We start from the raw sequence: 72,089 nt of genomic DNA, 5'->3' as shown, positions 1-72,089 counted from the left end.
CATTGGAAAAATTAAGACTAACTACTTGTTCACATGGATGCGTGAGTCAAGTAAAGGATCGAGTACACATTCTTGTGCACTGATCAAGCCCACCACAAATAATCGTTAAGACTATTCGTCATTATTTACTAAAATTCAGTAAATATGGTTATACTTACAAGCTTAAGTGTAATTCTGAGACATTGGAAAAGGTTTCAATGTATGGCAGAGCGAATAAGAAGAATCAACTTAGGCAGAAAGATAAAAGTTTCTCAAATCTAAAAAGATGGGAGAGTACTTTAGTATCATGTTATATAATCATCTTAATGATTTAGAGACCTTATCACAATTCATCCTCTAAGTGCATTATGGTAGCTAAGAAGAGGAGCTATGAATTGTTGAAGTGGTTAAATCAAGAAGATGATTTATACTTCGTTCCAAAAACAATTCTTAGAGTTATACTCTAAGATTGTAACTTGAGTGACATGTCTTAAAGAAGGTTTAAAACACTTGTCAAATGTAAGAGTAAAAGTTTTCTACTCTTGTACAATTGAAATTGGTAAGTTGTGATGTTTTGGATAAAACAAAGACCAACTAAGGCCAATTGTGTGAAGTGCTTGTCTTGATTAGAATCCACACTATCTCTTGAATATCTGACAAGAAAGTCTTATATGTCAAGAGGACAGTGGGAGTCTTAAAGGTCTTGAAAGTCTCAAGAACTAATCAAGAATAAAACCTGAAGTTCTTCACTAGCACACGACTTGAGGTTTATAACCTATCGTGTCGACATGTCTGTGCCTATTCAAGTTGGCTTTGCATAGGAGTTCTGAGAGTTCTCAATTGGTTGCACAGCTACTTGGAAGCAATGACAGGCCCTTGAGCTGCCAAATGGCAAGAATTTAAGATTGCACAAGTTTAATCCATATAAGTGTGGATTTGTCAGTAACCTTGTCTTGTGATTATGGTTTTGACAAAATTCATATGGATAGGAACTCATACACCATAAAATCTAAGTGTCGTAAGGTTTCTCTCCGATTCATGAAAATGATGGTGAGGAAACACTTTCACTAAGTAGATTTTAGCTAGATAGCAATTGTGATATTTGTATTCTCAAAGTCGTTAGTGGAGCGTGTGTGGTTAACCAGCACACTAACATGGACTTGTGAGAAGTGGTAAAGGTCTAAACAATCGAGACTATGATTACGGCATCCCTTTTCATAGTTCTTAAAATTGTTTAGACACACCTGTGAGCTATCTAAGATAAGGTGTATGATATTGATAAAGTTTTATCAAAGCAATCTAGTATCAGAAATCTGAACTTTGGTAAGAAAGTCAATAAAGTATTGATTTCTAGAAGTCCAGCTGATTTCTGATTACATGTCAAAGCTAGTGGGAGCATGAGTGTTATGCTAATAATCATCATGTTAGTGGGAGCATGATAATTATGATAAAGATTGCAAGTTAGCAATGTTAATTATAGAAAACAAAAGTTTCAATTCGTGAGGCTGCAGGGGTTGAAAAAGTTGTTTTGCTATAATTAAGGGAGAGGAAATTATACTTCATTTCAATTCTAAAAGCTTAGATTGAGATTTTAATCGTATTTAGTCAAGGATATATATATATATATATGAATTTCATGTTGGAATGGCTCAACATAAGGAAATTCTATATATGGGTCCATTATTTGCGTTCTAAAATTCGATTATGATTACGGCATCCCTTTTCATAATCTGAATTATGAGAACTTGGCAAATAGAAATGGAAATGTTATAGCAAAAGACTGGTTTAGTATTTATGTGAAACATCATGACTCGTGTCCCATATGCTTCGGATATAGGATCGATTTCATGTGCTATATTCATCCTTTCTAAAATTTTCCAAATGCCTGGGGCATTAAGAAGGGAAAAGGTCTAGAACTGGATATGACTAAAAGGATTAAGCAATTGTCGAGGACAATCTAAGGTTTACCAAAGATTGGTTGCTCAATGACAGTTGGAAGTATAGTGTTAATTCTGGAAGGACCATATTGACATAATCTGTAAGGAGGCAACTCTTGTTCCTAAGTGATAGTCAAAATGGAATCTGGAAATGTTTTAAAGTTAGAAATTATTCAATCTGTGTAAGATTAGGAAACTTAATGCAAGAAGGATATTTCCAAGGAGCTGATCTCCTTTGGAATGCTCTGTAATGGTTGTTGTCAAGTCTTTCTGACTCTGTGCATAATCATTACAGGAGGATCAATGCATATAAGTTTAGAATCTAACAGATTTCAGTAAATGGCATGAATTTGGAATTCTTGCATTTGCAGTAAGGATTTGGGACTGTGAAAGAGGATCATTGGAGTTATGTTCAATTGATCTAATTCACAAAGTGAAGATCATAGACAAACATAGTATGCATACTTGGTGTATGGCATGACTAGTGTTTAGAAAACATAGTGTACATGCTTGGAGCATGGGACAACTATTGTTTTAAATTCAAGAATAAAGTTGATAGCTGAAACAGTATACAATGAATAATGTGTAATCATATGGTGATAAATAAAAGGTGTTTTATTTATGTTCATAGGTTTTGATACCATATTAGATTCTATTATTATTGTGTTTCATTTTGCATGTTTTGACTTCCAGAATAACTAGGTCGTTCTTCCTGATTGACTAAGTTATTCAAACTATCCACAGTCGGTCATATGTTGGAAGTAGATATGAATCAAGACTGTCATGGGTTGGCTTGTAGAGGTCTAAGATGTTGGACAAGGGGCTACAACACTCATGAGTGCCCATAAGTTCTGAGTATTGGATTCAACCCGCGCGCATTGGAATCACTTCATGGATTTTATCACGAGTGATCATGAGACGATAATATCTTATATTCTTCAAACCTAGAGATATGAGTTGTTACTATGAGTTGGTTGTACATTGATTGCACGAAAACGCATTTGGTAACTCGGTGTTATAAAACGTGCCTTTGTGTATGATTCAACAAGTAGTAGAACAAGCCATATGAGTCGAAGTTTATCCATTCCTTTTACCTTCGGGATAAAAGCGATATCTGTGGGCCCCTTGATGATTTGATGATGACAAATGGAAGTGCTCGGCCGAGCCAGGACTGATTTGATTTGTTCAATTAGTCAGTCGTCATAAATCGGAAATCGGGAAACAACAAATGGACAGAGAGAATGATTATAATCCATGCCTCAGTCCATATGATATCTAGAACGGAGGAATATATGATCCCTTATCTAATGGACAAGTCATTTACAAAGGTCAGAGTTCATCTACAAGGTCAGAGTTTGACAGCGGCTTTTGAGAGCTACGATTGCCAGTTGGTTCCTGAAATCATACGCAATAATAGTTTTAGACTTATCCAAGTGGGAGACTGTTGGATTAGTGTCTAAGTCCATAACTATAATTGGTATGTACTTGACCCGACTCGGCATGGTCCATTTGGGTTGCATGGCATCGGAACATTTGGATAGACCGTTTATGAGGAAAAGACATTTTGTGACATATTAATATATTATAAGTTCTAATATATTAATATGAAATCATGTTATTTAATTAGTATTGATCAAGAATTAATTTGGACTTAATTTAGTGATCAAAAAGAGACTAATTAAATATATGGGGATTGATTATGTAAATCATTCATTCTTATATATGTGGGCTTATGATCCAAGATTCCTTTATGTTGGGTTTAACCCATGTGGTGATCCATGGATACTCCATGGAGGTTAAAACCCATGGAGCATAAGGAATGGGTAAAGTCATGAGTTACATGATGTAACCCTAATAGCCACACTATATAAGAACCCCTTTAGTTCAAGAAATTGGCACTAGTGATACATATTTTGAGGGCTAGCCGATTTGAACATGTATGTCTTCTTCTCATGGTTATTCCAAGAGTTCATGATGTTGTGTGAACCATTTGAGATGTCACACTTGGGGCACTAGGCTCTCAAGCTTCATGGAGTCAAGCAACAACAACAAGGTATGTATTCTATCTATTTTAGTATCCTAGTATCAATGTTTTGGTATGCTAGTTAGGATAATACCTTGGATAATCATATTTGCATGTATAATAGAGAAAACATAGATCCAAGGTATTTAGGGTTGCATGTACACTTAGGAGTGTTAGAATGCTCATAACCCATCAAGAACATGGGTAGACGAAATAGTCGATGTGTGTTAAAATGGTGAGAGGCCTCGATGTTGTTGTTGTTGTTGTTGTTGTAGTCGTCTAGCGGAGTATAGATGACGACCACAGACCTTTCTAGACAGTCCAGTGGAACACTAGCAGGTTCGCAACTTGTAGGTGTTGGTGAACTAAATGTTCATTGGCGTACTCGATCCCCCTCATGGTTGCCTTTAGGACATGTATGGCTGAGAAGTCCCCTTAGCACTAGTGTCCATCCCGATGATATTCCTTAGGCTAGGTCCCTTGTGATAGGTGTTTAGGGACGTAAAGTGAGGATAACGGGAATGGGTAATCAGGGTTATTGTTGATTGGTGAACTTAATAAGTTTATTATTATTGTGGGTTAAAAACCCTATATGCTCACCAGACTCCCAAGCCTAACCCACTCAGCTTTTTATGTTACATGTAGTGGACCCCGAGCATAGTCGGATGATGATGAGAGATTTTTGGATTATAGGCCAGTAGTTGTAAATAACTGATGTAAGGCTTATAATGTCTTGTTTATGCTTTTGATCTGTATCAGAACATGACATCCCGAGGTTTTGATATAAAAGGAAATTATATATTTCTTAAAGAAAGGTTTTGATAAACTTCTATCATGTTTTGTTTTGGGGACCAATTCCGCAACATCTTTTAAAAGGATTTCTCTGATTTTATTTTAAAAGCATAAAAAATCGGTCTTTTCTGGCCGAGAAATTAGGGAATGTCACACGTGGTAACTGTTATTATACAAAAATTCAACAAGAGGTAAGTATTTATCCCAATTACCACCGAACTCCAAGACACATGCACGAAGCATATCTTCTACTGTTTGGATTGTTCTCTCCATCTGACCATCTGTCTGGGGATGATAAGCTGTGCTGAGAGCAACTCGAGATCCCAATTCACGTTGCATACTCGCCCAAAAGTGAGAAGTGAAGCGATTATCACGATCGGAAATGATCTTTAGTGGCACACCATGTCTTGCAACAATTTCATCCAAGTATACTTGTGCGTATTTCTCCATTGGAGCCGTTTCACGCATGGCAAGAAAATGAGCGCTATTAGTCAGGCGGTCAACGATTACCCAAATGCTATCATGCTGTCTAGCAGTCTTTGGCAATTTGGTAATAAAATCCATGGACAGTTCTTCCCATTTCCATACAGGAACACTAAGACTTTCTGGGGTTCCATAAGGCTTTTGGTGCTCTGTTTTGACTTGTAAGCATACTAAGCATTCCTGTATATATCTTCCAATGTCTCTCTTTAATCCAGGCCACCAATAATCAGCTCTTACATCATAGTACATTTTACTTGTACCAGGATGTATTGACAGTTTGGATTTATGGGGTTCATCTAAAATCTTCTGTCTTAATCCACCAATCTTTGGAATCCATAGACGATTCTTGAATACCTTTAATCCTCGTGGATCATCAAGTAAAGCATCATTATAATGTATCATCCCTTCTTTCTTCACATTTTCTGGCTTTAGGGCCTCTTCTTGCCATTTCTCTAGTTCATCTAGAATAGTGAATTTTACTGTAGTATGAGTAATAGCATAACACATACTATTACGATAAACCTTTCTGCTAAGTGCATCGGCAACTACGTTGGCTTTTCCAAGATGATATAGGATTTCACAGTCATAATCTTTGATCAGATCCATGGCTCGTTGTTGTCTCATATTCAAAGTTTGCTGACTGAATATGTACTTGAGACTTTTGTGGTCGGTAAATAATTGGCATTTTGTACCAAAAAGATAATGCCTCCAAAGTTTTAAGGCAAATACCACTGCAGCGAGTTCGAGATCATGAGTGGGATAATTCTTTTCATAATCTTTCAGTTGTCTTGAGGCATAGGCTATCACTTTACCACGTTGCATCAACACACAACCGAGTCCCAATCTTGAAGCATCGCTATATACGGAGAAATCATCATCACCTTCTGGGAGTGATAAGATTGGAGCATGAGTCAAAAGATCTTTTAAAGTTGAGAAAGCTTTTTCTTGGGCTTTACCCCATTCGAACTTCACTTCCTTCCGTGTAAGACTCGTGAGAGGTACGACTATACGAGAAAAGTCTTTAATGAATCTCCGGTAATATCCCGCGAGACCCAAGAAACTACGAATTTCGGAAGCATTACGGGGCACTTCCCAATTTCGAATAGCTTTGATTTTGATAGGATCTACGGATACACTGTCACTAGAAATAACATGGCCGAGAAATTGAACTTGGCGAAGCCAAAATTCACATTTCGAGAATTTAGCATATAGTTTCTCCTTTCGAAGAAGTTCTAATACCACACGAATATGAATGGCATGATCAGCTTCAGACTTGGAATAGATTAGAATATCGTCAATGAATACGATGACAGATTTATCGAACATTGGGCGGCATACCCGACTCATCATATCCATGAATACAGCAGGAGCATTTGTAAGACCGAACGGCATGACAAGGAATTCATAATGTCCATATCGAGTACGAAAAGCAGTCTTCGGTACATCCTGCTCGTGAACTTTCAACTGATGATAGCCAGATCTCAAATCAATCTTTGAGAAATAGCTAACACCCTGAAGTTGATCAAATAAATCATCAATGCGAGGTAGTGGGTACTTGTTCTTAATAGTCACCTTATTCAGCTCACGATAATCAATGCACATCCGCATCGATCCGTCCTTCTTCTTGACAAACAATACCAGAGCACCCCAGGGAGAGGTACTCGGTCGAATAAAGCCTTTGTCAAGTAATTCCTGTAGTTGGATCATCATTTCTTTCATCTCTACTGGCGCGAGACGATAAGGAGTCTTTGCAATCGGAGCAGCACCAGGCACAAGGTCAAATCGGAATTCTACTTGCCTGTCTGGAGGAAGTCCATGCAAGTCATCGGGGAAAACATCAGGATATTCGTTAACAAAGGGAACATCATTTACCGTTTTCTTCTCCTCTTTTGAGACATCAACTATGTAGGCCAGATAGATAGAACATCCCTTCGATATGAATTTACGAGATTTGAGGAAAGAGATTATTTTTAAGATTCTTTGTTCACCGTAGACATAGATAGGATTCTCCCCTTCAATGAGAATACGTACTATCTTTTCATAGCACAAGAGTTATGCGTGGTTCTTTGTCAACCAATCCATGCCGAGAATAATATCAAAGTTGGGCAAGGAAATAGGGATCAGGTTAGCAAGAAAATTATAGCCTTCAATTTCTATAACACAATCCCTATAGACTTTATCAGCAAGTAATGATATACTTCCCGCAGTATCTACGTGAAATGGTTGCGCGAGTACATAGCAAGTAATTTGAAAGGAATGCGCAAATTCATAAGACACAAAAGAATCTGAGGCACCAGAATCAAATAAGATGTGAGCAGGTCTAGAGTTGACAAGAAATGTACCCGTCACAACATTCGGGTCTTCGCCTGCCTCCTCTGAGGTAATCCGGAATGCACGGCCCTTAGATTTTGGCACCTCCTCCTTTTTAGTTGGAGTACCCTTCGATTGTTGAACAGGAGCTTGACTTCTCGCCGGTTGTTGAACAGAAGTTTGACTTCCCGTCATCTGACTAGTAAGAGTAGGGCAAAAACGCTTCTTGTGGCCAGTAATACCACATGCATAACAAGTAACATCCTTTCTTGGGAAAGCTGGCTTTACATGACCCTTTTCTCCACATCCATAACAGACAATGGATTCCTTGTCTATTTTGCATTGGCCCGGATGATTCCTTCCACAAACACGACATGAAGGCGATTGAATAGAAAAAGATTGTGATCTTCCGCGTCCACGAGGGGCATTTTGAGTTTGCACTTGATTACCAGGTTCAGTCCGAACGGATTGAGCTGGTAGAAAAGAAGGAACAAGAACAGTTCTTTCAGTACGTGGATGCTTCGGAACAGTAAAAGTGGTAACCCATATTTCTAAGTCATGCTCGCGTCTTCGAGCATACTCAACGGTTTTATCGAATGACAAAACTTCCCGATTGGCAACGAAATCGTGGATTTCGTGCCGTAGTCCCTCCATGAATAACTGAATTTTCTCATCTTCAGTTGGAATATACTTTGTAGCAAACCTTGCTCTTTGATTAAACTGAGTTTCATACTCATTCACAGTCATTCCTCCCTGTTTAAGTTCGAGGAATTCCTTCTCCAATCTCCTCCTCATGTCTAGAGGACAATACTTCTCTAGAAAACGAGTTTTGAACATTTCCCAGGATAAATTCTCCTGGTCAAACCCTTTGAGAGCTTCATATGTTGCTTCCCACCAGACCAAGGTTTCTCCGATGAGCATTGCAGAAGCATAATTAGCCTTGTCTTCATTATCCACATGAGAAATACGAAACACTTTCTCTGTGTTCTGGATCCAGGTAAGAAAAACAATGGGATTAAGTGTTGGATATAGTGTCTAAGTCCATAACTTTATTTGGTATGTACTTGACCCGACCCGGCATGGTCCATTTGGGTTGCATGGCATTGCAATACTTGGATAGACTAGATGAGAGAATAAGGCACTTATGATTATTAATATATTATAAGTTCTAATATATTAATAATAGTATTATTTAATTAGTATTGATCAAGTATTAATCTAGTATTAATTTGGTGATCAAAGTGAGACTAATTAAATATATAGGGTTGATTATGACAATCATCAATTCTTTTATGGTGGATTAATGATCCATGGTTTATGGGTTTGGTTATAACCATATGGAGCTCCATGGATAGTCCATGGGAGTTACAAACCCATGGGTCATGAGAAATCAAGAGTCATGACAATTAAGGGCATTCATGTGTAAACCCTAATTGTGACAACACTATAAAAGGAACCCTATGGCTAGCAAAATGGTGACCTAGTGTTTCTAGAGAGGGCATAACCGATTTTGAGGCTAAGTGACATTCTCTCAAGTTATTCCAAGTCTTGTGGTGTTGTGTGAAGCATTTGAGGCACAACATTTGGGGTGCTAGGCTCACAAAGTCTTGAAGGAATCCAAGCAACAACAAGGTATGTATTTCTACTAGTTTTTATGTTTTATGTAATCCCCATGCCATGCTAGTTAGGAAATAACCTTGAAAAAGAAATTTGCATGTATATAGAGAAAACATAGATTCAAGGTTATTAGGGTTGCATGTACACTTAGGAAGTGTTAGAATTCTCAAAAACCCATCAGTGGTATCATAGCCTAGAATTGTTTTCTGTATACTTGATGCAAAACTGCTTAAAAACCGAAAATTCTGCACTCTGACGACTGGACTCGCCGAGTCCATGGGGAGGACTCGCCGAGTCTATGAACAAATTCATCCTACTCGACGAGTTGAATAGTGCACTCGGCGAGTAGGAGCGTGCTGGGCAGTTTTTTTCGAGTTTTGTTGCTGGAAATGGATTAAGATCATTATCCCAATCTGTTTTGGACTTGTAAAATCTGTTTTTCAAAATGATAATGATTATGTTAACCCATTTTACATGACTTTTATCAATTTTCAAGTATTGTATATGTTTATATGATTTCTTGAAATTGCTTGACATGAATTTGTGTCCTTATGAGTTTAGAAGATCATAGGAATTATGTGTAACCTCCATGTGTGCTTAATTCATGATCTTAATGGCTATGATGGTGTCCATAACTTGTCCTCAAGTTATGGATAACCAAGAGTCACTTCTTTTAATTATGATTAAAGAACTAAAGAGGTTTCATAAAATGAAGAGTCTTCATTTTTATGAACCATTAAAACTCATAAGTTACAAATTGAAGAGACTTGGAATAGTTTCAAATCTTGCCCTCAAGTTTTGGAATTTGAAAAGTCTTACACTTTAATACTTTAATTCCAAATTAAACCATAGATTTTTAAAAAGTTTAAAAATCAACACTTATACTATTATTATAATTTTATTATATAAATATGTATAAGAATATGTCATTCTTACCGTTAGTAGGCCTCATTCACGAAGCCGGTCTATAAGGGGGGTATAAGGTTGTTGCCTATAAAATTGTGACTTAATGGGTGTCCACTCTCACCCACCGCTTCCTTGATCGGTGGAGGGTCGTTAGCCGAACGGGTAGGATACGACTTTAAATACTCGTTAAAAGTATAATGAATTATAAAGTAACTATACATTATAAATTCCCAATCTTAGTTACTTTAGGAAAATGTGAAATTGGTGCTAGCCCATAAAATTACACTTTGTACCTTACCAAGTCGTTAGTGGAGCGTGTGTGGTTAACCGGCACACTAACATGGACTAGTAAGAGTGGCAAAGGGTAACTTGACCTTATTATAGATCGGTGGAGCGTGTGTGGTTAACCGGCACATCGATTAGGTAATATTGTTGAGGGTACCAAATCAATTTGTATGGTTATTCACACCTTGTTTGTGATCCTCGGCATCCCAGTCACAAACTTGAGAGGGCACAATCGAGATTCAAACATGCCATTGAAAAGTTCAATGTATCTCAAAAGATCTAGGAGTTTCAAAACCAATAAAACCTAATAATAAAATATTTCGTTCTTATGGTGGAAATTGGTAAATCGTCATTTACCTACCTTCAAATATTTTATAGTATGGATTACGGCATCCCTCTTCCAACTATAAATAGTTTGTTGGATCCTAGCCTTAATATTTCATTTGGGTGAATTATTAAGGATTCCTAATCTAATGAAACTTGTCTTTCTTTCCTTTCAGATGTCTTCCAATAATGCTTCTGGCTCAAACCCAACAGGCTCCTTTTCCCTTATGAACTTGTGTGGTAAGGTCATCTTTGATGGATCCAATTTCAATGAGTGGATCAGAAACATCAGAATGATTACCCGCTATGAGGAAAAAGAATATGTCCTTGATAGGGAGCTTAAGGTTGTGAGTGAAGCCACTGCTACTCCTGAAGAGTTTGCGGAGTTTGTTGCACATGAAAAGGATGCTACTAAAGTAGCATGCATCATGATGGCCACCATGACTCCTGAACTTCAAAAATCCTATGAAGATTTCTACCCCTATGAGATGCACCTGGATCTGATGGAAAGGTACCATCAGAGCGCGCGTCAGGAGAGGTATGAAATCATCTCCTCCATGATAACCGCAAGGATGAAGGATGGTCAACCCATCACCGGTCACTTGCAGAAGATGCAAAGGTTCGTTGACCGGTTGCTGAAGCTAAATGTTGACTTTCCTGAGGAAATGGCGATTGACATCATTCTCCATTCCTTACCTCCAAGTTATGATCAGTTTCGTATGACTTATCATATGAACAAGGAGGAAGTCACACTTAGCAAACTTCAAGGACTCTTAAGGACAGCTGAAAATGGCCTTAAGGGTAAAGCGGTTGCTACTTCTACTCCTTCAACAGCCCCTGTTCTGGCTATTGGGTAGGGAAAGGGTAAGAAGAGGAAAAGCCCTTCGAAGGGTACCAAGGGTAAGACTCTTGATGGTTCCTCTTCAAGTGGGACAAAGAAAGGTCCCATTACTCCTTCTTCAAACCCAAAGGAAGCACAGTGCTTCTATTGCCAGGATAAGGGACACTTCAAGCGAAGCTGCCCTAAATATCTGCAAGATGTAAAGGATGGGAAGGTTAAACCCACCCATGCAGGTATTTACACAATATTGTCTAACAACTCATCTAATGCTAATTCTTGGGTGCTTGATACAGGGTGTGGTATTCACATTTGTACTGATTTGCAGGCACTAAGAAGAAGTGAGCAAGTGGAGCACGGGAAGATAAACTTAGTCATGGGCAACAGGAAAGCATCACATGTTACCAAGATAGGAGTTTATTCTTTATTGCTTAATAATGGGTTAATGTTAGATTTGAATAAGTGTTGTTACTCGCCCGAAATGGCGAGAAATATTATTTCTTTTCATGGCTTGTACAAACAAGGTTTTTCATTTTAATTTGATAATAAAAATGGTGCTATTAATGTTTATTACAATGATGTATTTTACTTTAAAGCATTACCTTGTGATGGTGTATATGAAGCCGTGAATGTTGTAGACAATCTAGGAAATAATGTGTTGTATATTGATTCTTCAGATAGCTTGGATAAAGCATCCTTGTGGCATTGTCGTCTTGGAAATGTTAACAAGAAGCGCATAGGCCAACTCCAAAAGGATGGAGTCTTGGAATCATTTGACCTCAAGTCAGATGATAGTTGCGAGTCTTGTTTACTTGGAAAAATGACAAAGTCACCCTTCACAGGTACTTGTGATAGGGGTGAAGGTTTGTTGGACCTTGTACACACGGATGTGTGTGGGCCCTTCAGAGTTGCTACAAGGGATGCTAATCGCTATTATGTGACTTTTACTGATGATTACAGTAGATATGGATATATTTACTTAATCAAGCATAAGTCAGAAACCTTTGAAAAGATCAAAGAGTTTAAGCAGGAAGTAGAGAATCAATTGGGCAGGAACATCAAGATGCTCCGATCCGATCGGGGAGGAGAGTATCTTAGCATTGAGTTCCTTGACTATCTTAAGGAATGTGGGATTGTCTCACAATTGACACCTCCCAGAACACCACAGTTGAATGGTGTAGCCTAGAGGCGCAATCGAACCTTGTTGGATATGGTTCGTTCCATGATGAGTCGAGCTTCGTTACCAATCTCTTTCTGGGGGTATGCCTTAGAGACTGCCGCCCGTATCCTTAATCTAGTCCCTACTAAAAAGGTTGCCAAAACACCTCACGAGATGTGGACTGGGAAAGTTCCCAATTTGGACCACATCAAGATTTGGGGTTGTGAAGCTTTCGTGAGGCGTGAGACTCATGATAAGCTTGAACCTCGAAGTGAGAGGTGTATTTTCATCGGCTACCCACAGAGATCCTTTGGTTACCTCTTCTACAGACCCAGTGATAATGTGGTCTTTGTAGCAAGAAGAGGAGTCTTTCGTGAGAGAGAATTCATAAGCCAAGGGGACAGTGGGAGGCAAATTGACCTTGAAGAGCTTCAAGAGTCAAGTGGTGAAGGAACCTCAAATGCTATCGACCAACCTGAGGAGGAAACTCCTGTTGATCCGATAGATGAGTCTGTACCTCCAAGACGTTCCACTAGGGTGAGGAACACACCTGATTTTTATTATGGTTATCACATCACCACTGAAGGTGATACATTTATTAGTGATAGTACACTAATAGATTTGGATGAACCTAATAATTACAAGGAAGCCACGGCAGGCCCTGAGTCTGCTAAATGGAAGGAGGCTATGGACAGCGAGATTCAGTCCATGTATGACAATCAAGTTTGGAACTTGGTTGACAATGTACCAGGTCGTAAGACAGTTGGGTGCAAATGGATCTTCAAGAAGAAGACCGACATGGATGGGAAGGTACACACTTACAAAGCGCGACTGGTTGCGAAGGGCTTTACTCAAACTCCGGGAGTTGACTATGATGAGACCTTCTCACCAGTAGCTAAGATTAAGTCTATTAGAGTATTGTTAGCCATAGCTGCATTTCATGATTATGAAATATGGCAAATGGATGTCAAAACCGCTTTCCTTAATGGAAAGTTGGCTGAGGATGTTTACATGGCTCAACCAGAGGGTTTTGTCGATACAAGATACCCTAATAGAGTGTGTAAGCTTGATAAATCCATTTATGGATTGAAACAAGCATCTTGCAGATGGAATCTTTGCTTTGATGAGAAAGTCAAAGAGTTTGGATTTTCTAGGAGTGAGGATGAGTCTTGTGTGTATGTCAGGGCTAGTGGGAGCATAGTTAGCTTCTTGGTGTTGTATGTGGATGACATACTTCTCATAGGAAACGACGTCCCAACCTTGCAGGAGGTTAAGTCCTGGCTTGGGAAGTGTTTCGCTATGAAGGACCTTGGGGAAGCTGCCTATATCCTAGGGATAAGGATATTGAGAGATAGGAGTAAGAGACTAATTGGACTTAGTCAAAGTACTTACTTGGATAAGGTGCTGAAGAGGTTCAGTATGCAAGATTCCAAGAAAGGAGAATTACCAATCCAGAGTAATGCCAAGCTGAGTAAGACTCAGAGTCCGAGTACAGAGGCTGAGATAGCTGAGATGAGTCATATAACATATGCTTCTGCTGTGGGCTCGATCATGTATGCTATGACTTGTACTCGCCCTGATGTGGCCTTTGCTTTGAGCATGGTCAGTAGATATCAAGGGAACCCTGGCAGGACACACTGGACAGCGGTAAAGAACATTCTCAAGTATCTGCGGAGGACTAAGGATTGGGTCCTTACCCTCGGAGGCAGTGATGACTTGAGAGTAGAAGGATATAGCGATGCTAGCTTCCAGACTGATAGGGATAATTTCCGCTCTCAGTCAGGCTGGGTCTTTATCCTAAATGGAGGGGCAATTACTTGGAAAAGTTCCAAGCAGGAGACAGTAGCTGATTCTACTTGTGAATCAGAGTACATAGCAGCAAGTGAAGCAGCTAAGGAGGCGATATGGCTAAAGAACTTCATCAGAGACCTTGGAAATGTACCAGCTATAAAGGAGCCAATGGAAATTTTCTGTGACAGCGAAAGTGCGGTTGCTTTGACTAAGGAACCGAGAGATCACGGGAGATCTAGGCACATTGACAGAAAATACCATTTCATCAGACATCGAATAGAAGAAGGACTCCTCGTGGCTAAGAGGGTATCATCAGATGAGAACCGGGCAGATCCCCTCACGAAGGGACTGAGCAGGGTTAAGCATTTACAGCATGCGAGGCGCATTGGGCTGAAGGATGATATTAGTTTCAATAATTAGATTCCTGAAACTTGTAAAATGTAATTGACATTTGATGATAAATAAAAGTTGTTATTTATTTATGAGTAAGGTGTTACTATCTTGTGTTGATTGTTTACTATGTTTCAATTTTGCATGTTTTTACTTCCAGAATAATTATGTTATTATTCAAACCATCCACAGTCAGTCAAACTTTGGAAGTAAGTATTGATTTAAGACTGTCATGAATTTGGCTTGTATGATTTGTCTAAAAGTGCTTTGGACAATGCAATGGTTGCTACAACATTCATGAGTACTCATAAGGGCTGAGTATTGGATCCAACCCACGCTCACTTGCATCACTTCTTGGAATTTATCTCGAGTGATCGTGAGACGGTAATATCATATAAATCTTCAAACCTAGAGATATGAGTTGTTGACTATGAGTTGGTTATTCATTGATTGTACGAAAACGCATTGGTAACTCGATGTTATAAAACGTGCCTTTGTGAATAATTCAACAAGTAGTTAGTACAAGCATATCAGTCGAAGTTTATCTGTTCCTTCTAGAAATAGAAGCGATATCTGGGCCCCTCGATGATTTGGTTTTGACCTATGTACCGGGCCCGGTCAGAACCTAATTGATGTGTTCAATTTAGTTCTATGTCGAAACAAATCAGAGATCGAGAAACAAATGCTGGACAATAAGTAAGACCATGTTCCATGTGTTTGTCCGGCTGATATCATGAGAACAGAGGATTATATGATCACTTATCTTAAATGGCGTATCATCATCATCTCAGTTCCGAGAGACTTTGAAAGAGCTACGATTGCTAGTCGGATTTTGAAGTCATATTTGCAATTATAGTTATTAGACTTATCCAAGTGGGAGACTGTTGGATATAGTGTCTAAGTCCATAACTTTATTTGGTATGTACTTGACCCGACCCGGCATGGTCCATTTGGGTTGCATGGCATTGCAATACTTGGATAGACTAGATGAGAGAATAAGGCACTTATGATTATTAATATATTATAAGTTCTAATATATTAATAATAGTATTATTTAATTAGTATTGATCAAGTATAAATCTAGTATTAATTTGGTGATCAAAGTGAGACTAATTAAATATATAGGGTTGATTATGACAATCATCAATTCTTTTATGGTGGATTAATGATCCATGGTTTATGGTTTTGGTTATAACCATATGGAGCTCCATGGATAGTCCATGGGAGTTACAAACCCATGGGTCATGAGAAATCAAGAGTCATGACAATTAAGGGCATTCATGTGTAAACCCTAATTGTGACAACACTATAAAAGGAACCCTATGGCTAGCAAAATGGTGACCTAGTGTTTCTAGAGAGGGCATAACCGATTTTGAGGCTAAGTGACATTCTCTCAAGTTATTCCAAGTCTTGTGGTGTTGTGTGAAGCATTTGAGGCACAACATTTGGGGTGCTAGGCTCACAAAGTCTTGAAGGAATCCAAGCAACAACAAGGTATGTATTTCTACTAGTTTTTATGTTTTATGTAATCCCCATGCCATGCTAGTTAGGAAATAACCTTGAAAAAGAAATTTGCATGTATATAGAGAAAACATAGATTCAAGGTTATTAGGGTTGCATGTACACTTAGGAAGTGTTAGAATGCTCAAAAACCCATCATTAAGAACACCAGAAAACTCTGTAGCACCACTACTCTTGAAATCTTTGAACGAGGGACGCTTCACCTCTCATTTTGAAGATTCTCCAGTGGCTTTCTCTTTTCCTTTATCACCATTCTTTTTGTGTTCTTCGAGTTTCTGTCGAATAACACCGGTAAGTTTACCCAAAAGTCGCTCCTCACGAGGAGATACTGGAGTATTCACTTCCTCAGGTTGAGGACCTCCACCAACCTCAGGGGTATGGCTACTAACCTGTTCAGCCATTGCTCTGCAATATGGAGTAACATTGTATTTTAGAATATATATTAGGGTTTATCCTTACCTAATACTCTACGTAAGTCTTTCCTAAAGTTTGTATCCATATACTTACAATGATTCAGTTCATATATTGAACTTCCAATAGTTTAAGTCTAAATACCAGTCTGTGGAATTTAGTTCACTTAAACTACTGCTCTGATACCAAGATTGAAAGACCCACACTTTCATACTTGACAATTGTTACTCCGAAACATGCTACATGCATATTCATAAAAACAATATTTTATATTGATAAAGTGATTACAAACTACTAGATACAAACCGACTATTTCAAAGTGTTATATATTACATAAATTCCCAGGATTCTATAGTTTTTATACATATGGGAGTACAAAATACAATAGTTTCAAACTATTCAAAAATCTTCTATCAGTATATAACTATATTGGAGGCTTATCTCCTGCAATTTGTTAAACATTGAGAGGGTAAGCGGTGACGCTTAGTGAGTTCAATAATAGATACAATATAACGTTATGCCATATATATACTTTAATATGGCAAAAGAAAAGAGGAACAAGGAACAACAAAGGCATAAGTGAATCATGTGACAAACTTTCCATATCAATCATTGATTTGATTCAAAGATATACAATCAATGAGACATAACAATTTTCATGCTTGATATACATCAATAAAGCTTTGGCCCAAATGGCACTGAAGACATACAACTTCGGATTAACATTTTGGTAGATTTCAGGCTTATAGCCCTGTCTAACCTTCTGCCAATACCATAGAATAGAAATCATTCTCTTACGGAGACATATTCTACATGGCCAGAGGCTACATACCAGTACCAATATGAATCTAAGTCTTTTCACTGATCACATGGTCAAAGGTATTTCTTTTGCTATTAAAAATAGCGAATAAAAATAACACGGGAAAATAACCCGGAATAATAACATTGTAAAGAAAATAGCACATATAACACATAACATACAATTGTTCCTATATATCAAACTCACCGTGAAATAACCGGGGGTTAAAATAGTAATTTGGGCAGCACTTCGTTACTATAATTAGCTTTCTTCGTTGAAAACCGGGAGTTTTCTTGAAAATCGGCTCTGCGAAGGTTGGGCTTCAAAACCGAAAAGATAAATTTTTCGGGCTTCTCGGGAACTTCGGGGCGTGTTTCGGGCGTTGGAAATAATTCCGGGGCTTCGGGGGAAATTGAAATAGTAGAAATATAAGTTTAGGGGTGAAAAATGGGCATTTTCTAACATTTACCCGGGAGGTCTCGCACCCCTTATATAGGTGTGAGTCTCGGATCCGAAGCAAGAGGGAGAGGGCAGGTGGCTGCGAAGCTGCGAGGCTCGGATGCGAGGGTCGGAACAGGTGTGCACTTCGGACTTCCGGACCTGGCACGCGTCGGACGCGTCATCGGCTGGGTCTTCAACGTCGGACACGGGGCGCCACGCTTCGGATGGCTATTGGACCTCTCATCGCTTGGTTCTCCGGCTCGGACACGCGTCTGCATGCGAGAAGGGCGACGTGGCCGAAGCTGTGCCATGCGATTCTTCTCGGTTTTAGTGATTTTCTCGAATTTTGTGCCCTGAACTTCTAAAATCCATAACTTTCGCATACGAACTCCGTTTTTGATGTTCTTTATATGCACGCGTAGGGAAAATTATGCTCTATGACTTTCGTTTAGACTTCGTCGGCTAATTTTGACTTTATTTTTAATATTATTATTTTTAACAGACCGGGACAGGAAAATCCGTTAAAAATTCATAACTTCTTTATCCGACGTCCGTTTTCGTCTGTCTTTTTACCGTTGTACTACTACTGACGAGACCTTCAATTCTCGTTTAGGTTGTGTCGGCTAAAAATCACTCGATCTAAAATTCAAGTTTTTAGCTGTCTACTACTATCCAAAAACTTAGAAAAATCATAACTTCCTCATATGAAGTCAGATTTGGACGTTCTTTTTATGAAAATTCTCGGTTTAACAAATACTACGACTTTTATTTAGATCACCAAGGCTAAAAAGTAGTTTATCAAAAACTCACTTTTTACGTCATTCGGCGTCGTGCCGGTTTAGTCGCGGATCTTCAATTGGTCATAACTTCTTCGTTATAACTCGGATTTCGATGAGATTTTCGCCTAAATGCTTCTAATGAAATTATCTACAACTTTGAATAATAAAATTTTACTTATTTCAAATTTTATATTTTCGTTAAATTTCGATATTTTAACTTTTAATTGGAATCTCATAAGACTTCCAATATTTTCCGAGTGATTCTAAACATAGTTTTACTTCATTTCTAGTAAAAACTATCTGTTAGAACTCAATTACTCAAATTCACATAATATTTCATAATATTATTTACTTAAAACACGATTTCAAAACGTGTATGTTACACTGTGTTTCGCCTCTTACGAGGGCGGAGGCCCACGTCATCAGATTCGGTCTCTTCGTCCGACGACAGCACCACGCGCGCACTTTGTTTTCTCCGGATAGGAGTAGTACTTTTTCCTGCTTGACCCACCACAGGAATATCGACAGAAGCAGATGCGGAGAACGGGCTGGGAAAGTAGCCCCAACACCCGGTTGAGAAGACGAGGCAGGTCCGCTAGAACCAACACTTCCCCCTTCTATCGGGAGCAATCCAGCAAGCTCCCGCATATGTTTTTCAGATACGGGAGGGGGAAGAGTCTTCACAAGGTCAACGTCCCGATGACAAAGCTTACCCCGATAATGGCCACGCAAGGCCATCTCCAAGGAAATATCGGCTTCGGCACCTTCAAACACAAACACCAAGCATGAGAACTGACAAACCAATAAAATACTATGTTCTTATTCTTGTAAAAAAAGGAGGGGGGAGAGGGAGATGAGCGAATACCATCTCTCACGACGAATAATTGTGTCATCTTCCCGCGCGCCCTCCAGGTAGAACTCATGCCGACTGCGGCAAGGATGAAATCTTTCCAGTTCTCCCCGACGACAGTAATGTTTCCCAGCCGTTTGCAAAGAACTAGGTTATCCCCGAATAGCTTCGGAGGACGGTCGGGAAAGTCTCGGGTCTTACGAAACCTGTGCCCCACAAGGTTTCGGTTGACCTAGAGCCAGTGTCTCTGCCAACTTTTCTTCAGATTATCTTGCTCAGAGATCAACTGATGAATGCCCTGCCTTTTCGCCAGCGTGCGGATGCCAGAGTTCGTAGACGCACAAAATAAGTAACTAAAGACCCAACAAGTAGGTATACAACCTAGGGACCGACAGATCAGTTCGAAGCCCACGATCTTATTGATGGTACTTGGGGTTAATTTGTCAACAGAAAAGTTGTAGTGGTGCACAATCATATCACAGAAGTCAGACATTGGCATACATAACCCCGCTTCGAACAGAGGAATAGGAGCCCCCACTTTCCCTCGAGGGCAGTCATAGATCGATGATCCTTTTGCCGGAATCATCACACCATGTTGTGGAAAGAAACCAAATTGTTCTTGCAGTAGTCGAAATTCCTCTACGGTAGGGACTCTGCCGTAACGATCCATCGTTAAGAACAGATGAGTGATGAAAAAGAAAAAAATCACAAAATGCCTGAGTCGCTACAACGAAAGCAAGAAAAGAAGGCAAATGTGAAAGGTCTTGAGTAAAGGGGGGATTTTAAAGGTAAAACTGGTGTCACGAACCTTCTCATGATGAATTTGACACATATCGACGGTGCTGTCTAAGCCTGTCGAATGCCAAAAATAATCTCAGACATATATTTGTTGTAATGTAGGCTCGAACGGCGACGCTACTAAGCTAACGTATACGCCTACAAGCCTAAGGAACTTGTTAATGTATCCCTCAGGAAAAACGTTAAAGAAGAAAAGTCAAACTAGCTCTAAGCTTGGCCTAGTTAGAGTCTGGTCATACCTAGTCTGAGGCCAAGGTCAGGCCTCCGCCTGCATGGATTCACTGGTATGGAGGTTAAGGGGCAGAACTGTGCTTTACCCTCTTCTCCCCAAGAGAAATACCCCGACAAACGTGGAGCTAATCAGAGAGCTCCACTTGCCTATCTGACGACAGCCACGATCATCATTATATCGAAGATTCCCCTTTAGCCAATAGGGGAACGAGATAGAAAGACATGATGGAGGGTCCTTCAATACGGATCCGCCACATCTCGTCTCACGAGGGAAGGCTCAACAAAATCAGTTAGGGGGCACGTGCCCCTCGATCAGGTATAAAAGAACCTTTCTTCCCCACGGAGAAGGGGACTGGACTCCTTTTCTCTCATACATTCTCTATCTTCTCTCGGAATCAATTCTAACTTGATCGTCGGAGCTTCGTCCTGGGAACCACTCCCGGACGTTGTCTAACGATCATCTCTTTTCTTTGTACTGTGATATCAGGAGAAGGAACCAGCTCAACACCCACCCTTGATCTCAATCCTACCATCTCCGACATATCACAACTATATATATATATATATATATATATATATATATATATATATATATATATATATATATATATATATATATATATAGGGTAAGGATCAAATGAGAACACCTAAAAGGTTGAGAACGTGAGAACAGTTCTTGACCAATCAATATATAAGGGCATATTAGTAATTGTATATTTTAATTAAATTAAAATAAAACAAAATTCAATCAAATTCCTTTAAATTTAGGATCGGTTACCAAAAAAACATAGAAATATTCTATTTTTTATTTTTCTTATTAATGGAATAAAAAAAACATTTTTGCCAAAATTTATTTTAAAACTGAATAAAACATTCTTAAAAAATCATTTTTTTTCTCCGATTTCAGTAAATTATACGTCAATCGTAAATGTATAAAAAAATAAACTATCAATCATAATTAATTATATTATAATTTGACTTTGTACATTTATATTGACACAATTGTACCTAATAATTAAAATCACTTTGAGACCATGTATTCATATATAAAACATTTTCATTCATAAATATAAAATATTATAGTTTTTTAATGAATACAAATATAATCGTAATTGAATAAAGAACATTATAAAAAAAATCAATACATTTGTAATCTTAAATAAATATAACACAAATTAGAGATAAACATCAAATTTGCAAAAAATAAATAAACAAAACACATTTACAATCATATATGAATACAATTATAATCACAAACGAAAATTTACAATGTCTTAATATAAATAAATTCCGGCTCCTTCCAAGTTGTTGTCCATGTACATTCATCCTTCATCCTTATAATCCTTTAGCTCTTCCGTATTAACTTGGTCAATCTACAAGAAATCAAAGAACTTTTTTTTATTATTTGTCAACAAAGTGCTTAACTCATTTACCAATTTGTTTTCTAAATTGCTTTATTAAATCAAAATGTAATAAACAAAAAAATAGATTATCATTAATGAATAAAATTTTATAAAAATAAAAAAACTGAAAGTTGAAAATCAATTTTACAACAATAAAAAATGAATACAGTGTATCCAAATACTTAACATTTAATACAAATAATGCAACAATAAAAAATGAATACAGTGAATCCAAGTCAAAATCTCTCGCAAAAAGACTGATTGTGACTAGGATGAATGAAATAGACTAAAGAAGTAAAGATACATCTCAATTATCCGAACTCCCCACATATTCAGATAAGACAGTAATCAAGTACATCTTCATTCCGATTAATTATGCCCTAGAAATCTTCATTCCGATTGCAGATATATCACATAGTCTATTGCTAAAGCTTATTGCTTCGTACATGACAACAGTAGAAAGGGTAAAGAATATGATAATTGAATATAATACAAAACGATGGCTGACATGTTCGTACTGCCGCTACCGTATTCATAAAGCGCAGATGGACTCCTTTGTGATACCTGCCTTTGGTGTTAATGTATTATCTTGTAATAAATTTGCAATTTGAAAATGCTCTTCTCACAGACATTTATCGAGCACCTTATGTGCATAGTTCATCTCCCTTTTTTTTAAAAACACATATGTTAGATCCATCTCTCCTGCGCTCAATCATTCAATTCAGTGAATAGTGAATAGAGAAGAAACATTTTGAGATGGAGAAATGGAATTAAAGAAACAAAGTCGAAATTGAAATTACATGTTTTTTAAGTATGTCATTGGACACCTTCTGTGCACAACCCGTGTTCTTTATTTTGTTAGCCTTATGAGCTTTCATAGTTGGACTACTGTATTCATAAAGCTTGCCATTGGAGGAGAAGACGACGACGACAGTAGCATCGCAGAGAACGGAAAGCTGTTGCGCTTTCTTGTTTAACCCTGATCTCCGCTTAGAAAATGTCACTTGTCTGCTATTCTTGTCTTCAATTCGCTTCATCTCCACCTTTCTCCAACCTATCGTACCCCTAGATATCCTCCGGACCTAACGTTTTCAGTTCTGATATGGTGTATGGTGGTGACGGCTCAATTAGGGTTTAAAGGTTTGAAATTAGTATTTAGAGAGTGAGAGGAAGAAGGATACGTGAGTGAGAGAGAGAGAGAGAGGGGGGCAGAGAGAGATTCCAGCAACTTACAAAAATAGGTTAACATGTAATGACCATATTACCCTTTAGACTATTAAAAATTTACACTCTCATCCCATGACTTTTAGAAATTTATAATTTCATCTCATGACTTTTATAAATTATATTAGCCTTAGATCGTAATATTTGAAGAGCTCAGATCTGTTCTCGCGTTCTCAACCTTTTTGGTGTTCTCATTTGATCCTACTCCTATATATATATATATATATATATATATATATATATATATATATATATATATATATATATATATATATATATATATATATATATGTATGAATCCTCCCTCATGGAGGTGCAAAAAAATATACTTTTAGTCCATATTTTCTAAAATTAACTCGTACCGTCCCTCGTTTGAAAATTGTTTGCACAAATCTAAACTCATCGCCAAATCTGACACCAAAAATACTCAGAATCTAAAGATACAACGAAATCGATTTTGAAATTCGCTTCAGAAATCGTTTGAACAAAATCCCAAGAAATCATTTTCAAGATCTTGAGTTCTAGAAATCTTATGTAGATCTTAAAAATCTAACCTCCTCCATTACCGGTCCAAAAATTGTTTGCAGATCTTGAAATCCTAACTTCGCCCATATGTAGAAATAATGGTGGGTGTTGTTGACTTTTTTCCAAATCTCATGGTGGTTGGTCATCAGCGGTGTTCTGAAAGAAGAAGACTGAAAGAAGACAAGAGTGGGTATAGGTAATCCGGTGGTGATCTAGATGACCTGAGAGAATAGAGAAATAGAGTAAGCGGTAGTCCGATGGTGGTTCATATGTTCTAAAAGAAGTAATAAACGACGTAGATGGTGTTCTAGATCGCCATAATTGTAGAGAGATTGAGGTGGTTTTTGGCGAAGTTATCGTGATTTATGGTGCGGTAGAACTAGGGCCACTAACAGGTGGACGGTGTTGAAAGGAGAGAGAGGGATGTTCGATTCTTGAGAGAGAGAGAGAGAGAGAGAGAGAGAAAGAGAGAGAGAGAGAGAGAGAGAGAGGAATAAGTGAGGGTTTGATGGTGTCGCCGGAGGAGTCTTGGATAGGCAGTGGTCGGTAGTTTCCGGTGGAGCGGCGGTGATAAGTGGTGGGTGAGGATTAGGTGTAGGTTGTAGACAGATGAAATGATAGACATATCGGTCAAAACGTTCATATGGTATTCTAAAGGGGGTAGGTGTATGTGGTGGACTTAAATAATTTATTAAAATAATGTTTAATAGATTAATAATAAATATGTGATAAATAAAGGTAAAGTAGTCTTTTCATGGTGTCAGGGATGAAATATGCAACTTTTTACGACATGAGGGACGGTCGGAGTGAAAATTTGAAAATAGAGACTGAACGTGTCTGCACGAGGGACTATTCGTGTAATTTACTCTTTAAAATAATAACATGTTGCCTAGAAAATACTTATCTAGTTGTGAGAAAAAAAACGATTTAAGGATAAATTTATAACAATGTTCCGTTTAAAAAAAAAACAAAAACAAAGCAGACACCCTCTTTTACTAATTTATTTGATTGCAAGGGCCTAATTTTTCATTTTCCTCGAGAGTTTTTGCAAAGAATTGAGGTGAGATTATGTAACCAAAGCTTGATTTAGTTGTTTGTTTAGCATTATATGTTAAGGTTGTAATGTTTCATTCTAGTTTGATGTTCCATTTTGTTGAAAGAACCCGCTTATAAAATATATTTCGAAATTTTTGTTTTTCAATTTATAATGTTGACATATTCCGTTTTGAGTTGATTTTTTCAACTTTTTTTGATAAAAAATGTTTTGGCAAGTGGAATGTGGTAATTAGTTAACATGATTACGTTGCCAAGCTGAACCTAAACAAAAATGGTTGCCAAGTCTATTGTTTTTCAGCTAGAAATTCTCAAAGAAACCAAAATGGATATTTGTTTCCCAATCAATAGTGGGCTGCGAAAAAATGAATCAAAGTGGGCCTAGCCCACGAATTAACCACGTAGGCGTTAGGCTTCTTGGGCGGTGCGACGGGTATCCGATCAGAGCGGCAGTCGGAACTGGGAAGGAAGGAATGGAGAGCATTAACGATATAATCTAATCCTACCTTTTTACATCTTTTTTCCCCCCAAAGAATCGGCTACAATTTCGAATTCATGGAAATTTCAATAATAGAAGAAGAGTCGTTAATATGTCGAGAACAAGATACCAACTGAAAGGTATGTATTGCTACCTTTCCTCACTTTCTTTGTCTATAGGTTTCCAACATTCCATTTAAGTTCATTCCTTATTTTACTATTTTTTTTTAAATCTTGATGAAATGCCCGAATGATATATATATATATATATATATATATATATATATATATATATATATATATATATATATATATATATATATATATATATATATATATATATATATATATATATATATATATATATAGAGGTTATTCTATTCAAACTAATTATTGTGTTATTGTATGCATAAATATGGACCAATCAATTTTACTTATTTTAAGAAAGTGATTAATATATATTATTGAATTAAATATAATTGAAAAATATCATCTTAATTAATTAGAAGGGTAATTTAGTCAAATAATATAGATTTAATAAAGGAAAATTGCATTTTTTAAGGGATCATAGATTCTATTAATTTTAAAAATCCGATTTTACGAATTATAATTCTTTTAATTCGGACATTCTGACATATGTTTATGAGTATATTCAAAAATAAAAATATTCTTGAACCATAAATAATAAAAATATTCTTGAACCTATTTCTTGATCATGAATTCAAAAACTTCCTGTAGAATAACAAATTCTTGAACAATCAATTGAAGAATAAAAACAAAAAATACATTATTTCTTAGAGAATACGGGTAACAATTGTTAAAAATTACATTTATTGTTAAAGAATAAAACTAAAAAAACTTTCAAAACGGGAAAGAAAACATCAAAATCTAACAACGACTAAAACATTCTAAAAAAATAATGTTGCTTAGAATCACTTTCACTTTTATGGTCCATTCTTCAAGCATTAACTTCTGTGCTTCCAACAGAATTGAAATTTGTAATTCAATTCCAACAGAATTAGAATTCGTGATTTCATTCCAATAGAATTGGAATCTCACCAATATCATCCATTTAATCATCTACATAAACATAGTTGATACCTTTTCAGAATTCAACATTGTCAAGATCTTGCACTGTCCACTTAAATGAAGTGTTAAATAAAAAAAACATAAATTGAAACATGACCCAATTCATAAAATGCAGCCAAAAATCAAGTTAAAAAAACATAAATTGAAACATGAATCAATTCAACTGGAAACGAAGGTTTGTGATTTTGACTCCAAAATCGGAACTCGTTGTTGCATTCTGATATGAACAGGTCTAGTATTCGCATAAATGTTTGAAATACCGATTCATAGTGTTCTTATACAGACAATTCTGAAACTGATTTCAAAGGATTCGAATTTAAGTGTTGATTTGGGATGCTCGACTCAGTATCGGCATTCACAGGTTCATAATCGGAAGTTGATCACAACAATCTTGATCGAATGTTCAAATCAGATTCGGAATTCCATCACTGATAGCAAAAACATTCCCATTATCCATTCGCATTTACAGAAGAAGCTTTGATCGGAATTTTTGTTGGAATCAAATTCGTCGGGACTCGGGAGTTCTTTGTTTTGGCATCTGCAATCGGAATTTACAAACGAAATTGAAGTCGAAATTGGCTCGTAAAATCAAATCTCGATGGGGTAACGGGCATTACATGGGTACCTGATTACGTACCATTGCTATCGGAATTTGGTTTGAAGGACTTTGACTTTCGAAAGTCAAAGAAACGTCGTTCATTAGATTGAACGAGGAAGATGACTTATGTTGCTTCTTCACTTCGTTGCTTCAGTCTCGTCGACCCCGGAGATGCTTCCTTAGCCTGCAATCGATCGACATCCATTGGACCTTGCAGCCGCTCCGTGCTTTCCTTCTCACCTTCATCGATGTATTTGGGGAAGTTGTTTATAAAAGGGGATAGATTAGGTTAAAATCAACTAGCATAATTATAGGAAAGTATTTGGGGAAGTTGTTTATAAAATTACCTAATTACCCTTATTTATTTATTTAATTATTTATTTATATTTTAAATTTTGATTGGCCCACATTTATGCATACAATAACATAATACTTAGTTTAAACAAAAGAACCTAGCTATATATATATATATATATATATATATATATATATATATATATACAGAGAGAGAGAGAGAGAGCTAGGTTCATTTGTTTAAACTAAGTATTGTGTTATCGTATGCATAAATGTGGGCCAATCAAAATTAAATATAAAATTAAATAATTAAATAAATAAATAAGGGTAATTTAGTCATTTGTTTAGTAAATTCCAAAAATAATCCCTATAATCATGGTAGTGACTAAATAAATAAGCGTGTCTTCCTCAATCTCCCACCAGATAAAGCCCTAGCATCCTATAGGGTATCGGCGCTTTTCCTAGAGCTGCTCAAACTCAAAATCAATCATCGGAAACTTCATCTGGGGATAAAGACGAGCATTCATCACTTAAAGCAGGATTAAGAAAAGTTAAGATCTTCAAGGAGTACGTCTCGATTAAAAGAGGCAAAAAAGCATCCGACGGTGAAGAAGGTGGAGATGATATTGACTTTGACCGGCGGCAAAAAGCTCTGATGAGTCTCTAGTTAACCTACCTCAGGTAATTCTTCCGGCTTCTGAGTTTGGGGACGACAGTTTTGCATCGATGTCACCATCACCCATTGCACATAGAAGCATACCGTCCTCTCGTTGCCACGCAGAGAAGCCCATCGTAGCTACTGCTTTCCCTTATTCACATTCAGTCTTCCCTTTGTCTACACCCCTCTCACTACCTTCTCCTTGTCATTCGAAAGGTAACATAATTATGTTTTTGTATTGAAACGTCTCAAAGGGAATTGTGTTTTTGCAATTACAATCTGGTAATGGCTTCCACACGAAGATTCTTCTTCTATGAGATTGAACCTTTAATTTTAATTTGGGGATCATTTAGTTCGTTATTGGAACTCCCTCCTTTCTTCAAATTCACGTCTATCTGGTTTATTCGTCCCTAACTTTTCATAATTTGCTAATTGTGTTTCTATTTGTTTGGCATTTGAAATTAGTTCAGTTTTATTCTCAACACCAGATGCAGGAGTGAGCAGTGAAACAGGTGTATGGGCGATGCAAGGTAATGATACAGTGTATTATTCCTACTTGCATTAGCCATTTATTTATAATATTTTGCGACAGATTTCTATAGTTTGAGGAAGGATGTTGAGGCAACCTCCAAACGTGTTGAAGAAATTAGGGCTTCTGCTGGTTTAGAGCAACTAGGAGAAGAAGTTGCTAAATTGGAAAAAGCAACAGGAAGTGATTCTTTTTGGGATGATCGTAGCTCAGCTCAACAAACACTTATGGACTTGCTTTCTGCATTCAGGTTTGAGTTTTTATCATTTTATTATTTTGTATCTCATTCAATGTATTTTTTGGGACTTGCTTTCTGCTTTCTGCATTCAATGTATTGCTGGAAGGGTATTTTTGTCCATGGGGTATTGCATATATGTTTTTCTCTTAAAATATGTCACGGTTTGGTGTTGCTTTGTTCAATTATTTGAATTGCTAATTCTTCTTGAAAATTGTTAAATTGCTTAGGGTGTTATATAGTTTTAGGGATCAAATTGTTAAATCACTTATTAAAGAATATGAGCTTTTTATTTTTTGTTGTTTACACATTTATTTCATAAAATTCATGAATATGTGTTTGTTTTGTTACATATATGTTTCATAAAACTTGAATATGAACTGCAGTTTTACGAGGTGAAAGATTGACTATGTCATAAATATAGAAGCAAGAATCAAGTTTACCCATCTCTAGTGGTGTTCTTTGGCAGGAAAACAGAATTGGGTATGTTTCTTTTGATTGGGTTTTACTAGTTAAATAGATAAAAAAAAATCAATTCTCTTGATGATCTTATTGTATAGTTGTGAATTTTGATAGATATGGAGTACATTGTGATCTAAGGGAAAGAAAACATAAACGTGTGGTACAATTCTTGAGATTGACATGAAGAAGATAAAATGAATCATGAATTCCAATTCTGTTGGAATGGAATCATGAACTCCAATTCTGTTGGAATGGAATCATGAATTGCAATTCTGTTGGAATCTAAACTACAATTTGGTTTTGTTTTCACAGAATTTGATGCTTGAAGAACGGACCGCAAAATTGAAAGTGATTCTAAGCAACATTATTCTTTTAAAATGTAGTAGTGTCGTTGTTAGATTTTGATGTTTTCTTTCCGGTTTTGAAAGTTTTTTTAGTTTTATTCTTTAACAATAAATGTAATTCTTAACAATTGTTACCCGTATTCTATAAGAAATAATGTATTTTTTGTTTTTATTCTTCAATTAATTGTTCAAGAATTTGTTATTCTACGAGAAGTTTTTAAAGTTATGATCAATAAATAGGTTCAATAATATTTTTAAAATTAATAGAATCTATGATCCTTTAAAATAGAATCTATGATTAAAAGAATTATAATTCTGTCAGAATATCCGAATTAAAAGAATTATAATTCGTAAAATCGGATTTTTAAAATTAATAGAATCTATGATCCCTTAAAATATGCAATTTTCTTTTATTAAATCTATATTAATTGACTAAAATATCCTTGTAATTAAATTAGATGATATTTTTCAATTATATTTAATTCAATAATATATATTAATCACCTTCTTAAATAAGTAAAATTGATTGGCCCACATTTATGCATACAATAACACAATAATTACTTTGAATAGAATACCATATTTCTTGTATGGTAATACCTTATTTTCTGTATGGTTTGCTTTCATCCTACAGTATTTTGTTGATATTGTAGTGTAGTAACCTTTACTTTGATTTTGATCCTACTCTTATTAGGTGTGTACATACAACATGTAATATACATAGTATAGAAGCACATATTATACCCAACTGAGCGTGTCAGTGACAAAGATGAACACATGTTTTAAAGGATAATGAGAAAGTAGAGTTGTATAAGGAAAAATTACATAATCAACACTAACATCTCTAAAATGAAGTTATCTGCTTACATCGGCCGAAACTCGAGGCTGCTTATAATGAGTCCAGACATAGTTCCTTCATAACTTATCAGCTTCAAATTGATAGAAACACAATCATCTCGAAGCTTATTACTTGAGTTGAATTTCCACACATTAATCTCCCTCCATCCATCTTCTCTCTCAACTGGAACCCGATCAGTATCATTGACATTACATGGGCTTGGGGATCTAAAATAAACAATTCCCTTCTCTTTGTTTTGGCGTTGTTGGAGTAAATCTCGTACTATTACAGGGCAATGCAAGCCATGGCATTTTTTTGAAAGCTTGAACACAAGGTAACATGAGTATTTTGTATCTGCTGACAACCTTTGACTTTCAATCTTGCACTTGATATGAAACATTTGTTGTCGTTGAAGCTCAATCGCATTTTGGAATCTGAATATGTATATATGATATGTGTATTAAGTACTTCTTGGAGACATAACAAATAGAAAGCTATATCGATATAGGGACTTGGTAGTTTATCAAGATTGTGAGCAATTTTCAACTATTTAAGTAAGCAAAACAGAGGCCAAAGTAAACTTCTTTCATATAATGTACACATTGATATTCTTAATGGTTACAACAAGACAATGTAACTGAAAATAGTTATGAAAAAAACACAAACCTTGACTGGGTTGAGGGTATCGGATCAAAAAACTTCACATCAGACGATTGGTAAAGAGCATCCTTTGCTGAAAGCATATAATGCTTCTGTTTGTTCACATCGTTTAGCGAGAACAACTGTCATAAAAGTCAACATAATTTATCAGCATAATCTCAGGAAATATTTTTAATTTACGACTCATAAAAGATGATAGAAATTCAAAGGACCTTTTCACCTTTGTCATAGTTTTGTTGCACCTGGTCCATGTACAAGTCTGATTTCAATACTTGTTGTGCTTCCTTTAATTCCTTAATTTCTTCATGTTTCACCTATATAAAAATTGTGACACAATGTTAGATAGTGTAACCTAGAACATAAAAATGTGGTCGATGCATCTTTTTCTGTTTCAAAATTTATAAAATCTTGAATGGGAACTAATTAAAGAATATCTGAAAAAACTTGCATTATCAATGGCTCGAAACTCAATGCCTTCAATATGGATGACACGGCTTTCACAATAGCATCTTTGAAAACTCTCAAGTAGAAATTCAAAATCAGTATCTTCTTTGTGATTTAAGAATTGACACAATTCAATCATCATCCAATCATCTTCTCTCCATATGGCAAAATATGCATGTAAGGTTTCACTCCCCTTTTTGTACTTGAGGTTCACGTACATCCGTTTAACTTTTGATTTTGTTGGACCAGAAAATCTAAAGACAAGATAAACGCCATAATTGACATCCGGAGACAAAAATTGAGGTTTTATCTTTATTTGGATATTAAGATTCGAGATGTCTAACATCTCTGCTGCTTTATGAAACCTGCACATGTGAAAAAATATTATAGTCTAAATTTTTAATAGCCTTTAGGCCCCAATTCTTAGGGATTCTACCAATAGTTTTGTGATTAATGAAATGGTCATTAGTTTATGACTTAGGATGAGCTTACTTGTAAACAACCTAATCCCCACATCTATGGATCCAAATAATTAAGAACCTAAATGTCATAAAATACATTTTTTTTTGGTAACATTTGTCAAAAGCTTCTTAATAGCGAATTATAACTTGTATATATGGTGAGTTGTACAAGTTACATTTAACATTGGTGTATATAGGAGCACCCATAAAAAACCACATAGAGGGAAAGAGAGAGTAACCTAGATTGTGGAACATATCGCCGTTTACGTGACCAACGGTTTTTGTATGAAAAGTTTCTGGCTGATAACATTTCATTTCTTCCTCCATTTTTTCCAATTGAAAACCACTGTTATACAAAACAAACAAATCAAATCATTTTCTATTATGTATACAGGCATGTATAATTTTGGACTACCAGTTGAGATCAATGACATGAACCAATAAACATTAGTTTTTATAAGAGCTGGCATAGATTATTAGCTTTCATGATTAGTAATTGCCATTGATTTTGTGTAACTCCTTAGAATCCTAGAGTTGAATATTCTTTCAAATTAAATATATACTCACAGTAAGATATTTAATGAGAACATAGACAAACATAATCCAAAACTGTTTTTGTAATAAAAACAACTTTGTAAAGAACAAAACAAGCATGAAACTCAAAACATATGAAATAAAATGAGATGGAAAAATAAGATAATTATTACCACGTTGCCCTCTTGAACGAGGATTCCTTTCAAGAGCATATTGTAGATATCTTTTTTCTTTGACATAGAGTAGACGTCGGGGGTTTTTGACATCAGTATTATTTCTTTGTAGTCTTTAGGCAGTTTGGGCTCCCACATTTCATAATCTTCCTATATATAAATTATAACATTTGTAAATTTGTATTTAGGAAATTTGATTGTCATCATATGACATGTCAACAATTTTTTACTTCGAAAATTACAAATTAAAAATATACAGGAAAAAGTAGCTTTCAGTTAAAATCTTCTACTTATAGCTTACAAAATTATTTTACATTTCTTTAGAGAATTAAATATTATTCTGCCTAAAATATACATATTCCATGAAACCATATCATTGTTAGCTTGTATCATTGAAATTATAAGATAACCAGTTTTAAAACAATGAGAAGTACTTACTTGGAATTCCAATGCTTTCTTAAGTTGTATTAACACTTCACCTGCCGTTGGCCTTTCTTCTCTCTTGTCATGTAAGCATTGAAGGGCAATTCTCTGAAATTCACTCAAAGATTGTGGCACAGTTTGTTCCTTAATACCCTCAAACACCAACTCATCAAGTTTTCCTTCTCGATAATAGTCTTTAACCAACGAGGTTAACTCATTATCATGAGAGTAGTTGTTAGACGTTGAATACCCATACAAGATTTCAAATAAAACCAATCCAAATGAAAATATATCAGATTCTTTGGTTAAGGTACCCTTTACACGATACAACGGGTCAAGGTATTTAACTGGGCATGAACTATCACATATGTCAAACTCAACCTCGTTGTCCATTGAAGTTACAAGGGAAAGTCCAAGATTAGAAATTCGTGCTTTCCAATCATCACTTAATAGAATGCTAAAGCTTGTGATGCTCCTATGCACCACCAATTCGTGTGTTGTATCACCTCCATGAAGGAAATCCAACCTCGTTGCAACATCAATGCATATCTCAAGTCGTTTCTTCCATGTAAGATTTATGTCTTTTAAATACCTATCAAGACTTCCTTTAGATGCATTCTCATAAAGAATGATTCTTTCATCCATTTCGTTGCAATAGCCTACAAGACCGATGATATTCTTATGCTTATACCCGTGGAGAATCTTAAGCTCTGTGAAAAACTCATGTTCTATAAAATTATTATCCTCATTGTCCAACCGCTTTGCAACAATCATGGTACTTCCATTAGCATTTAAAACTTCTCCTTTGTATATCCCCCAACATTCTTCTTCTCCAAGGCTATTGCTGAAGTTTTCTGTTGCCAATTTTATGTCTTCAAGTGAAAATTTGAGGTTGTCCGTTTGGTTTTCCTATAAATCACGACACTCATCATCAATCGATCCAACTTAATAATCAAAATTAAATTAGAATTCTTCTTTAAAATTTCTTTAAATCAGTAATCATCAATTTAGATTCTCGGTCCCAAATTTCATGCAAATATTTTGATGTGTTTCTAGACTACTTGCTACTACGTACGATCAAGAATATAAAGTGAAGTAATATGATAATTTAAAATATGAACTTACTTGAAAAGATAATGCTTTCTTAAGTTCCTCGATGACGACTTCCATTGTTGGACGTTCAGCTTGAGTTTCTGCCAAACACTTGTATGCAATTTCTGAAAATGTGGCTAAAGAATCTTCATTGAGTCCTCTATTTTGAGTAAAAAATATTTCATCACTTTCTTCCGTCAGGTTGGGATCTCTCATTTCCTTAAGTGTTCCTTCCTGGAAGCGTCGTCGTGCGATGGGTCCCAGTCCTTTTACATCCTCCTCCAAATAAATTGGATCATATGCCACCCTTCCACACAAGATCTCAAATAAAACTACACCCAAATAATACACATCTGTTTCCTTTTTGAACTTACCTGTCTTCAAATATTCTGGATCCAAGTACACTTCTGTACCAGCAACATTGATGCTATTGAGAGTACTTGCTTGGTGATTCAAAGGGTGGAATTTGGAGAGCCCAAAGTCAGCAATCTTTGCCTCCCAATTCTCATCTAAAAGTATGTTGGCGCTCTTTATATCCCGGTGTATTATCTTTTGTTTGTCCTCCGTGCTACTGTGAAGGTACTCCAATCCATGTGCAATATCAATGCATATTCTTATACGTTGCAACCAGGTAAGGTTAGTCATGTTATTGATGCTTCCTAAGTAATCATCGAGGCTTCCATTAGAAACATACTCATAGACAAGGGTCTGTTGGGGACCTTCATCACAAAATCCCAAAAGAGAGACTATGTTGCGATTCTTACAACTACTAAGCATTTCAATTTCAGCAATGAACCCATCTTCACCCTGCTTGTCTGCTCTACTAAAGATGCGCTTTATAGCTACAGTTTTATCCTTATTAGGAAATTCACCCTCATTCTTCTCTTCTATTTTCGAATAACTTTTCCCATCAAATTGAAGCCTCGCTTTGTACACTTTGCCATATCCTCCCGAACCGATGCAAAATTTTTCAGAAAATTCCTCTGTGGCAAACTCTAAATCACTTAGTTTAATCTTCAAGTGTTCAAAATCATTCCCCTGCAACATTATGTGTCAAGTGAAAGGAAGAGGGTTATTAGTTGTATAATAGAACTCCATATCTTTAACCCACACATATTAATGATTTCTTCAACATATACATGCATGGTAGGAAGAAATAAAACTAAAATAAACTAACTAACATTCTGGCATTTGTAATTTGTTGATTGCTTCTTATAATAGTAAGAAACTAAAAATAGCATCAAAGAATAATTGTAAATCCATTTGACTTTTACTCTTAGTATTTTCCTTCATGTTTGAAGGAGGAAAACAATAGTTAAAATAAATTTAGCAACTTTTACTCTTTAGCCTCTATATTTGAAGGAAAAAACCAAGAGAAAGTTTTTTCATACTAACCCAATAATTACACCCTTAGGATTTTGCATATATGGAAGTCTTTATTTATATGAGAATGACATCAAAGGTTTATTTAGGAAATGTGGGATTAATGCAATACCATCATATGCAAAATGAGGTTGTATACTCTCTATACACCAATCCCACAACGTCATAGATAGAAATATGGATCTTAATCATATCATCATACTACACTATAAATGATGTATTTTTTCTATAAATCATATATATTTGAAACCTCCATTACATTTCAGTTTCAATTTAATATAATTAATTTATTAATTTAAAATATGTTATTAAATACAAAAATATTATCGTATTAATGGTAGACTTTAGAAAGGACTATTATGACACTTATTTGTTATTTTAAATATTATGTTAAATCCAAAACATAAGTCAAAATATAAAATAAGTTTAATTTTTTTTATTCAAATACTATTTTTCAAAATAGTTAAAAAAAAGGTTTAAATATTGTAAATGTAAAACCACAAGTCAAACTAAATAAAAAAATTATATAAAAAAAACTTTTTGATTACAATTCATTTTTTTTCCAAATAAGTGGTTTTTAATTAATTAACATAAAAATTACACTGCGTTAACTTACAAACAAAGGTTCATATATCAATTAACCATAATGATGAAATTTAAAAAAAAAACAATAGATAAATAGTTTCTAAATTAATCAATCATAACGTTAAATTGTAATACTAAATCGAAAACCATGTTTAATAAATTTTATTGTATGATATGATTCTGATATATGTATATTTTATAATTTGTTCAAAATAATTACAAGTTCATATATCAGCTTAGTATAAATATTATTATTTTATTGTTAATGACTTATTATTTTCAACATGTATATGCAAAAAACTTAATTGTATAGTTTTATCCTGCGCAATACACAAATATTCGCTTAGTATGTTTTATAAAAGATGGAAAAGCATCATCATAGATAGCAATATTTGCTTCTTGGGCCTTTTCCAAGGCCTTGTCACATTTCCAACTAAAGAAATTTGAAGGCATTGTGGGCTCCTACCTAATGGTTACTCATTGGACCAGCCCCTCGTTTTGGTGATTACCAAGATGTTTGAAGAATGGAGAACCAATACTATGATACCGATCTATAAAAACAAATAGATGCCCAAGGTTGCAATAACTATAGAGATATTAAGTCATTTACACATATATCATTCTAAGAAACTATATGCGTGAGAGAGTTTGTGTAGCATTGTGGTTGTTTCATGAAATTAATTTGGTTTTATGTTAGAGAGGCCGATGATTGAATCAAACAAACTCCTTAAATTCCTTATCGAGAATGTAGAGAAAGAAATAGTAATATCTATATAGTGTTCATCGACTTAGAGAAGACAGACAACATAATATATGTAGAGACGGTTTGGAAAAACCTTGGAATCTAAAAGGATTAAAGGGAAATATATCGGGGCTATTTGAGATATGTATTATCTAACTACAGTTTGTTCTTGAATCCCTATGTGACACACATAGTCAATCTTGTTGGAAATTTGGGTTTATCGAGGTTGAGTTGTTAGTCCATATATCTTTGCTTTGATTTTTGAAGATATATTCTATGAGATTCAATGGTAAGTTGGCGTATATTAATTTCTTGATAACGTTTGTCAGTAAATGTCAGTAGGACTGAGTTAAATGCTAGTTTCGATGTCTTGAAGACATCATTGGGAGAAAAGTCTGTTATAGATCAACATTGTTAATACGTAGTGTCTTTGGTGCAATTTGAGTGAGATTGAAATGATGGAGTAAGTATAAGTATTATGGAGAAAGTTCTTCCCCTAAATGAGACCTTCAAGTACTTGGTGCCTATGATCCACAATAGAGGGGGATGATGTAGATGTTACAATCCCTTCTTGATCCCATTAGCCGATGAAGTTTACTGTTATTTTAACATCTAAATGTGAATCCAAATATGTCATTAATTGTTGAAGTATCAAAGCCAACTATATAGATTAATTGGTTTGAAGATAATTCGATGGATAGGATGCTACCACGTAAATCATGTCGAGGATTATTACAAAGAAAGAGGTTTTTTGTGGAACCCATGTTGCACCTTGAGAGGCAACATCGTGAAGGCCATGATAATCCTATTTATACACACTGAAGGGATTTGTTTCCTCCCCATTATGTCCTAGACATACAGCTTATATTCGAGTTCTTCGACAGTCGATTGGTTGTCAGAGCGTAGCTCACACACGTTGGAGTAGCCTCTAGATTTTCATACCTTGCCTCTCGATCTCAATATTCCGCCTCTTGATCTTGACCGCATGAATATCTATCCATTGTAGCTTGGAATTGATATCGAATGATGTTGAAATTATGGAGCCGAGTGACAAGTTGCAAGGATGAAAATAATACACATAAGAATAAAATCAATTCTTCAATAATTCTTAAAATTCTTGTAATTTTTTTTGCATAACTCAACCTTAATAAGCAGCCTATTTACATTAGCTTAACTCCTTAAGAAACCTAAAGGCATATTATAGTAGTAGGATATATATATATATATATATATATATATATATATATATATATATATATATATATATATATATATATATATATATATATATATATATATATATATATATCCTACTACTATAATATGCCTTTAGGTTTCTTAAGGAGTTAAGCTAATGTAAACATTAAAATTACTTCCAATATCAAAAAGGACTAAAAAGGTGAAACGATACGATTCTTGTTGGGCTCAACACACTGTCAGATGGGTTCTAGAGGAACGATGCGCCCAAGGGGGCGAGACCAGTGTAGGGATGAGCGTATAACCCATTGAACCAGACCGGACCCAAAACGAACCGAAAATACATCTAACCGGGCCGGTTTTCGGTTTCAATTTTTAACAAAAATTGGCTTTCGGGTTAGGACCAGACCGTACCCGAAAGTTGCGATTTTACCTGGACCTAGGGGGAAGGTTGGGTGTAGCCTTGGATGTTTTCTTCCATCGTAGATAATTGTAACATCCCAACCGTCAGGTATCATTAATTTTCCATTTAGATTTCATGTTTAAGGTCTACTCGACGAGTTGACGCTATGACTCGTCGAGTAGCAGCGGGCTAGGACATGTCATTTAATGAGTGACTCGTCGAGTCGGCATGGGGGACTCGACGAGTAGGAGCTGGCAGTGGAAACCCTAAGTTTCAGGATTTTTGCACCCTATATATTGGACCATTAGCCCCTCCCACTGTCCTCTATCACCCCTTGAGAGCCAGAAACCCTAATTTCTGTGAGTGTGAGCTTGGAGAGTGTTTTGGAGCTTTGAGAAGTGATTTTTGTGAAGGAAACTTGTAGATCAAGAGGCTAGCATCAAGGATTTCGTGTGGATCCAAAGTCTACTTCAGTTTGGGCACACCTTGGAGGTAATAAGCTGTTACCTTGACCTCTTTTCTTCTAGAATCATTCATATGTGAAAACTAGGGCTTTCTTTAGTTATTCATGAAGGGATTTTGGTATGGGAGCTAGATCTGAAGTTGAAACTTCAGATCTGAACCTCTTTTGAGTCCTAAGTCCATAAAGTTACCAGCTCTTGCAAGGATGAGACTCTCCTAAGGTGTAAAGCTCCATTAGAAGCTTAGATTGGTCATTTAGAACCTTTAGGGCCTTGCATTCATGTAAAGATTGCAACTTTACGTGATAAACATGCCTTAGAAGCTTGGATCTGTGATCTGGAACCTTGGCATGGCTTAAAAAGTGTCTGCATGGATGAAGGTTTGCAAGGACTCGGCGAGTTGCATAGTCAACTCGGCGAGTCATATGAAGATGGCCATGAACTCGTCGAGTTGATGAACAACTCGGCGAGTCCGATGAAGATTGCCTTGGGCTCGACGAGTCAGTCGACTGACTCGGCGAGTCGGCTAGGGTTTCCCTCAACCTTCGGACATGTATGAACTCGACGAGTTATAAACAAACTCGACGAGTCAACCTAGGATTTCACCACTTCTCGAGTTCAGGAAGAACTCGACGAGTCGGTGAACTGCACTCGACGAGTCGAGTCAACATGGACTGTTGACTTTGACTTTGGACTTTGACTTTGACCAAGGGTTGACCAGTTGACTTCTGAGGATATTATGGTAATTTGGAAATTTATGAAAAATGGTTGTATGGTAACTATAGGTGGTGGAGTTCGTGTTGGTGATCCGGGAGTTGAGCTTTCTAGTTTCAGACGACACTTGAGAGGTGAGTTCTCCTCACTATATCAACAGGGTCTACGACACCAAGGCCGACCCTTTATGATTTACTTCCTGGTTTAGGAAGGTTGCTATGTTAGATTTGATCCTGGTTTAAGATGGTTACTATGTTAGATTTCATCCTGGTTTAGGATGGTTGCTATGCTAGAGATCGGTTAGATTGGTATCCTGGTTATAGGATGGTTGCTATGTTATTGATCGGTTAGATCTACATGTTTACTTGTTTATATGTATGTGCACATGTTTGTTGGTTTGGGGAAAGGGTTGAGGCAGGTCTTGCTGTGTGCAGTAGGCCAAGACACCCTGGGCGGACCGGGTAGACTGCAGGCCCGGGCCGGGCAAATCTAGTCAGGCCGAAGGCCCAGCGAGCAGTCCGGATAGGCTGAAGACCCCGAGGAGGGCGGTCCAGACGTGCCGAGGGCTTGGAGAGCGGTCCAGATAGACTGAGGACCGGGATTCGGTTCAGTCAGACTGATGGCTCATTACGCATGCTATATTGTTTGATTATATGTTTATATGATATGATTATATCTGTATGGCGTTGGTATTTTGGGGGTAACTCACTAAGCCTTCGAGCTTACATTTATCGATTATTGTTTCAGGTACTTCTGATGATCGCGGGAAGGCAAAGGCGTGATCGTACCGCTCCTCACATTTTATGATTTTATGATTTAATCATGGGATACTCTGACAATATACTATTTTGAAAACAAGTTTGTAATAATCACGTGTTTTGAAATGTTTTAAAAAGTTTTAAATTGGCTTGAATTTTATGGGTGTTACAATAATGTTGGTGATTTGTATCATCAATATGTATTTGAGTGTAATAGATTGACTTGTTGACCAAAATCAATCTTGATGAATATTAAACAAGTAAGGAAGATGCAGAGTGCACACTTGTTTAAGTTTATTCGATATTCAAAGTAGACCGTCATTTAGGGGTGAAGCCCCTAAACGAACGGGGGTCCGGGGGCAGCACCCCTGGGAGCGGGGTCTAAGGGGCAGCCAGGGGGGTCGAGCTATTTTAGTGACAGTTTTTCAGACATACAACTGTCTTGTTGACAGTTTTCTGATGGAAAAGGTACTTAAGCAATTTTGGTTTTCATTTTATGGTACTCGTGAAAATCATATCAAATCATTCTTTGTTCTGTTCTCTCATTTCTGAGTTTTATCCGTTTAAAGATTGGGAGTACCACTCAAATACTTCAATCTGAAAGTGATATTCATGATTCTCAGATTTCCAAGTGCTATTATACCCCAAATTTCTAACAGATAATATATGAAGACTCAAGAAAAGAAAGAAATGATACTGTTGAAAAAATCCATGAAGGGAAGAAAGTGAAGATATCCATGTCAATGAGTGTTTTTTCTTAGTTGTGTTTGTTTGGCAATCGTATCCACATCCATTTATAGTGCAGCTTAAGATGACAATCAATGCACCTCATTTTAAAATAAAAAAGGTTGATGAACAGTCGCCGTCTCCATCGTGGACAATGTTGAATATGTGTATATATTGACTATGTTTTGTAAATTAGTATCAGTTGTATTGCTTTGCACCACAAAGTTGTTGATTCATTATATTTTAATAGATATACATTTATACTGATTAATTATTGCTTGGAAGTTGGCACCACAAAGTCGATTGAATAATAGATATATTGTATATAGCAATCTTGAAAATATTGAAAATTCGGGACTGTGTAAGATATGTCTAAAAATGTTAAGTTTACGTTTAATTTTTTTTTATTATTATTTTTTTATTTTTTGAATTTGTTACAGAGATAATGACTTAAAAGGGTAATATATTTTTTGATTTCTACATATTTATTTACTGAGTTTTTTTTCGTCCACATTACCCATTGAGCTTGTTAAACTGTACACATTCAGTCCTTATGACCGGTTACTCTACGTTAGCCGGGAAAAATGACTTAATAGGGTAATATATTTATCATTTTGTTCGCATTTAGTCCTTATTATTTTTGTGCACATTTGCTCCTTAGTATTTTTTTGTTTCAAAATAAGTCTTTTTTGTTTTTTATACACATTAAATACTTATGAATGATTTCTTTAGGCCTTTCTCACAACATTTTATGTGGGACAATCATTGATGAGGTGTTTTGGGTTGTTGATGTTTATGTCCATCGCGATCTCGACTGTTTGGTTGCGTAGGTCTTGTGGTTTGGCTTAGGTCTTGTATTCTGAACATTGTAACTTCTTCATACGATATCAGATTTTAACGGTCTTTATATCCACGTATTCGTTTTTTAGTCTACTACAACTTTCGTTAAGATTACTCCCGTTAAAATGTAATATATTTTTACTTACGATTTTATTAAAAAAAAACAGTCATACATGCATTTATAAAAAACGTATGGATATAAATATCGTAAGTAAAAATATATTACTTTTTAACGGGAGTAATTTAAACGAAAATTGTAGTAGACTAAAATACGAACGAATGGATATAAAGATCGTTAAAATCTGAGATCGTATGAAGAAGTTATGACGTTCAGAACACATGACCTAAGCAACCAAATAGTCGAGATCACGATCGACATAAACATCAAAAGCCCCAAACACCTCATTAATGATTATCTCACGTAAGATGTAATGAGAAAAACCTTAAGAAATCATTCATAAGTACTGAATAAGTACAAAAACAAAAATGACTTATTTTGCAAAAAAAATATTAAAGACTAAATGTGTACAAAAATATTAAGGACTAAATGTGTACAAAGTGAGAAATATATTACCCTATTAAGTCATTTTTACCGGCTAACCTGGAATAGCCGATCATAAGGACTGAATGTGTACAGTTTAACAAGTTGAAGGGGTAAATGTGGACGAAAAAAAAACTCAGTGACCAAATGTATACAAATCGAAAAATATATTACATTTTTAAATCATTATCCCTTTGTTACAGCTTATTACATGCATGTAAAATTTGGTATGCTATAAGGGCTAATAAATCAAAACGGGTAAAATAAATATTACACAATACTATTTTAGCACTTGGATGCATAAATCTTACTTGGTAAAAAATGCTCTAGTCACATAAGTGTAGGCTACAAAAATAATACTATCATATTCCATATCATATCCAATTAATACCATTTATTAAGTTGAAGGGACAAAGGGATATATGATGGTAGCAAATCAGAATTATGTTGAAGCGTCCAGCAAGTTATATGAAGCCCAAATAAATGGTCCAACAAATATTTAGCCCAACAAATAGTCTAATTCGGTCCAAAAACCGAACCCGGTTTGGGATCCGGGTTTGGACCGAACCCGGTTTGGGATCCGGAGCCTGAACCAACACACACCTAAATTGGTCCGGTTTTCGTTTAATGTAATTCAAGAATTTTGGGTTTCGGGTTTTCGGTCTTCGGTGCACCGACCGGGTAGGACTGTTGCATGCACCAGTAAGAAGGACGGTTGCGCCAATTGGATCTTTTAATCAGCCCGGACCAGATTGTCAAATATCCGTTTTGGTTGATGCTATAGGGTTCCATGCATCACTTTAACTCTTTAAGTAGGTTGAAAAGAAATATTTTAATTATTTTAGTTAAACCAAAAGAAATTAATTACCTTCAACCGATCCATCGATGTACCTTCACTTGCATCTCTTGAATGTTCCTTTAAATATCGATTGCAACAATTTGAGATAAATAAACATATAAATATATAAGGAACATATAAAATATTGTGTGAGATAGAACTGAACGAAAGTAAATATAAAAACCAGAAGGTCTTACATGATTTTCGAATTTCTTTTGAAGTTCCAACGCTTTCTCTAGACGTTTGACAATTTGATCCATATTTGGGCGTTGTGCTCGCTGCTCTTTCAAACAACAATATGCTGTTTCTGAGAAAATGTTGAATGATTGGTCATCCATTTCTTCCCTTAGATCAGTACTAATCATATCTTCCAGTGTTCCCTTTTCATAATGGAATTTTGCCGATTGTACTAATGACTCGTTCTCCTCATTCGGACTTGATGCTTCCCACCCAAACAAAACTTCAAATAGGACCACGCCGAAGGAGAATACATCCACCTTGTGGGTCACACCTTTAGTCTTTTCATATATTGCGTCCATATATCCTACTGTACCAGAATGTTTAGCATGGAGAAGACGATGCCTTTGAGCTACTGGAGTCCTTATAGAATTTCCAAAAAAAGTTATTTTGGGCTCCCAGTTTTCATCTAACAGAATTGAAGAGCTTTTGATGTTGCAATGTATGACACTATAATCACGCCCCTCCTCGTAATGAAGGTAGCTCAATCCATGCGCAACACCAACACATATCTGCAATCTTTTCATCCATGAGAGGCTTCTTGAGTCACTTAAATACATATCGAGACTTTTGTTGACCTCATACTTGGTTACGATGATAACCCAGTATGGATCCTCACAGAACCCAACAAAAGAGACAATATTTTTATGCTTCAGACCAGAAAGTATTAAAGCATTGGCCTCGAACTTGGAGATTCCTTCCGAAAGATGACGATCATATTCTTGTGCAACTATATCGATCAACTCTCCGGACCACAAAAGTTGTCCTCTGTAACTTACACATTCGTCATTTTCGCTAATGATATTTTCATCATCCATGTCATCGGTAGCCGATTCGATATGATCTTCATATGGGATTCGTAAGTGAGAAATCTTATTGAGTGCATAAGACATGATTTTCTTTTTATCAAATTAAAAAAGAAGGAAGAAAAGGAATTTGAAGGAAGAGGATACTTAGGCACTAAGCTAACACAATCACACAGACAAACTTACAGATATCAATTTATGTGTATATAAAGGCAACCCCATCTCCACCTTCTTCTTTTTTTCTTTTCTTTAATCAATCATAATAGAAGATCCACATATCATGCTTGCTACTTCACTTGAGGTTTTATTATAACTTTCTAACATACATTAACAGCACCCACGACGGTAGGTTCATTATTGACCGGTCCATGCCAGCTATCCTTGGAGCTCGATATCACAATTTTTTTAATTTTCATCTTCAATTATTTTAGACTATATTATAAATTTGGTCATTGTCAAATTGCCAACTGTCCTTGGTGATGAAGGTTCTTTTATATATATATATATATATATATATATATATATATATATATATATATATATATATATATATATATATATATATATATATATATATAATAGGTGTAAGACCCGTGTATTACACGGGTTTATTAAAAAAAATTAATATCAACTTATGAAATTAAACAATTTATTAAAATAATACTTTTACATAAATAAGTATGTAACTTGACTCAAAGTACTAAAAATTAGTAATAGCATATTCTAAATAATAGTTATAAATCACAAATTTCCAAATACTTCTTTAAATACAACATTAGATGTGTTATTGGTAATGTTACCGTCATTATCTAAAATTAATATTTCAGTTAATTTTATTTTAAAAAAATGTGATAATTTGAAATTTGAAAGACAAAACACAAAAATATAAGTACAATATTGAAACCTGTATGCTACACGGTTGATAAATTAAAATAACATTGATAATAACATATTCAAACACAAACACACACATAAACACATTGAAAGCACCAATAACATTCTAATTATCATATCATCTTCTTTTCAATATATATATATATATATATATATATATATATATATATATATATATATATATAAATTAAAATTTGAAAGACAAAACACAAAAATATAAGTACAATATTGAAAATAATACTTTTAAAATATGAAAGAGAAATTATAGTAACTAAACTCTCCTATTGTGATGATGCAAGAAGTCAAGTTAGTGGGACAGCCATGTGCCAATACATTTGAAGAAGTGGAGGCATATTTATTTAAGAATATGACCTCTAACATGTCTCCCTGTTTTGTGCATACAATAATCAGGAAAATTAAACATAGTATATGAATTTCATATTTGATTATAAGACTCCATTACCACAAAATATACGAAGTTCATATGCCCTGCTCTTTTCAAGGGCATAAAGGATTTGAAAGCCACTACTACATTTTTTTGAAAGGCAATATATTAAAAATAAAATTAATTGACCAGCTGGTGGATGGAACAATACAAAGAATTGGTACAGATAAATATAAAAGGGAAAAAAGTAACAATTAATATCAACAAACCAAAGCACAAAGCACAAAAAAAAGACAGTGTTTGCTCACTGATCAACAAGCAGGAGATAAGAACTAAAGTGTTGAATCCAAGCATCACCAGGAAAATCAATAAACCTTGATATCTTTGCATAGCAAGTATGTAAGGTTCTTGTGAAGTCTTGGTTTGTAAACATGGGAAGCACCTGATTAATTTCACCAAAGCCACAAAGCAACACAAGGGGCAATATGGTCAAGTATTGGATCAAACAGTCTTCTCTCGCCAAGGGAGGAACTTTTCGCTTAACAAATATGTAGAGTAACTCTGAGTCTTTAGTTAAAACCATATCAATACCAAAATTGGAGAAAAACACCAAAGCCGCACTAAGGGCAAAATGGTCCAAAATATAATTAAAAGGGAGGAGATGTTTTCAAGTTCTCTACTAAATAGAAGAAACAAAAACCATTATTAATTTTATAATTTTAAAATGTAAAGCATTTAAAACAGCATAAAAAGTACTGACAAATGCGAAATATTGAGCTATAAAAATTGGTACTGGTATACCCAAAAAAATGATCTGGTGTGTGATAACCATTTTCTTGCAGAACCCATTCAAATATCAAATTATGTTATAACCCAAACCTAGAGATTAGACTTCCATGACCAGAGCATCATTTAGAAAAATCATTATGTTAATTTCATTTTCCCATATATTTAAACTACTTATATTCTTTGGATGCAATTTGTCAAAATAAAGATTTTAGCCGGGAAATATTAAGCTAAAAAGATGATACTGATGTACCAAAAAATATTCATTTACCTGGACCGTCCATTCAAGAAAAAAGTTACTAACATGGCAGTTAGTAGATCGATTTACTCATAAATTTTTACTTTGCTTCAAACCATGCAGCTTGTATTACATTCTTAATATAGTCTTCTTGTATAAATTACAATTAGGATAATTATGGTGTTCAGAAAATAAAACGTAAGTTGATATCAATTTTAAAAATACCATAAAATTTTGAAACACAATAGAGAAAAAAATCATGTTAGGTTCGACATGCCCCTTGTACAATTCAAACCAATTACTGATGCTTATAACCCGATTGAAGTTTATAAGAAAATCATTTTTCCCCTTAAAAGCTTAGATTGAACCCATCAGAGGACTAATCAAAAATTCAAAAGTGATTCATAACCACAAACAATATACTGACCTTGACCTAATTGGGTTCGAGGACTACATTGGCTTTGTGAGGAAGATGAAGAATCTTGATTGGAGAGAAATTGAAGTGCTGAGTGTTTGTAGATGGTGGTGGCACAGATGTATTAGTAATACATTAAAAGCAGGAATTGAGCCCTACCTGTAGATTCAATTTTGGATATGATTTGGTCATTGATTTCTGGAGATGTAGAGAGAAATTGACCCAACTGCATAGACATATCAATTAAAAACTTCAAAAGTAGTATAACTATTGAGTGCCAAATTGATTACCCCCATACCACCATATCAGTAATGTGTCATCACTTTGAGGTTATTCATGGTGGGGATTAGGGTTCGATTAAAAACCCTACAAAATTCAAATACCAAAAAAAAAATTAAGAATCATGAGCAATGTAGAAAAAAGAGGTGGTTTCTCTTGTAAGAACTATTCATGAAAAAAAAGGATCAAAATTGGGCTAATAATCAGAGATTCAGAGAGATTTCATAAATCTCAAAATCAAAAAAGTTTTGTGGATAGAAAACAGAAGGAATTCAAAAATCAAAATTAATATAGATGGAGAGAAAATACATACCTACTCATGAAGTCCATAACTAATAGAAAAATCTACAAAAATAAAAAACAAAAGAAGACTGTAGTGATCGAAGTTTGTGGTCATTGGAGAAAAAAAATGAAGATTTCAAAAGAGGATGACAGCATTAATATAGCTAGCTATGGCTTCGCGTATATAATGGAGATTTGGTTTCCAAAACCGAAAGAGAAATTAGAGGAGAAAGAGGCTGTTGGATTAGTGTCTAAGTCCATAACTATAATTGCTATGTACTTGACCCGACTCGGCATGGTCCATTTGGGTTGCATGGCATAGGAACATTTGGATAGACCGTTTATGAGGAAAAGACATTTTGTGACATATTAATATATTATAAGTTCTAATATATTAATATGAAATCATGTTATTTAATTAGTATTGATCAAGAATTAATTTGGACTTAATTTAGTGATCAAAAAGAGACTAATTAAATATATGGGGATTGATTGTGTAAATCATTCATTCTTATATATGTGGGCTTATGATCCAAGATTCCTTTATGTTGGGTTTAACCCATGTGGTGATCCATGGATACTCCATGGAGGTTAAAACCCATGGAGCATAAGGAATGGGTAAAGTCATGAGTTACATGGTGTAACCCTAATAGCCACACTATATAAGAACCCCTTTAGTTCAAGAAATTGGCACTAGTGATACATATTTTGAGGGCTAGCCGATTTGAACATGTATGTCTTCTTCTCATGGTTATTCCAAGAGTTCATGATGTTGTGTGAAACATTTGAGGTGTCACACTTGGGGCACTAGAATCTCAAGCTTCATGGAGTCAAGCAACAACAACAAGGTATGTATTCTATCTATTTTAGTATCCTAGTATCAATGTTTTGGTATGCTAGTTAGGATAATACCTTGGATAATCATATTTGCATGTATAATAGAGAAAACATAGATCCAAGGTATTTAGGGTTGCATGTACACTTAGGAGTGTTAGAATGCTCAAAACCCATCAGTGGTATCAGAGACTAGGCTTGTTTTCAATTATACTTGATGCAAATTGCTGAAAAATGCTGAAAAAGTCGAATTTCGGGCATTCTGGGCACTGGACTCGCCGAGTCCACTGATGAACTCGCCGAGTCCATGAAGAAAATCATCCTACTCGGCGAGTAGGTTGATACACTCGACGAGTAGGAGCACCTGACAGCATATCTTCGAGTTTTTTGGCTAGAAATGGACTAGGAACATTACCATAAGCTGTTTTTGAACCTATAATCCTGTTTTTGATGTGGTAATGTTCATACTAATCCAATTTCAAAGATAATTGTCAATAGATTCATGTTTTGTATTAGTTTAGTGATTAGGCTAATTACATGAAAAAGTTTTATTAAATTATCTTGTTCTTATGAGTTGCTTAGATTAATAGAAAAGTTAATTGATTATGTGTTTTCAATCCATTTTAATCTAAGAGTTGATTCTAAAATGTGTTTTTGTAACTTGTCCTCAAGTTATATGAAAAGTCACATTTAAGTTTCATAAAACTCATAAAAGTTGGTAATGGTTACAAAAATGAAGAGTCTTGTCCTCAAGTTATGGAGGTTCAAGAGTCACTTCATTAAGTAATAAAATGTGTAACCTTAATTAATTCCATAAATTACAAAAATAAAGAAAAGTTACATTCTTTTATTAGTATAAAGTCTTCCATAACTTGTCCTCAAGTTATGGAACTTGAAGAGTTTTTTTTTAATTAAAACTACTTTAAACACATAAGTTATGGAATTAATTAGTTTTGAATAATTTCAAAACTTGCCCTCAAGTTTTGGAATTTGAAAAGTTTTCTCTTATGAATACTTTAATTCCAAGTTAGCCCTTAGAATTTTAAAAGTTAAAATTCAAACCCTTATACTTTATAATATTATAAGTTAATAATATTTATATATATGTATAAGAGTAAAGTCAGTCTTACCGTTAGTAGGCCTCATTCACGAAGCCGGTCTATAAGGGGGGTATAAGGTTACTGCCTATAAAATGGCAGTTTAATGGGTGTCCACTCTCACCCACCGCTTCCTTGACTGGTGGAGGGTCGTTAGCCGAACGGGTAGGAAAGGACTATAATTCTCACTTGTACATTCCCAATCTTAGTTACTTAGGAAAATGTGAAAAGGTGTTAACCCATGAAATTACACTTTGTACCTTACCAAGTCATTAGTGGAGCGTGTGTGGTTAATCGGCACACTAATAAGGACTAGTAAGAGTGGCAAAGGGTAACTTGACTCTATTATAGATCGGTGGAGCGTGTGTGGTTAACCGGCACATCGATTAGGTGATAAAGTTAAGGGTACCAAGTCAATTTGCATGGTTATTCACACCTTGTTTGTGATCCTCGGCATCCCAGTCACAAACTTGAGAGGGCACAATCGAGATTCAAACATGCCATTGAAAGTTCAATGTATCTCAAAAGATCTAGGAGTTTCAAATCCAATTAAAACTTAATTATATTTCGTTTTTCATGGTGGAAATTGGTAAATCGTCATTTACCTACCTTCAACTATTTTATAACTTGGATTACGGCATCCCTCTTCCAGTTATAAATAGGTTGTTGGGTCCTAGCCTTAATATTTCATATTGGGTGTTATATTAAGGACTTTAAATCAACTCTCTTGAATATCTCCCAAAAGATGATCTTCCCAAATCTCTTGAAACAAGCTTTCCTAAATGAAGATGATGTCCCATGGAAATCATACTTCTTTCACCTCCTCCAATTATTCTCCCTAACCCACAAGTTCCTGAAAAGTTTAAGGTCACTCAAGCAAAGGTCTATATGTGATCACATCTTGGAGATGTAGTCAGATATTGACAAGCCGGGAGAGTTGGGTGTCAAAGTCTTGAGAAAGTTGGTGACTCAACTATTTTCTAAGTCACATAGTGAGTTCCTTTGGGACTCCTATGAAACAGACTATGACAAGACCCTTAATGATCTTATCTATTTGCTAAGATCAACTTCCTAAAACTTTATGGACATTGACAATGATGACATTGGATATCCAGTAAAGCTCTCTCTTCCCAATGGAAAGGGATCGGCCATAGTCAACTCGGTTGACCAAATGGTAAAGAGAACGGCTAAGTCTGAGATAGTCCCATTATCAAGGGTCTATTGCCAAAGAAAGGGGCATTGGTTGCGAAGCTGCCAAATTTACCTAAGGATATTAAAGTCAATAAGTTTGACTCTACTTCGGGTAAAGTCCACTATCTAACTCTGCTAAGTTTCTATTCTGAGATTCTTGATACATGATGTGACTGGGTCACATGTTGATGTTTTAAGAATCAAAGAAAAAGTGAAGAAACTTAAAGAAAGAATATGCTGAATCTGATGGCATAGATGGATTTCTATCGCATAGTTTGAAGATCGGATTCTTGAGCTACTTCTTAAGAGTTATGATATATTGTTTAGGAATAAATAACAACAAAGTTTTCATGTGCTTTTGCATTGTAAGGATAGTTTTTCCGCAAAGTTTTAAAATAAAAGAAAAAAAATTTGATTTTATTTATTTTAAAATATCCTTACAATGGCATTTGCGAAAACTTTTGTTGCTTATAAGATTCCATTAAGAGCAAGAGTGGAAATATGAATTTGATTCTTTCATTTGTGGTAGTGTCTAAATTTACCAAATAAGGAAAGATTCTCATCACCTATGTTTCAGTTGGATAGAAACTTGGAATCATGCAAGTTGTATAGCATGATGAATAAGAAATTTCAAGCATTGGAAAAATTAAGACTAACTACTTGTTCACATGGATGTGTGAGTCAAGTAAAGGATCGAGTACACATTCTTGTGCACTGATCAAGCCCACCACAAATAATCGTTAAGACTATTCATCATTATTTACTAAAATTCAGTAAATATGGTTATACTTACAAGCTTAAGTGTAATTCTGAGACATTAGAAAAGGTTTCAATGTATGGCAGAGCGAATAAGAAGAATCAACTTAGGCAGAAAGATAAAAGTTTCTCAAATCTAAAAAGATGGGAGAGTACTTTAGTATCATGTTATATAATCATCTTAATGATTAAGAGACCTTATCACAATTCATCCTCTAAGTGCATTCTGGTAGCTAAGAAGAGGAGCTATGAATTGTTGAAGTGGTTAAATCAAGAAGATGATTTATACTTCGTTCCAAAAACAATTCTTAGAGTTATACTCTAAGATTGTAACTTGAGTGACATGTCTTAAAGAAGGTTTAAAACACTTGTCAAATGTAAGAGTAAAAGTTTTCTACTCTTGTACATTTGAAATTGGTAAGTTGTGATGTTTTGGATAAAACAAAGACCAACTAAGGCCAATTGTGTGAAGTGTTTGTCTTGATTAGAATCCACACTATCTCTTGAATCTGACAAGAAAGTCTTATATGTCAAGAGGACAGTGGGAGTCTTAAAGGTCTTGAAAGTCTCAAGAACTAATCAAGAATAAAACCTGAAGTTCTTCACTAGCACACGACTTGAGGTTTATAACCTATCGTGTCGACATGTCTGTGCCTATTCAAGTTGGCTTTGCATAGGAGTTCTGAGAGTTCTCAATTGGTTGCACAGCTACTTGGAAGCAATGGCAGGCCCTTGAGCTGCCAAATGGCAAGAATTTAAGATTGCACAAGTTTAATCCATATAAGTGTGGATTTGTCAGTAACCTTGTCTTGTGATTATGGTTTTGACAAAATTCATATGGATAGGAACTCATACACCATAAAATCTAAGTGTCATAAGGTTTCTCTCCGATTCATGAAAATGATGGTGAGGAAACACTTTCACTAAGTAGATTTTAGCTAGATAGCAATTGTGATATTTGCATTCTCAAAGTCGTTAGTGGAGCATGTGTGGTTAACCAGCACACTAACATGGACTTGTAAGAAGTGGTAAAGGTCTAAACAATCGAGACTATGATTACGGCATCCCTTTTCATAGTTCTTAAAATTGTTTAGACACACCTGTGAGCTATCTAAGATAAGGTGTATGATATTGATAAAGTTTTATCAAAGCAATCTAGTATCAGAAATCTGAACTTTGGTAAGAAAGTCAATAAAGTATTGATTTCTAGAAGTCCAGCTGATTTCTGATTACATGTCAAAGCCAGTGGGAGCATGAGTGTTATGCTAATAATCATCATGTTAGTGGGAGCATGATAATTATGATAAAGATTGCAAGTTAGCAATGTTAATTATAGAAAACAAAAGTTTCAATTCGTGAGGCTGCAGGGGTTGAAAAAGTTGTTTTGCTATAATTAAGGGAGAAGAAATTATACTTCATTTCAATTCTAAAAGCTTAGATTGAGGTTTTAAGTCGTATTTAGTCAAGGATATATATATGAATTTCATGTTGGAATGACTCAACATAAGGAAATTCTATATATGGGTCCATTATTTGCGTTCTAAAATTCGATTATGATTACGGCATCCCTTTTCATAATCTGAATTATGAGAACTTGGCAAATAGAAATGGAAATGTTATAGCAAAAGACTGGTTTAGTCTTTATGTGAGACATCATGACTCGTGTCCCATATGCTTCGGATATAGGATCGATTACATGTGCTATATTTATCCTTTCTAAAATTTTCCAAATGCCTGGGGCATTAAGAAAGGAAAAGGTCTAGAACTGGATATGACTAAAAGGATTAAGCAATTGTCGAGGACAATCTAAGGTTTACCAAAGATTGGTTGCTCAAGGACAGTTGGAAGTATAGTGTTAATTCTGGAAGGACCATATTGACATAATCTGTAAGGAGGCAACTCTTGTTCAGAAGTGATAGTCAAAATGGAATATGGAAATGTTTCAAAGTTGGTAATTATTCAATCTGTGTAAGATTAGGAAACTTAATGCAAGAAGGATGTTTCCAAGGAGTTGATCTCCTTGGAATGCTCTGTAATGGTTGTTGTCAAGTCTTTCTGACTCTGTGCATAATCATTACAGGAGGATCAATGCATATAAGTTTAGAATCTAACAGATTTCAGTAAATGGCATGAATTTGGAATTCTTGCATTTGCAGTAAGGATTTGGGACTGTGAAAGAGGATCATTGGAGTTATGTTCAATTGATCTAATTCACAAAGTGAAGATCATAGACAAACATAGTATGCATACTTGGTGTATGGCATGACTAGTGTTTAGAAAACATAGTGTACATGCTTGGAGCATGGGACAACTATTGTTTTAAATTCAAGAATAAAGTTGATAGCTGAAACAGTATACAATGAATAATGTGTAATCATATGGTGATAAATAAAAGGTGTTTTATTTATGTTCATAGGTTTTGATACCATATTAGATTCTATTATTATTGTGTTTCATTTTGCATGTTTTGACTTCCAGAATAACTAGGTCGTTCTTCCTGATTGACTAAGTTATTCAAACTATCCACAGTCGGTCATATGTTGGAAGTAGATATGAATCAAGACTATCATGGGTTGGCTTGTAGAGGTCTAAGATGTTGGACAAGGGGCTACAACACTCATGAGTGCTCATAAGTTCTGAGTATTGGATTCAACCCGCGCTTATTGGAATCACTTCATGGATTTTATCACGAGTGATCATGAGACGATAATATCTTATATTCTTCAAACCTAGAGATATGAGTTGTTACTATGAGTTGGTTGTACATTGATTGCACGAAAACGCATTTGGTAACTCGGTGTTATAAAACGTGCCTTTGTGTATGATTCAACAAGTAGTAGAACAAGCCATATGAGTCGAAGTTTATCCATTCCTTTTACCTTCGGGATAAAAGCGATATCTGTGGGCCCCTCGATGATTTGATGATGACAAATGGAAGTGCTCGGCCGAGCCAGGACTGATTTGATTTGTTCAATTAGTCAGTCGTCATAAATCGGAAATCGGGAAACAACAAATGGACAGAGAGAATGATTATAATCCATGTCTCAGTCCATATGATATCTAGAATGGAGGAATATATGATCCCTTATCTAATGGACAAGTCATTGACAAAGGTCAGAGTTCATCTACAAGGTCAGAGTTCGACAGCGGCTTTTGAGAGCTACGATTGCCAGTTGGTTCCTGAAGTCATACGCAATAATAGTTTTAGACTTATCCAAGTGAGAGACTGTTGGATTAGTGTCTAAGTCCATAACTATAATTGGTATGTACTTGACCCGACTCGGCATGGTCCATTTGGGTTGCATGGCATCGGAACATTTGGATAGACCGTTTATGAGGAAAAGACATTTTGTGACATATTAATATATTATAAGTTCTAATATATTAATATGAAATCATGTTATTTAATTAGTATTGATCAAGAATTAATTTGGACTTAATTTAGTGATCAAAAAGAGACTAATTAAATATATGAGGATTGATTGTGTAAATCATTCATTCTTATATATGTGGGCTTATGATCCAAGATTCCTTTATGTTGGGTTTAACCCATGTGGTGATCCATGGATACTCCATGGAGGTTAAAACCCATGGAGCATAAGGAATGGGTAAAGTCATGAGTTACATGGTGTAACCCTAATAGCCACACTATATAAGAACCCCTTTAGTTCAAGAAATTGGCACTAGTGATACATATTTTGAGGGCTAGCCGATTTGAACATGTATGTCTTCTTCTCATGGTTATTCCAAGAGTTCATGATGTTGTGTGAACCATTTGAGGTGTCACACTTGGGGCACTAGGCTCTCAAGCTTCATGGAGTCAAGCAACAACAACAAGGTATGTATTCTATCTATTTTAGTATCATAGTATCAATGTTTTGGTATGCTAGTTAGGATAATACCTTGGATAATCATATTTGCATGTATAATAGAGAAAACATAGATCCAAGGTATTTAGGGTTGCATGTACACTTAGGAGTGTTAGAATGCTCAAAACCCATCAAAGGCGTGATAAGGGATGATTGAAGAATGATTTCAGTATTTTTTTTATTTGAGTTTTGAATTTGAATAGAAAGAGAAGACGAAATCAAAGTGGAATGATCAGGAAAAAAGGAAGCTAAGATGCCAGAAGGATACTTTCGATCTCAAGGGTAAACTCGGAAATTCACATTGGTTGTTTGAGCGGGAAAATTAGATGGGAGGGTTCTTAGTGATTGTCACGTGGCAATTTAGTACTTATTTATTAGATTAGGGGATATATATATATATATATATATATATATATATATATATATATATATATATATATATATATATATATATATATATATATATGGGAAAATTGAATATACCCTTAAGGGTATATAAGCTTATGTACTCAAACTCACCATATTACATCGTTTTGTATCACATATACACATTGTCATTGTCCAATATTCTTCTAATTCAACTTTTAACTTAATTTAATTCCAAGATTTTTATAAATTTTACATTTATCTTCCTCTTACATAATTTTCATTTTTAACTATAATATATATAGCCTAATAGATTTTTGCCATAAAGTTGTGATGTAAGAGGAAGATAATAGTGAAATTTCGAAAATTTTGAAAGTAAATCAAGTTAGGGGTTGAAGTTTAAGAACATTATAATGAATATATCAAACAAAATGACGTATTATGGTGGGTTTGAGTACATAAGCTTATATACCCTTAAAGGTATATTCACTTTTCCCATATATATATATATATATATATATATATATATATATATATATATATATATATATATATATATATATATATATATATATAGGGGAGCGTTCAATCGAGAATATTTTTATTATTGCAAGAACATTTGAGAACAAATTTGAACCACCTAATTTTTGTAATTAAAATTATAAAATAATATTCATATAAATAAAAAAATAGTTACAACCAATTAAAAAATCCACTAACCAACACCACCCAACCAACACCACCCACCACCACTACCTACCATCCACGACCACCTATAACCCACCAACCGCCACCACCCACCACTCACCACCACCCACCCACCCACCACCAATCACCACTACCAGCCACCCATCACCACAATCTACAACCATCTACCACCACCGACCTCCACCACCCACAATCACCACCACACCACCTCTACCAACCACCCATCACCACAACCTACAACCTACTACCATCACCCACAACAGCCACCCATCAACACCACCCACGACCCACCACCGCCACCCTACTATCACCATCACTACCACTCGCCACCAACCACCAACCTCCACCCCACACTACCACCACCTCATCCATCACCCACCAAAACTACCTATCCATCACCACCACCACCACCCACCACCTGTCACCACCACCCTTACCACCAACCACCGCCACCCACCAACCCACCACCACTACTCGCCTCCGCCACCCGTTACCAGCACCCCACCTACCACCCACCATCACCACCCCCACCACTCACCTCCACCACCCATCACCACCAACCACCACCACCACTCGTTTTCACAACCCATCACCCCCACCTACCACCACCACCACTCGTCACCCCTACTAACACCACCCACGACTACCACCACCCATCACAATCATCCGTTACCATCACCCCACTCACCACCCATTACCATTACCACCATATTTACCACCAACTAATACCCACCACCACCACCCACCAACATCATCCCCACCTATCATAATCATCACCCATCACCTACCACCACCGTCACCACCAAGCATCACCACACGCCACCACCACCACCACCAATCATCACCACCCCCTATCATCCATTTATCAACACCACCACATCCGACCATAACCACCACCCACCACCCCACCTGTCACCCCTACTTTTTACCACTACCACCCACCACATATACCTATCACCGCTTATAACCACCTCAAACCAACTATCAGCCACGACCCTCATCACCCATGACCCACCACCACCACTACACTCCTACCTTCACCACCTATCGCTACCACATGACCACCACCCACTACCTACAACCATTAACATTGTATGTTACTAAAAACATATAATGACATAAATCATGTGTGATTATATGTACTCTTTTATATGTATTTAATCACATAAATCACATGTGATTAGATACATATAATCACGTATGATTATATATATAATCACCTATGATTTGTATAAACAAGATTCGTTAAAACAAATATTTTCCAAATAAATCACATATGATTAAATACGCATAATTACATGCAATTAAATCATATGCGATTAGATACATATAATCACATGTAATTATATTTTTTTAATCGCGTATGATTAATTTAACAAAGAACAATTATTGAATCGAGAACGTGACAGTGAATCTTCTCAACAAAAATTATATGTGATTAGATTTATATAATCACATATGATTATATATTTAATCAAGCATGTGGATAATATTTATTTTTGTGGTTTAATTATATACAATTAAATCATATGCGATTAGATACATATAATCACATGTGATTAGATTTTTTTAATCACATATGATTAAATTTAACAAAGAACAATTATTGAATCGAGAACGTGACGGTGAATCTTCTCCACAAAAATCATATGTGATTGGCTTTATATAATCACATATGATTATATATATTTAATCAAACATGTGGATAATATTTATTTTCATGGTTTCGATTCAGTAATTGGTCTTATGTCTTTTATCACATATGATTATATATATTTAATCACATATGATTTATTTGGATTAGATTTGTTTTCGCGTCCTTGATTTAATTGTTGTTTGAGTGTACATAATCACATGTGATTATATGTATCTAATCAAATATGATTTGTATATACAAGATTCTTTTTTCTAAATAAAATCATATGTGATTAGATACATATAATCACATGTTATTAAATGTAGTTAATCACATGTGATTAAAAGTATTTAACCACATATGATTAAAATGGACAAAGAATAATTATTGAATTGAGAACGCGAAAATGAATCTTGTCCAGATAAATCATATGTGGTTAGATATATATAATCACATGTGATTATATGTATCCAATCACATATGATTTAAATAAATAAGATTCAATTTTATTTTCTAGATTCAATTGTTGTTCTCGTGGTTATAATCACATGTACTCATATGTATTTAATCACATATGATTTATGTGGAAACAATTTATTTTCGTGTTCTCAATTTAATAACGTTCTCAAGTATTTAATCATATGTGATTATAGGTAGTTAATCATATGGTTTATGTGTATAAGATTTGTTTTCACATTTTCGGTTCAATAATGTTCTCGTTTAATTAATCATATATGATTATATATATATATATATTAAATCACATATGATTTATGTGGAAAAGATTCGCTTTCGTGTTTTCAACTCAATACTTTTTCATGTGTATTTAATCACATATGATTAAAATGGATAAAGAACAATTATTGAAACGAAAACGCGAGGATGAATCTTGTTTAGATAACACAAGAACACTCACAAAAATAAATATGTATATATCATATAAGATTCACATGTAATTGTATCTTTTAAGATTCATATATGAAATTCACAAAAAAAATTAATAAAAAATAACGAAGAACACTCACATAAAATGTATGTGTGCATAATGATGCAATTCATATGTGATTCACTTGTGGTTTACATGTGAAACATGTAATTCACATGTAATTCACTTGTGATTTACATGTGATTCACATGTAATTCATATATGATTCACTTGTGATTTAAATATGAATCACATGTGATTTACATGTGAATCACATGTAATTCATATGCAATTCGTTTGTGATCTGCATGTGAATCACGTGTAATTCAAATGTAATTCAATTGTGATTTGCTTGTGAATCACATGTAATTTATATATGATTCACTTGTGATTTAAATGTGAATCACATCTGATTTACATGCGGATCACATATAACTTACATGTAAATCACATGTAATTCATATGCGATTCGTTTGTGATTTACATGTGAATCACATGTAATTCATATGTAATTCACTTGGGATTTACATGTGAATCAATGTAATTCATATATGATTCACTTGTGATTTAAATGTGAATCACATGTGATTTACATGTGAATCACATGTCATTTACATGTGAATCACATGTAACTAATATGCGATTTGTTTGTGATTTACATGTGAATCACATGTAATTCATATGTAACTCACTTGTGATTTACATGTGAATCACATGTAATTCATATATGATTCACATGTAATTCATTTATAATTCAATCACTAAATCGAGAACGCGATAATGAATATTTTCCATATAAATCATATGTGATTTAATAGTTGTTCTTGTGTATTTAAATACATATAATCACATAAATCATATGTAATTTTATGTATTTACTCAAATAAATCTTATGTGATTAAATGTATATAATCACATGTGATTATATATATAATGTATCTAATCACATATTATTTATATAAACAAAATTCCTTTTTGATTTTTCGATTCAATAATTTTCTCATGTATTTAATCACGTGTGATTATATGTATCAAATCACATATGATTAATTTGGACAAAGAACAACTTTTGAATCAAGAACGCAAAAACAACTTTTGCACACATAAATCATATGTGATTTGATACATATAATCACATGTGATTAAATACACGAGAACAAATATTGAATCAAAAATGCAAAACGTATATTGTTCATAAAAATCATATATGATTAAATACATATAATCTAATCATATGTGATTAAATAATGAAAAATAACTATTGAATCGAGAAAATAAAAATGAATATTGTCCTCATAAATCATATGTGATTATATGTATTTAATCACATATATTTAATCAAAGGTGATTATATGTATTTAATTACATATGATTTATGTGGACATGTTCCTGTAATTTCTTCACATGTATTTAATCATATATGATTTATATGGACATTATTTGTTTTCGCGCTCTCGATTTAGTAGTTGATACTTTATATTTATTTATATGTGATTATATGTATTTTAATCACATATGATTTATGTGGACAAGATTTATTTTCATGTTTCCGATTCAAGAATGTATTATATTTTTACTAGTTATTAATACATGTTACATTCACATTTACATAAAAATGTTTATCATATTTTTAGTATAGCTTATTCTTTACTTAACGAAATAGTATATAAAATTTTCATAATATTCACGCATTATTTATATATTACAAATTATATTATTTACATATGATTTAATGTGTTATTTATATATAAATAATCAATAATTTTTATTAATTAAATAAACAATATTTTTAACTGTACTTTAGATATTTTGAAAACAACTTACTTTACAAACTTTATATAATCTAAACTTATTATGTCTTGTAGGAAAAATGATGGTGCCTTATAGATATTAAAATATATATAGCAGATACCAAGATAATAACAATCAATAAGGATGTGCCTTTATTCTGCATACTCTTATTTAATTATATATTATAATATTATAATTATATATAGCTTTTAATTGATGGCAAATGAAAGTGTGGCGCATACGCTTATTAAAGTTGTTTTTCAAAATATCCTACAAGTAAATCCATTTCTTCTTCGTCGTTAAAAAACAAAAAAAAATATATTCTTTTTGATACAATATTTCTATGCAGAAAGTGAGAAAAATAGAGACAAATAGAGAGGGTTACCCTAAAGAATGGCATACAGTTGTGATTGCAGTTCCGGCATACACAATAGAGAGTTTTGGCATAGACAGTAGAGAGATTGAGAGCACCGGCGAAGAGATCATTGGCTTGTTGGTCTGAGATGTAGTTCGACGTTGGCCGATGAAAGCACCTCGGGAAACCTCTAATGTCGCGAAAACAGTGACCGGTGAAACCAGATCGGGAACCAGATCTGGTGGCCTTCTACTATTGATCCATATCTGAAATGAGATTGGAGAGGAGAGGAGAATGAGGTAGTTTCCGACAAGGTAGTTTTCTTACGAGATGCTTTTCGATTGACTCAAGGAGGTAGTTCAGGGTGGCGGCTCAGTAAGAGGAGTGGCGGATGGAGGTGGTTTAGGAAAAGGAGAGACAAACAGAGGTGGTTTCCGACGAGCGAACGAACAGAGGTAAATGGAGGATGTTACTAGAAGATCTGAGGCAAGTAAAGATTCAGAGTTCCGACGGTGTGTCAGTCGTTTTGTTCGTTTTCCGGCAGCGCTGTGACGGTACTCTGGTTGTGCTCCGACGACCTTGATAGTGCAGCTTCCTAGGGGGTTGTGAGACTAAGGAGGATGATAATAGAGTGGGTAGGGTATGTGGTAATGGGATATTACGTTTTTTTATTTGATTGATAATATATTTGTTTTAATAAAACTGGAAATTTTTAAGTTGAAGATGAGTGGTCTAAAATTATTCTCATTTGTTCTCAAATTAACAAATGTTCTCATTTGAACATGCTTATATATATATATATATATATATATATATATATATATATATATATATATATACAGAGAGAGAAAGAATATTGTGTATTAGAATGCACCAATAAAAATTTAGTAAAAATTAAATTATTATTTAATCAAAAAAAGATAGATATATTAAATGATTTTCATAATTATATGTATATTAAATGATATCCATAATTATAATTTTTTTTTTATGGAAACTAATTAAATTCATTATTAATGTCAGCAATAATATTCTTTCGGAATGAATTCGTATCTAGAAGAATGAGATTGTATTCTAGCAGAATGAGAGTGTATTCTAGTAGAATACAGTCTCGTTCTTCATATTCTATTCAACTTTATTGTATTTTAAGTGAGTGTGTACTGAAACAAAACACGAATCCATACAAAAAAAATCTAGATGCGAATTCATTCTGAAAGAATATTATTGTTGACATTAATGACGAATTTAATTAGTTTCCATAAAATAAGAATTATAATTATGAATATCATTTAATATACATACAATTATGAAAATCATTTAATATCTATCTTTATTTAATTAAATAATTATTAAATTTTATTAAATTTCTATTGTTGCATTGTAGCATACAATAAATGTAAGAAACACATTAACCTAGTCATATATATATATATATATATATATATATATATATATATATATATATATATATATATATATATATATATATATATATATATATATATATTACAAAGTTTAAACTTTTATTTACAATTATTTTAGATGAAGACTATGTTTGACAAACTTACCGACACACTAGTTAGATGATAAAAAATAATTTTTTTTTAACAAAAAATAGCTGATAAGCGAGCCGTGTAAAGAGGGTGGAGCACAAGCACTAAAACGAGGGAGACTGAAACAAAAACTTCAAAAGAGAATCAAATATGCAAGTTTAACTTATTTCAAAGTCAGGACATATCAAAGATTTAAAAAAGAAAATTACTATTAAATATTTTCACATTGTTCATCAAAATGGATGTTGCGGACTTTTGCGGTTTTTAAAGATTGAGTTTGGACTAATTGGGTCTTTTCGAAATCAAAATTTGACCAACACTCTTGGACAAAAAAATTAAATACATATACATGTTATTATTATTATTATTTTAACCTTTTGTTTATAAAAGTATGAAGTTAAAGAACCATGCAAAATTAAGACTAAAAACTTTGAGAAATGTAGGATCAATTAAAGATACATGACGGTATAAAAGGAGAAAAGTTTACACATTTATGAGTTTTATAATTAGGAAAGGGAAAATAAGAACTAGTTGACGAACTAGTGGTTGCACCTCCGAGCAATCTTACGGTAATTTTGCATATGCGCACAATAGTACAGTGATAAATTCTAGTAAAGTCAAATCTAATTATAAAACATTAAAACCTAGAAAATATTTAAGGCAAAGATGTGTAACAGTTTAAAAGGAGAAAAGTTTACACATTTATAAGTTTTAAATGATCTACGCCATGCGTACGCCCCAAGTATGGATGTCGTAAGGACCAAACTTGCAACAATATTACACATTGGGTCAAAAATGGAAATTACCTGTTATATGGATGTTACAACTATCCCCTACATGGATCAGACTTCATCTTCGAAGTCCGCGGCAACAAACAAGTCTAGGTAGTGTACCATCATCTCATCCTTAGACTCCCAAGTCCACAAAGAGCCTTTCCGGTGCTGCCATTGCACCTTCACCAAGTTCACCACTTTGTTGCGCAGAGCTTTGCTCTTTCTGTCGAGAATTACAATCGATTTCTCCACATAGTTCAGATGCTCATCGACCTGAATATCATCCAAAGGAATCACCTCAGAATCATTGGCTAAACACTTCCTCAATTGAGAGACATGGAAAGTGTTGTGGATCTGGTTGAGATCATCAGGCAAATCCAGCCAGTATGCAACCTTGCCCACCCGGGCGATAATCCTGAAGGAACAATAAACCGGGGGCCTAACTTTTCCCACTTCCCAAACCAGATGACACATTTCCAATGTGACACCTTCAGAAGCACCAAGTCCCCCACCTGAAACTCGAGGTCCGAACGACAACGGTCTGCATAGTTAGTCTGTCGGCTTTGCACGACTCGCAACCTGTCACGCACTTGTTGTATCAACTCAGTGGTCTTGAGCACCACTTCAGTACTCCCCTTGACCCGATGTACGACCTCACCCCAACAAACCGGGGTCCTACATCTCCTCCCATACAACATCTCGAAAGCTGGGTGATCAATACTGACATGATAACTATTGTTGTAGGAGATCTAGGCCAGTGGAAGGTAAGTATCCCAACTCCCGCCAAAATCTAACACACATGCACGGAGCATATCTTCGACCGTCTGAATCGTCCTCTCACTTTTTCCATCGGTCTGGGGGTGGTATGTTGTACTGAAAAGCAGTTGAGTACCCAAATCCTCATGAAACTTCCTCTAAAACCTGGAGGTGAGACGAACATCTCGGTCTAAAACCACCGAAACTGGCACCCCGTGCCAAACCACCACCTCCCGGATATAAATATCAGCCAGTTTCTCAGTAGATATACTCTCGGTAATCGGTATGAAGTGAGCATTCTTGGTCAATCTATCAACAATGACCCAAATAGAATCAACTCCATGCGCCGTCCTTGACAAGTTTGTGTTAAAAATCCATGGTGATCTCTTCCTATTTCCACATGGGAATGGGTAACAGCTGCATCTTGCCATGGGGTCTCTGATGTTCGGCCTTGACTTTCCGGCAAGTCAGGCACTGCTCTACAAACCATGCTATCTCCTTTTTCATACAGGGCCACCAATAGCTCAACTTCAGATCCCTATACATCTTCATGGCCCCTAGGTGGATCGAAAACTTCGACTTATGAGCCACGCGTAGCACTGTCTGCCTTACCTCACCAGTAGTTGGAAGCCAAACTCTACCACACCGATTCAATAAGCCCCAACCATCTCTAACAAATAAAGGAATCTGCCCCGTGATCTGCTCTGCCTTCCAATTTTCCCTTTTCAATCCTTCCACCTGAGTTTTCTTTATCATATCCAACAGATGAGAAATGATAACCATCCTCAGACATAAATCCCCAATAGGTGCACTCACTTCCTTACGGCTCAGAGCATCGGCCATAACATTGGCCTTCCCATGGTGGTACAAGATCTCACAATCATAATCCTTTACCACATCCAACCATCTCCGCTGCCTCATATTCAAATTCGGATGATCCATCAGGTACCTCAAGCTCTTGTGGTCAGTGTAGATACTACACCTAACCCCGTACAGATAGTGCCTCCAAATCTTGAGGGGAAATACCACAGCCCCCAATTCCAAATGATACTTTGGGTAATTCACTTCATGAGGCTTCAGCTGCCTCAAAGCGTAAGCAATCACATGTCCTCTTTGCATAAGGACAGCTCCCAAACCCGAGATAGACGCATCACAATAAACCACAAAATCATCCATTCCCCCAGAACGCAAGAGAATCGTGGCCTCACATAATCTCTGTGTCAACATCTCAAAATTTGACTTCTGATCGGGCCCCCATCGAAAAGTAACATTCTTCTTCATCAAACGGGTCAATGGCACAACAATCTTGGAGAAATCCTGGATAAATCTCCGATAATATCCCGTGCGACCTAGAAAGCTTCGAATCTCAGATGGGGTTCTCGGAACCTCCCACCTTATCACAACCTCGATCTTGGACGGATCGACCAATATACCCCTCTGATTGACGATGTGCCCCAAGAACTGTACCCCGCACAACCAAAACTCGCATTTGGAGAATTTGGCATACAACCTCTCTCTCCTCAGGGTCTCCAATACCTCTCGTAAATGATCATCGTACTGCTCCTTGGTCTTGGAATAGACCATAGTATCATAAATAAACACGATCACCGACCGATCCAGCATCGGTCTGCATACCCGGTTCATTAGATGCATGAACGTTGCTGGTGCATTGGTGAGTCCGAATGGCATCACCATGAACTCGTAATGACCATAATGAGTTCTAAAGGTCGTCTTCTGCACATCCTCGTACCTAACCCTCATATAATGGTAACCTAATCGCAAATCAATCTTGGAAAACCAAGATGCACCCTGAAGTTGGTCAAAGAAGTCGTCGATCCTCGGAAGTGGGTAACAGTTCTTCACCGTTAGCATATTTAACTCCCGATAGTCAAGGCACATCCTGTGTGAGTTGTCTTTCTTTTTCATGAACATGATCGGTGCTCCCTATGGGGAACTGCTCGGTCTAATTAACCCCTTGTCTAGCATCTCCTGAAGTTGTGTAGACATCACATGCATCTCCGGTGGTGCCAAACAATAGGGTGTCTTGGCTATCGGGGCCGCACCAAGAACTAAATCAATCTGGAACTCAATCTGCCTCTCGGGTTGCACTCCTGGTAAATCCTCAGGAAACACATTGGCGAAATCCCGAATAATGGGAACCTCACTCAATTGATGGGTTTTACATGCAATAACGAGGATAAATCCTTATACACTCAAGGGTACATGCAACCTAATAGATCTAGTCATAACTCTACTGAAGTAACATTCTACTGAACAACAAGAACCCTATAACCCTAGGTAATTTTAAAAAACATAGAAGAAAACATACCTCTTGATTGTTACATTAAACAATCAAACAATCCTTCTTGTAGTTGCTTGGAAACTAACACCATAAATCCTATGCCTTTGATGGTTCACACCCAACACTAGCAACAAGGAGACTTAAGAGAGAGGAGAGGGGATCATGGAATTTTCAGCTATCTCTTGTAAAGGAGGAGTGGCCGAAAATCCAAGGCCAAGGGTTCATTTTATAGTGTAACTTGGAAACCCTAAATAACCCAAATATGAATAAAATAATATTAATTCAAATTGGTAATTATCAAGCTTCCTATTTATCTACAAGGAATATTCTAGATGCCCTCGAATACCCTCAAATCGTCCACCCCTTCCAAGGAAGGTTCCGGAACCTCTCTTGTTCAATTATTGAACAATTACACTTTAACCCTTGCACTTTTAATTAATACAATTAATCTCAAAATTAATTCTAATTAATTTCTGATTAACTGTTAATTAAATATTACTATTTCTAATTAATATATTATTTTCATAACATATAAATAAATTCATTTATTGCTATTTATAATCATATAATAAATCAATAAATCATTCTCTCTCTCTCTCTCTCTCTCTAAAAGTCATCCTATTCAATTACTAGGTTTGAGGGCAACCCAAAAGGACTTTGCTAATAATTCAAGTATATACTAATTCAGTTATTGGCTTAGACACCTAATCCAATACTCTCCCACTTGGATAAGTCTATAACTGCAATTACTGGTATAACTTCTAAATTAGACACCAAAGAGTGCTTCCATAACAACTGCCGAACTCTGATATAAACAGACATTGGTCCTAAGATAAGTGATCCAATATTCCCCCGTTCTACTAGATATCATACAGACATGAGACATGGACTAGAATCAATCTCATTGTCCAAGTTTTATTTCCCGATTTCTGATTTGTGATGACGACATAAGACTTCAAATTGAACACATCAATTGAGTCATGGCTGGGCCCAACACTATAAGTCAACACCAAATCACCGAGGGGCCCAAAGATTCTTGTTAGGGCAAAAGGAACGAATAAACTTTGACTTATATGCTTGCATCCTTTACTCACCAAATCATACATGATACTGTATTTTATAACCTCAAGTTATTGATGCGTTTACGCAACACCAATGCACAATCGACTTTTAAATTACAACTCATATATCTCCGTTTCAGGAATATAAGTTATTATCGTCTCTGAATTACTCGTGATATAATCCATGAAGTAATTCTACGAACGTTGGTTTATCCAATACTTAAATCTCCATTTCTAAGTACTCATGAATGTTGTAGCAATATAATTGTTATGTCTAACCTTCTTAGACAATCTACAATCCAATTCATGGAAATCTTAATTCACTACTTACTTCCCAAAGTATGAGTGACTGTGGAATTTGAATAATTAAATTGTTCGGGAAGTAAAACATGCAAAATAAAACACAAGAATAAATAATTGACAAAGGCGGTAAGCAAATTTATCAATAATTTGTATTATTTAATCACCAATGATCAATTACATTTATTTTTGTTACAAGTTTCAACCTAATCATCTAACTACTAAAACTAATATCGTCTCTCAATCTAATGCTCCTAGCATGTTGATTATGCTTAATCCTACTCAGAGCCTTTGTGAGAGGATCTGCAGGATTATCTTCTGACGAAAATCTCTTCACTATGAGGTGACCTTCTTCAACTCTATGTCTGATATAATGGTACTTTCTGTCAATATGTCTTGATTTATTATGATCTCTCGGTTCTTTGGTCAAAGCAATCGCTCCTTCATTATCGTAGAAAAGTTCCATTGGTTCCTAAATGGTTGGGACTACTCCAAGATCTCCGATGAATTTCTTCAACAAATTTGCTTCCTTAGATGCTTCAGTTGCCGCTATGTACTCTGATTCATAAGTAGAATCAGCCACTGTGTCTTGCTTGGAACTTTTCCAAGTAAATGCTCCACCATTTAATGTAAACACCCAACCCGATTGAGAACGAAAGTTGTCTTTATCTATTTGAAAGTTGGCGTCACTATACCTTGTCACTCTTAACGTATCACTGCCTACAAAAACAAGGACCACGTCCTTTTTCCTTCGCAAATACTTGAGAATGTTCTTAACTGCTATCCAATGAGCCCTGCCAGGATTTCACTGATTGCGACTGACAATGCTTAAGGCAAAGGACATATTAGGGCGAGTACATGTCATAGCGTACATGATCGATCCTACAACTGAAGGATAAGGAAATCGACTCATATCAACTATCTCTTCATCCGTACTTGGGCTTTGAGTCTTAATCAATTCGGCATTGCTCTGAATACGTAGCTCTCCTTTCTTGGAATTTTCCATACTAAACCGTTTTAGTACCTTGTCCAAGTATGTACTTTGACTAAGTCCAATTAGTCTGTTCTTTCTATCTTTCAAAATTCTTATCCCGAGTTTATAGACAGCCTCTCCTAGATCCTTCAAAACGAAACACTTTCGAAGCCAAGATTTCACTTCTTGCAAGGTTGGAATGTCGTTTCCCATGAGCAGTATGTCATCAACATACACCACTAGAAAAGTTACTATACTCCACTAGCTTTGACATACACACATGGCTCATCTTCACCCCTAGAGAAACCAAATTCTTTGACTTTTTCATGCAAGCAAAGATTCCAACTACGAGATGCTTGTTTCAATCCATAAATGGATTTCTCAAGCTTACACACTCTATTGGGAAATTTTGCATAAACAAAACCCTCTGGCTGACTCATGTAAACATTTTCATCCAACTTCCCATTAAGGAAAGCAGTTTGGACGTCCATCTGCCAAATTTCATAATCATGAAAGGCAGCTATGGCGAAAACTATCCTAGTAGATTTTATCTTGGCCACTAGTGAGAAGGTCTCAGCATAGTCAATCCCTGGGGTTTGAGTAAATCCCTTCACAACCAGTCGTGCCTTGAATGTGTGCACATTACCATCCATGTCGGTCTTCTTCTTGAAGATCCATTTGCAATCAACTGTCTTCCGACCAGGTTCTTAATCAACCAAATTCCAAACTTGGTTATCATACATGAACTTGATCTTGGTGTCTATTGCCTTTTTCCACTTTACAGCCTCAGGGCCTTCCATTGCTTCCTTGTAGTTAGCTAGCTCATCCAAATTTCCAGTGTTTGATCACTGATAAACGTATCATAATCTGACATTATATGGAAACCATAGAACGATGGTAGCGTTCTAACTCTACTCGAACGTCTAATAGGTAATGAACTGTCAATGGGTTCAACAGGAGTCTCATCCTCTGGTTGACCGCTAGTATCATCTAAGGTTCCTTCATTGGTTGGCTCTTGAATTTCTTCAAGATTAATTGTGCTCCCACTTTCCTCTTTGCATATAAGCTCTCTTTATCAAAAGACTCTTCTTCGTGCTACAAAGACCACATTTTCACTAGGTCTATAGAAGAAGTATCCAAAAGACTTTTGTAGGTAGCCAATGAAAATACATCTCTCACTTCTGGCTTATTGCTTGGTATGAGTCTCTCGTCTAATGAAAGCTTCACAACCCCAGACTTTGATATGTGCTAACGAGGGAACTTTCCCTGTCTACATCTCGTGAGGTATTTTGGAAACCTTCTTAGTTGGTATAAGATTTAGGATATGGGCAGATGTCTCTAAGGCATACCCCCATAAGGAAATAGGAAGAGTGGCTCGACTCATCATGGAACGAACCATGTCCAACAAGGTCCGATTGTTCCTCTTAGCCACACCATTAAGTTGTGATGTCCTAGGAGGAGTCAATTGTGAAACTATTCCACATTCCTTGAGGTAGTCGTGGAACTCGATACTAAGGTACTCTCCTCCTTTATCAGATCAGAGCATCTTTATTTTCCTGCCTAATTGATTCTCGAATTCATGTTTAAACTCTTTGAACTTTTCAAAGGTTTCTGATTTATGATTGATCAAGTAGATATAACCATATATACTATAATCATCTGTAAATATTACATAAAACCGATTATCATCTCTTGTGGTGGATCTAAAGGGCCCACACACATCTGTGTGTATGAGGTCCAACAAACCTTCACCTCTTTCACAAGATCCAGTGAAAGGTGATTTTGTCATCTTGCCCAAAAGATAAGATTCACATTCATCATTTGGCCTTAGGTCAAATGATTCCAAGACTCTATCCTTTTGGAGTTGGGCGATGCGTTTCTTGTTAATGTGCCCAAGACGACAATGCCACAAGCATGCCCTATCTAAACCATTAGACGAATCAATGTGAAATACACTATTGCCTAAGATATCAATACAAGTCACAGTTTCATACACACCATTACAAGGTAAAGCTTCAAATATAAAAACACCATTTTTATAAACCAAAATTGAACCAATCAAATCATTAAATGAATAATGAAAACCTTTTCTGAACAATGCATGAAATGAAATAATGTTTCGCGTCATTTCTGACGAATAGCAACAATCTATCAAATCTAAACTAACTTCACTACTAAGCACAAGATGATAACTCCTAATCTTGGTAATAGGAGAAGATCTCCTATTTCCCATGATCATATTTATCCTCCCATGATCCACCTCTTCACTTTCTTTTAGTCCCTGCAAATCAAAACAAATGTGAAAACCACATCCTTTACCAAGGACCTAAGAATGAGTAGATTGTGAGTTATTAGTTTGAATAATGTATATACCCGATGATGATGGCTTCATTTTTCCATCATTGATTTCTTACAGGTACTTGGCACAGCTCCTCTTCTAATATCCCTTGTCATTGCAATAGTAACAAGTGGCCTCTTTGGGGTCACTAACAGCTGGAATATCTGATTTGGGCCTTGCTTTTGGGCCATTGCTAGATGACCTAGCTTGGGCCTTGCTCTTCCAGTTAGCTTTGGGAATAGCCTTCCTCTTCTTCCGTTTTCCTTTACCAATGGCAAGAACATGAGCATTAGTAGAAGGGGTTGGATTCTTTCCCTTCATTCCCGACTCAGCAGTTTGTAGCAAGTTGTGGAGTTGGGCCAATGTAGTATCTGTATTGTTCATATGATAAGCCAATACGAACTGATCATAACAACTTGGCAACGAGTTCAAGACCATGTCAATGGCCAACTCCTCATAAAAATACACATTGAGCCTAACAAGGCATTTCATGTATCTTTGCATTCTTTGCACGTGGTTGCACACAGACTCTCCCTCTTTCATCTTGCAAGCCATGAGGGACTTGACCACTTCATATTTCTCTTGACGAACTCTATTGTGGTACTTTTCCACAAGGTCATTGTTCATCTCATATGGCTAGTAGTCCTCATAGAACCTCTGCAACTCAGGAGTCATTGTAGCGACCATGATCCAAGCAACTTTTGTTGCATCATCGTGGTGTTTCTTGTAGGAGGCTAGTTGTTGTGGAGTAGCTTCGGCTTCATCGATTTCAAGGAGTTCCTTTTTAAGGACATATTCTTTTCCCTCGAATCTAA

The 72,089-nt window shown here is 35.5% G+C and overlaps 2 protein-coding genes across 3 annotated transcripts; both read right to left on the bottom strand.

The window, feature by feature from the left end:
• Positions 1-30,272: 30,272 nt before the first annotated feature.
• On the bottom strand, positions 30,273-44,716 carry LOC145148825 (uncharacterized). 2 transcript variants are annotated; one of them, XM_079075172.1, is made up of 10 exons: positions 43,566-44,707; positions 43,399-43,446; positions 34,214-35,218; positions 33,104-33,997; positions 32,666-32,815; positions 32,198-32,304; positions 31,502-31,862; positions 31,266-31,367; positions 31,060-31,175; positions 30,273-30,827 (listed from the first exon to the last, which is right to left on the bottom strand). In XM_079075172.1, the coding sequence occupies exons 1-10, from the start codon at positions 44,496-44,498 to the stop codon at positions 30,419-30,421; spliced, it is 4,125 nt and encodes a 1,374-aa protein (XP_078931298.1). In that variant the 5' UTR covers positions 44,499-44,707; the 3' UTR covers positions 30,273-30,418. The 2 variants fall into 2 exon arrangements, with proteins under 2 accessions (XP_078931298.1, XP_078931299.1); XM_079075173.1 differs by having other exon boundaries at positions 30,718-30,827; positions 31,274-31,367; positions 43,566-44,716.
• An 18,897-nt stretch (positions 44,717-63,613) lies between these two features.
• LOC145115908 (uncharacterized) lies at positions 63,614-65,581 on the bottom strand. The gene is made up of 5 exons (XM_079052268.1): positions 65,327-65,581; positions 64,913-65,038; positions 64,788-64,798; positions 64,466-64,690; positions 63,614-63,959 (listed from the first exon to the last, which is right to left on the bottom strand). Exons 1-5 carry the CDS (start codon positions 65,579-65,581, stop codon positions 63,614-63,616), a joined length of 963 nt encoding a protein of 320 aa, XP_078908394.1.
• Positions 65,582-72,089: the final 6,508 nt, after the last annotated feature.

This window comes from Lactuca virosa, chromosome 1 (genome assembly GCF_052849685.1).
Source record: "Lactuca virosa cultivar CGN04683 chromosome 1, Lactuca_virosa_CGN04683_v6, whole genome shotgun sequence".
Taxonomy (NCBI): domain Eukaryota; kingdom Viridiplantae; phylum Streptophyta; class Magnoliopsida; order Asterales; family Asteraceae; genus Lactuca; species Lactuca virosa.
This window is presented reverse-complemented; position numbering and strand designations above follow the sequence as displayed.

Coding starts and splice junctions, on each gene's coding strand:
- LOC145148825 (XM_079075172.1), bottom strand. CDS start 44,498: ATGTCTTATGCACTCAATAAGATTTCTCACTTACGAATCCCATATGAA. Junction 43,447..43,565: donor AAAAGAAATTCGAAAATCAT/GTAAGACCTTCT, acceptor CGATATTTAAAG/GAACATTCAAGAGATGCAAG. Junction 35,219..43,398: donor CATCGATGGATCGGTTGAAG/GTAATTAATTTC, acceptor ATAATGTTGCAG/GGGAATGATTTTGAACACTT.
- LOC145115908 (XM_079052268.1), bottom strand. CDS start 65,581: ATGAAGAAGAATGTTACTTTTCGATGGGGGCCCGATCAGAAGTCAAAT. Junction 65,039..65,326: donor ATTTGGAATTGGGGGCTGTG/GTATTTCCCCTC, acceptor AAGAAAACTCAG/GTGGAAGGATTGAAAAGGGA. Junction 63,960..64,465: donor GATGTTCGTCTCACCTCCAG/GTTTTAGAGGAA, acceptor TTGTTCCTTCAG/GATTATCGCCCGGGTGGGCA.